The sequence below is a fragment of the Dasypus novemcinctus genome, chromosome 25, assembly GCF_030445035.2.
Source record: "Dasypus novemcinctus isolate mDasNov1 chromosome 25, mDasNov1.1.hap2, whole genome shotgun sequence".
Classification (NCBI taxonomy): Eukaryota; Metazoa; Chordata; class Mammalia; order Cingulata; family Dasypodidae; genus Dasypus; species Dasypus novemcinctus.
This window is the reverse complement of record NC_080697.1, coordinates 10,705,323-10,769,898: the sequence shown is the minus strand read 5'-3', so window position 1 is coordinate 10,769,898 and position 64,576 is coordinate 10,705,323. Positions and strand designations below refer to the sequence as shown.

General features: G+C 57.8%; 1 protein-coding gene across 9 annotated transcripts; it reads left to right on the top strand.

Moving 5' to 3' along the window:
* The first annotated feature begins 12,580 nt into the window (after positions 1–12,580).
* Positions 12,581–57,949, top strand: HS1BP3 (HCLS1 binding protein 3). 9 transcript variants are annotated; one of them, XR_011647455.1, is made up of 10 exons: positions 12,601–12,682; positions 15,794–15,959; positions 18,907–19,114; positions 21,239–21,449; positions 38,061–38,221; positions 39,838–39,973; positions 49,276–50,846; positions 50,990–51,121; positions 55,574–55,774; positions 56,596–57,949. XR_011647455.1 is itself a non-coding variant. In XM_058287669.2 (7 exons), the coding sequence occupies exons 1-7, from the start codon at positions 12,651–12,653 to the stop codon at positions 49,532–49,534; spliced, it is 1,173 nt and encodes a 390-aa protein (XP_058143652.1). In that variant the 5' UTR covers positions 12,601–12,650; the 3' UTR covers positions 49,535–51,852. The 9 variants fall into 9 exon arrangements, 1 of the variants encoding a protein (XP_058143652.1); XR_011647453.1 differs by having other exon boundaries at positions 56,224–57,949; XR_011647454.1 differs by having other exon boundaries at positions 50,990–51,138.
* The last annotated feature ends 6,627 nt before the right edge of the window (positions 57,950–64,576 follow it).

Below are 64,576 nucleotides of genomic sequence, written 5' to 3'. Positions count from 1 at the left end.
AGCAGTCAGCCAGAGCTCCAGCTCCTGCCACCGCGATCAGTCTGTCGTCCCCAGCAGCAGGGCGGGCCTCGGCAGAGCCCGTGCCCGCGCTGGCCGTCCTGTGAGCTGGCCTCTCGCGGCATGGCAGGCCCCTGGGCCGCTCAGGGAGATCCCCGCCCTGGGCAGCTTCAACAAGGCGTGTTTATCAGCTCCCGGGTTTGAGGTTGGGAAAAGTCCAAATCCAGGTGCCATCAGGGTGGTGCTTTCTCCCCGAGGACAGCAGCTGGCTGCCGGCGGCCCTGGTCCTGGGCTCCTGTGACGCGGCAGGGCACGTGGCAGCCTCTGCTGGCCTCTCCTCTTCCAGGCTATGCAGATCCTGGGCCTCTGGCTGCTCCCTCGGTGGCTTTTTCTCCTGCTGTTTGAATTTCATTCTCTTATGAAGGCCTCCAGTAATAGGACTGTCACCCATTGTCACCGCGTGGGCCACACCTTAACTGAAGCAGCCTCATCCAAAGACCCCCGTCCACGGTCCATGCCCGCAGGAATGGATCAAGCTTAGGCACGTGTGTTTCTGGGGCATGTACTGCTCCAAACCAGTGCAGGTGCCATGGCTGTGGGGAGTCACATGTCACCTGGGAACCTGGACCCCTGGGCCGGTGCCACTTAGGAAGCTGGGGACCCTTGGACTCTGCCAGCTAGAGCCACATTGTGGTGACCTTCAGGCCCTGGAACTTGAATGGGCATTTCCCGTCAAGACAGCCGGCCCCACGTCTGATGCTGAGAACAGGGAGGCTTTCCAGGGGTGCCCCCACAGCCCACACTTCACGGGGAAGCCGGGTCCCCACCTGGGCAGTGGTCGGCAGCCTGTCACCTGGCATCACAGCACCATGGGAGCCGCAGGCCCCTCTGCTCTCATGCCTGTGTCCCCCGTCTCCGCTCAGGGGGTCATGTCTTCAGTCACGCTCAGGGTGTCCTGGAGGCAGGGCCTGATGAGGGCGCGGCCTCCGGCCTGGCTGCTGGTGGGGTGCTGGGTCCCCACAGACCCCCGAGGCTCCCGGGTCCTGTGGCTTTGTGCTCTTTTTTTTTTTTTTAGATTTATTTTTTATTCCCCCCCCCCATTGTCTGCTTTCTGTGTCCATTCGCTGTGTGTTCTGCTGTGTACGCTTGCATTCTTGTCAGCAGCACCGGGAATCTGTGTCTCTTTTTGTCGTGTCAGCTCTCCGTGTGTGCGGCGCCACTCCAGGGCAGGCTGCACTTTCTTTTGCACTGGGCGGCTCTCCTTACGGGGTGCACTCCTTGCACATGGGGCTCCCCTACGCAGGGGACACCCCTGCGTGGCACAGCACTCCTTGCGCGCATCAGCACTGCGCATGGGCCAGCTCCACACTGGTCAGGAGGCCCGGGGTTTGACCCCTGGACTTCCCATGTGGTAGGCGGGTGCGCTACCCATTGAGCCATGTCCGCTTCCCTGCACTCTTTTTGGAACATTTAACAGATGGCCCCTGCCTAGGTTTGGTTGATGCTCCTGGCAGTTAAGAGGCCTGAATTCAAATCCTGGCCCTCACCTTGGGCGGCAACTCCCTCGTGCTCACCTGGCTTTAGATGAGGCTGACTCTCCAGTGTCCTCTGAGGGTCTACCTGTGAACAGGGGAGAGTGGGAGGCTGGGGGTCAGCCCAGGCCACGGCCAGGAGCCTGCCAGGCCCACCAGAGCCCCTGGTCTTTTTAACTCAAGCTGGAGAGCAGGTTAGAGGTGAGGAGGCAGGTGCGGCTGTAGGTGGCGGCTCTGCCTGCAAAGCTGTCCCAGGGGGCCGGGCGAGGGTAGCAGAGGCGCTGGGGACGCAGCCTGGAGGTGTGCTTGGGGTGGGCTGCCCTGGGCGGCGGCGTGGAAGATTCCAGCAGGGCCCCGCCCCCGTGTGCTGCCCGGGGCGGGGCTTGCTCCAGCCCTGAGCCATTTCCCACGCTCTGTCCCCGCCGGCCGCGCCCCGGGTTGCCCCGAGCAACAGCTCTGGCATCTGCTCCGGGGTCGCGCCGCGTCGCTGGCCTCAGGCCGCTGGCCGCTGCCGGCCTCCTGCCCTGGGGAGGGGACGGAACAGAGGAGCAGAGCGGCTTCTTTCCAGAAGGCACCTGCGGGGGGCGGCTCCGACCCCTCTCGCTGGGATGGATGGCTGGGGATGAGCAGACACTGCCACCTGCTGGTCACTGTCCACAGCAGCGTCACTGCGTGGCCGAACTCGCCGCCAGCAGGCAGAAGACTCTAGAACCAGCACCTGGGCGGGGTGGGGAGGTCTCCCAGGGGGTGGGAGGGGAAGGACCGCCACCCCCGCCCAGGGTACAGGCCTGGCTCAACGGGTCACGGGCCACCTCCGAGGTGCACGGTGCTATGACCTGGGTTAAGTGGATTCATAGGAAATAAAGCCAACGAGGTGTTTCCCACCCGGGCGGGGGCTCAGGGCAGCCCAGGTTTGGGGAGCCAGAGGCGGGTTCACCTGCCTGTCCACACAAGCTCCTCTGCAGGCCCCCTTTGTCCACTTGCCCGTCGTGCGTATCAGTCTTTTCGATATTCCGGAATTGTGTCTCCATTAGATTTCCTTGGAAACCCCTGTGGACACATAAGAATTTTTAAAAAATCATTTTTGAGGTTAAAGCTGATCGCTTTTAGCACTGCAGTAATTTGGCGATTGCTTGCAGTGTGTCTCCTCTACCATGAATAGGGACCCAACCTTCTTCAGCCTGCAGTGACAGGGGCTGGCAGGGGTCAGGGACAGGTTGGTGTGGCGTGTCCCCCAGGCTGGGGCGTGCAGCCTTGCAGCCCCCCGAGACCGGCCGCGCTGCAACGGAAAGATCTCAGCTCTGGCAGCAGGGTGGGTGGGGTTGAGCAGGTGCATCACGGCCGGCCCAGGGGTCCTGGGGTCTCTATAACGTCGAACAGGCCCCGGCGAGATTTGTCTGCAGACAGCGGGTCCCCAAGGCGGTCCAGCCGAGGAGGGGGGCGTCTGCAAAACTGGAGACAGGGCCCTCGACCGTGGCAGCCTCTAAGAGCTCCCCGTCTTGGGATCTTCTGGGGTAGCAGATCCACCTTTAAGCAATACCTATGCTTAGGGCAGCGGCCCACCGAGCCTCTGTCCATCCCTGGCTCGGATGAAGAGGGAGGAGGCGAATAAAAACGCTTGTTCTGATCGCCGGGGACACGAGCCTGAAAGTGTTCATAGAAAGAGTAGGTTGATGTGGTGACAGTGGCCACGGGAGCTGCTGAGGGCAGGGAGAGGGAAGAAGAGATGTGATGTGGGGATGTTTTCGGGACTTGGAGTTGTCCTAAATGATATTGCAGGGACAGATGCTGGACATTATACATCCTGCCATAACCCACTGAATGTACCGGGGGAGAGTGTGAACTGCAGGGTAAACTATTACCCATGTGGTGCAGCAGGGCTCCAAAATGTGTTCACCGGGTGCGATGAGTGTGCCACAATGATGGGGGAGGTTGTTGGTGTGGGAGGAGTGGGGTGAGGAAGGGGTATATGGGAACCTCTTATATTTTTTGAATGTAACATTTTAAAAAATAAGTAAACAAATAAAGAGATTAAAGGGGAAAAAGATGTATCAAGGACCTAAACATAAAAGCTAGTACCATAAAACTCCTAGAATAAAATGTAAGGAAACATTAAAAAAAAAAAAAAAAGAGTAGGTGATAGAATCCTCATCCAAAAACTACCAGAAATAACTGCGAAGTAAAAGAACAGCTAGATATTGTTTTGGTCACCTCTCAAGTTGGCAGAACTGGAAAAGAGAAAATGCACTCTTGGTGAGAGGATGGGCAAATGGGTACTGCCATGTAGCCTTGACCGGAAGGCATCACAGGGATTTCCCAACAGCAATTTGACAGCAGCAATGTTAAAACAAAGAGGAGCTTTGTGGAAACAGCATGTCTTTAACTCACTCGTAGAAATTTAGTGGACAGGTTTACTCACATAAGTGAAGATAGATATACAAGGACTTTAAAAATTGAGGTAATTCATGTGCCAGCTGGGCCCTGAGCCTCAGCAGAGTTGCAACATCTACCCTCTGGTTCGTTGGTTTTACCCAGGTCAGCTAGCAGGGAGGTGAAGAAGGTCAACCACCACACCAGGGAGCCTAGAGCACCTACAACTGCAAGCAGGAGAATCGCATCCATCATCCGTGTGGAATCTAAGCCCCCTCTTGATCTAGAGGTGGAGTGGACATCACCATCCCAGGGTCCACAGGATGGAGGAATAAAATACGGATTAGAGTGGACTTACTGATATTCTACTACAAAACTATTATGACTAGTAATAGAAGAAATTGTAGCATGGAGGTGGAGAAAGTGGCCATAGTAGTTGCTGAAGGCAGGAAGAGGGAAGAAGAGATGTGATGTGGGGGCATTTTGGGTGCTTTGAGTTGTCCTAAATGATATTGCAGGGTCAGATCCTGGACTTTATACATCCTGCCATAACCTACTGAATGTATGAGGGGAGAGTGTGATCTACAATATAAACTATTATACACGTGGCACAGGAGTGCTCCAAAATGTGTTCACCAAGTGTGATGAGTGTACCACAATGATGAGGGAGGTTGTTGGTGTGGGAGGAGTGGGGTGGGGGGGCTGGGGGGTATACGGGAACCTCTTATGTTTTTTAATATAACATTTTTTGAGATGTATATATCTTCAAAAAATACAACTTACAAAAATGATGGGAGTGAGGAGTGGGGAGTGGGTTATATGGGAACTTCTTATGTTTTTTAATGTAACATTCTTTGTGATCTATTAACTTTAATTTTAAAAAGTGTTTAAAAAATTGAGGTAATAGTGAAAAGTGGAAATGACCGAAATAGCATTTAATAGGTTATTGACAGAATAAATTAAAATGCACCCTCCCTAGTACAAGAATTAGATTTCTGTGTGTGGCATGGAAAGAGGTCTGCAGTCCTTTATGCCCAAATACAGGGTGGACAGAGTCGAGGGAGGGGAGGGGGCAGCCGCTCAGCCGTCCACACCAAGGTCAAAGCCACACAGAAGGGAGAGTGTTGGCACCAAATCACATCTGTCCACCCATGCTCCGTGCCCAGCTCCCTTACCTCCTCTGGGCTCGCTCTCTTCTTTCTGCTTTGTGTAAAAACAGAGTCACACTTTCACATCATAAAAAATGCTTTCTCCTTGGAGATCTTTATTTCCAGTTACCAAAACAGGCTCTAAGTCTGTACGGATTCCAGTATGGCAACGGAAGTAGAACGGACAGGTCACGAGAACAGATTAGAATCTGGAAGCCCATAACAGGGTCTGAAAATACATAGAATATAAAAATGGAGACCAAGCCAGTGAGGGGAAAGATGAATTGGTCAATAAAATGTACCCATGAATGCTCCTGGATTCTCGGTTAAATATTTAGGGGGGGAAAATGACCCTTATCTCATGACATAAACCAAAATGAAATCCTAGAGGATCATGGAAAATGAAACCATACGCATACTTGGAGGGAATTCATGAATTTCTGGTCATCTAGTCTGGTGATAAGAAATGCTTTTGTTTCTAAGTAGAATGTCATTGCAAAAACCACAAAGAGAAATACCCACGGTTGAAGCTATGTGCAAATCTTAAAACATGCGTGTCAAAAAGCCTGAAAACAGAACTAACTTTAACCAAATGATGGAGCTTAACACCAGCAGTGAGGGGAGAAAGCAGCTCCCAGCCCCGACGGGCTCCCGGAGGTGCACTCTTGCTAAAACATTTAACCCGCACCCAACCACGAGAAGCTGGGAGCAGGCGGCGGAAAGAATGGACTTGGGCTCTTAAAGGATGGCGCTGTCAGCAAGGTCAGAAGAGGCTGGGCAATTGCTAGAATAAAGGAGGCTAAAGAGATGTGCCACTAGGTGCCCCGTGTGGCCCTCAACTGGCTCGCGATTTGAGGGTGGCAGATTTAAATCAAACACGTTATTGGGACAACCGGGGAAATTGTCTTCCACCGATTCTCAAATGTTTCGGAAGAAAAACACAACAGAGAAAGAGAGGCATGAGATCAAGGGAACGTGGCAGAGTGTTAGCAGTTGGTGTCGAGGCCTGGGGACGCAGCCAGCTCCCCGCCCAGGGCTCGCGCCCGCCCCCCACTGCTGGGAGGGCTGGCAGCCGGCGTCCCCGGGCTTGGTCCTCTGCAGGCCTCGCTGCCTCATCCGAGGTCGGGCGCCTCACCGGCGGGGAGCACAACATGGAAGGGAAGGGCCGCCCCGGCTCCCACGGGCAGGTTCCACAGCCAGGGCCCTCGCCCAGCCCTGCGCCCGGAGCACTGCCCACTGGGCTTCCTGCCTCCTGGCGGATCCCAGCTGCCAGACCAGGGCAAGGTCTGGAAGCTTCCACATGTCTGGAAGCTTGAGACTTTTTCAAAATAAAAACCTAGCAGGGAAAGACAACTAAAAGAAAACCGAGGAGATACTGTTTATCTCAAAAGGTTAGTGTTTTTAAGAGATTCTTACAGGCATGCTTTCAATATGCAATCAACAAGGAAAAAGGAGTAATTTTTAAAACGAGTCAGCAAAATAAACAGGAGAGTTACACAGAAACAAAGGGTCAACAAGCAGGCAAAAAAAGACTTAGAATTAAATGCATAGACTTCTAAACTATATATATATATATTTTCACTCTAAAATTTGAGACGATTTAAGCAAATGAGCCTGTGGCTGGCGAGGGTTCAGGAAACATGTCCTCCACTGGCCTTGCCCGGGCCAGGTTTGTAGGAGGCATAAAAACCCCTAAATGAGCTGCACCCCCTGTGCTGCCAGGTGCTCCAGTGCTCTGCGGTCACCCATTCCTGTGCCGGCCAAGCCAAGTGGCTGGACTGGCCGGGCCCCTCGCTTCCCAGCCCTTTGTCGTTCCCACTCCCGGCACTGCGCCCACGGCACCCACGTGGACGCCAGCCTCTTTTCACTGCTCGAAGCCCGTTAACCTGAAACTCAGGTGGACCCCGAAGGCCCGGGGTGAGGGGCCGAGCCCCACGAGGGCTGGCTCCTGGGTCTCCGTCCAGCCCCTCTCCGTGCAGCTGGGGCCCCTGACTTCCCTCTTCCTCCACCCATCTCCCCAGGTCAGGAGTTGTCCGTGGACACCTGCGCCCGGATTTCTTTTTACTTTAATAATGCAAAGGAAGTCAGCCCTAGACCACATTTCCTTTCTCCCAGACAACCCCCAGCCTCTTCGCAAGCAGCAGAGCACACCCAGAGAAGCACCCACGTGTTTTCTTGCACAAGCAGCTCTCTCCCCAGCTTTCTCCTGGTGGATCAAACACGAGTCAGCTCTTAACACGCCAGCCTGCCCTCCCCACCCCAGCCTTTCCTTCACGTACACACAGGCTTCAGCCCAGCAGCTCACCTTCCCAGGGTGTTTCTGCAAAGAAGGAATGATGTGTGCCAAGTGGACAACGACAAGGATGTTTTCCACGGGGCCGCTCACAAGAGTGGAAACCGGAAGCAGATATCGTGCTCTTACAGACCGGATCCAGGAATTCTGGCACATCCGCAGGTGGTATGCCAGGCAACCACGACAGGTGATGGTCCTGGAAGTAATTTAACATGGAAGGAGACGTGTGTAAATGAAAAGGCACGTTACAAACTAGCGCATCGGCTGAGATTCCTCTTCTTTAAAGAAAACGATCAGGCATATATAGCTACAGACGAACGCCAAGAGGGAAGTGACAACAAATAGAACAGTTATGCCTGGTATAGAACGAGAGGCGGTTTTAATTTTTTCACTCTGTGTGTTTTCTAGTTTTTCTATGACTTATAGAGAACACTTTTAAAAGCCCTCCGCTTGCCCTCCCTCCTCCAGACCCAGCTCCTGGAAGAGGGGGCCGCGTGCACCCTCTCCACCTCCTCGCCGCGTGCCCCCCCGGCCCCTTGGCCTCTGCGGGCTGCGCCACCCTCAGCCCCCCGGCTGCTCAGCAGGGTCCAGCACGGCCGCCCCCAGGTCCCGGCCACGTCTCTCCTCCTTTGCCGCTGGCCTCTGCGGCTCGCCTCCCAGCGGTGCCTCCCCACGCCTTCTCTCCAGCTCTTCTCTAAGCACCTGGCCATGGTCTCTAATCTTTTCCTCCTCCTCAGTCACCTCTCCCTTGTACTGAACAGAGTTTATGTCATATGGTTGGACAACTGTGGCAACACGGAATCCATTGCAGAGAACCCCATTTACTGACTTAAGCCCTCATGCGTGGAGAAGTCTGGAGAAAGAGTCCAAGGCAGGCATCGAAGTTCACGTGCTATCGGGCCCCCAGGCTCTTCCATCCTTAATGCGGAGGCCACAAACTCATGGGCACAAGGTGGCTGCTGCTTTTCCAGCAACATCCTCTCCTGTCCAGGCAGCAGGCAGGGAATTCAATGTGTGTGTGTGTATACACACATATATAAAATATCAATATATATCACATATATATACACACATGGGACATATAATATAATTTACATTTTTATATGTTAATAAGTATTAATTTATAGTTAGAAAAGATAATATAAAATTAAAATATATAATGCATAAAGTAATGTGAAATATAAAAATATAAAATTAAGGATTATAAATACAATACACAAACTTATAAAGATAAGTAGGGTAAAATTATTACCGGATAGCATCAGTGTATCACATGTAACGCTGTATATATATATGTACCTCATTGGCCCAGATTCAGGTGGCCTGGCCCCGCTCGTTGCAGCGTGAGAGTTTCGCCCTGCCAGCCTCTATGGCAGGAAAGGCAGGGCGGGAGGGGGCTGTGAAAGGCCTTTGGGTAGCTGGTCGGCCTTGCTTCTCGTTTAAGTGACACTTTATTTCATTTCATTCACAGCCATGCTATGGATTAGAGGTTTCCGCCCTGCCCGTTCCACCAATGCGAAGACCGAGGCTCCCAGGGTGACAGCCACTTTTGCAGCTCCCAGGGCAGGGTCCCCCATCTCCTGGAACATCCTGGTCTGCCCCGGGGGGACAGAGTCCGTCTTGTGCCCCCCGCCATGTGCCCCCTGCTTGGCCCCCCGGGCTGCGTCAGCATTACAGTCCCCAGCTGTCCGTGACTGGTCTGGGAGCCCTGCCGTCACGCCCCCAGCCCAGAGAGGTGACAGGCCCACGAGCTGAGGGACAGAGAGGGGTGGCCCTGTCGGCATGCCCCCCAGCCCGGCGAGGTGACGGGCCCACGAGCTGAGGGACAGCGAGGGGTGGCCCTGCTGGGGCACCCGGTCCGGCCTCGCCTTAGAGGACAGAGTCCAATCAGCAGCTCCCCTGAGCACTCCCCACCAGGGCAGACCCTGCCGCCTTGACTGAGCCCCGAGGCCCAGCGGTTGACTTCCCCGAGGCCTGGCCCCGAGCGCGCCTCCCGGGGCGGCGGGGAAGGGGGTGCCTGAGCCCCTCTGCAATGTGGTTTGCGTTACCGCGGCTTCAGCCATGGCAGGGGCTCCTCGAGTCAGGCAGGAAGCAGAAAATATCAGATTTAGATTCCACATTCCATGCATTGCATGCAATTACCCGCTGGAGCCGCATCGGGGCACACGGGACCCACAGAGGCAGGGAGCGGGGCTGCTGCAGGGGAGGGCTTCACCCTGTCCTCAGCACCCAGCAGTGTTCTTGGCAGGCGTCAGGTGTTCCCAGGTGCGCCGGCCGAGCCACTTGGGGCCCCGTAGGCGGGAAGCCGGTCTCGTGGCTTCCAAGGCCCGGGGGTCGGGCACGGCACCCACTCCAGCAGGGGGTCCTCTTCTCTGCACGCCCCTCCCCCACTTGCCCTTTTTTAAAAAGGATTTACTTATTTATTTATTTCTCTCCCCTTCCCCCCCAACCCCGGTTGTCTGTTTCTGTGTCTGTTTGCTGCGTCTTCTTTGGTTGTCAGCAGCACGAGAATCTGTGTTTTTTTTTTGTTGAGTTGTCTTGTGTCAGCTCTCCGTGTGGGCAGCGCCATTCCTAGGCAGGCTGCACTTTCTTTTGCACTGGGGGCTCTCCTTACGGGATGCACTCCTTGCGCGTGGGGCTCCCCCACGCGGGGGACACCCTTGCGTGGCAGGGCACTCCTTGCGCGCATCAGTACTGCGCATGGGCCAGCTCCACACAGGTCAAGGAGGCCCGGGGTTTGAACCACGGACCTCCCATGTGGTAGATGGACGCTCTAACCACTGGGCCAAGTCTGCCGCCCCCACTTGCCCTTGAACCTAAGAGCTTCCCTGCATCATCCCCAGCTGCCTTCCCCCGCCCCACGCTCCTGGGGGGTTCACCCCCTCTGGGCCCCAACAGCTGCCTTTATACCCAGGTCGGGGGCTCCAGCCCAGACTGCCTCCTGAGGCCCCCAGAACTCATCAACGCCCCCGAGTGAGCTCCTTCCCCTTCGCCCCGCCCCAGGGCATGGGACCACCGGGCCACCACTCACGGAGCCAAACTGCGGCTGCCCCCAGCTGTCCCCGCCCACCCGTGCCGGCTTACTGAGCTGGGCGGGTTTCCTCTGCCCTCTCCCCACCCCCCGGCCCCTCCTCTGCACCTGGGCCCCCTCTCCCCCCCAACGCCACCAGCACCATCTCCCACCTGGATGTCCCGTGCTTCAGCTCACCTTCTCGCCTCCACCAGCACACGCTCCAGACCGCTGTCCACGGAGCAGCTGGCCACACCACGCCTCTGTCCACACCCTCCGGGGCTTCTCGTCTTCCTGGGACCAGGGCGGGGCCCTAGCTGGGTGCACAAGGCTCTCTGGGCCCCGGCGCCTGCTTGCCCCTTCCTCCTGTCCTCCCCTCTCCCCCTGGCTCCCCCGCAGTGAACATCGCCTTGTCTCTAGGCCTTGGAAGGCGCCAGGGCCTCTGCTCCTGCTCGGGTCATGCCTCAGAGCTTGTCCCCAAGCCTCCTCGGGCCCGCCAGTGTCTAAGCGCAGAGGTGCTCCCTGGAGGAGCACTGCTGGGCCCGCTCAGCTCCCCGCAGCACGGCACGGGGGTGTGATGCCGCACCCGGGCCTCTGGAGTGAGGCACGTCACCCGACGGGAGACTGGGGACCCCGCCCGCGCTCAAGAACCCCGCCCTGCAGGAGGTGACGTGGGCGCCAGCCGAGGCCACCCACCAGCCAGACGGGGCACCCAGCCAAACCTGCGCCCATTCAGCCACCCCCCTTCACTACTGCTTATTTTGTCTACAAACAGATTAGAAACAGGACCCAGTAAAGGCAAACGAATGTATGTGTTTTATTCCAAAGATACATGGGGGAAAGCGATTCATTTTTCAAAAATTTTTACCGTAGCACTTCTTTGCTAAAATTGGATTCTGAGGCAGGTCATAATGATGGCAAGGGAGACGGTGAGCCCTCTCCTGGGAAGCGTGGCCGATGTCGCCCTGCCGTGCAGGCTCCAGCTTCTTTGTTCCTGGGTGTCACAATGCCAAGTACCACGGAGAGGGCTACGGAACGACCGCGGGGCTCTTGGACCTCTTCTCTGTTTCCAGACCCCGCTTTTCAGTTCCTGGGCCGACCCGCTGCTTCTCCTACCCTGGAGGGTGGAGCCCACCCTGAGAGCCTCTCCGAGCTACCTGCCATTCCTCCCACGCCGCCCTTGACCGCGTGGCATTGGCCACAGAGGCCGTGCCCAAAGGCAGGCCAGGCGCCCTGGGGTCCCCTCCGAAGGCCCAGCCCCACGGCCGGGGAGGGTCTCTCTGAACCGCCCTCTGCTCCCCTGTCTGGAAGCACTTGGCAGGTGTAGGGATGAGCCGGTGGCAGGACCCAGAGGGGCTCTCCAAGAGAAGGCTGCCTGGGTGGGGGTCCGCTGCCCCTTTACCGTGTCCCCAGAGCCTCTCTCCAGGCCAGAGCAGAGTTTGAGCTTGGTAGGTATTTGTTGAGTGAATGAATGAAGCACAGCAGAGAGGAGCTCCTCCTGGTGGAACATTCGGGCACTGCAGATGTCCACACCGACCGAATGCCCACGTGGGGGGCCCTGTGCTCAGCTTGGGCAAAAGTGGAAAGTCTGGGTCACGGGACTTCCGGGGTGGGGCAGAGGGGCTGGATCCTGGGGAACAGGCATCCAGCAGATGTGCCTGGACTTCCCGGGCGGGGGGAGAGAAGCCGCAGGGCAGAGTCAGGGGTCGGGAGGGAGGGGGCTGAGGACTCTGCCCCCAAAAGGGGGGCCTGCGCCCCAGCTGTAGAGGAGCTGGGAGGGGCCCGCAGGAGGCGTCTGCACCAGCACACTAGTGGGGGGAAGCCCCTATGCCTCCGAGGGCTTCCGGATTCGGGGGCTGCCCCTGCAGATTGCATTCCAGCAGGGGGGTGCATTTAGCTCCCGTGCTGGGCTGCGTGTCCTCTTGGACCCCTCCTACCTACCTCTTGGACCCCTTCTGAGGCAGAAGCCGGCAGCACCCCTTGGGGGGCACTGGCACTGGCTGCTGGCTTCCCCAACGCAGGGGCACTAGGAAAACCTCTCGTCTGCAGCGGGCCGCTCGCAGGAGTGCACTGGGGCCCCAACGACGCAGGCCGGCAGGCGCAGGCTGCACCCCGACTCCACAAGCCCCTTTGCTTCCGCGCGCCCCACGGCCGCCCCCCGGGAGCCCGGCGGGGCCGCGACGTCCCCGGCTGCCCGCGGCCGAGCCGACCCGGGGCCACCAGGGGGCGCGCCGCGCGCGCGGGGCGGGGACACCGTGACGCGGGCGCCGCCGGGTCCCGTGACCGCGCGCCCGGTCGCCATGCAGTCGCCGGCGGTGCTCGTCACCTCCAGGTGAGCCGGGCCCCCGCCGGGGCGGGCTGGGGCGCAGGTGCGACGACCGCGGCCCGACGGGGCGCCCCGGGGCGGCGCCTCTGCGCGGCGGGGGCGGGGGAGGAGCCCGGCTTCGCGGACGAGGACGCGGGCGCGCCCTGCGGGGTTGGGGGCCTCTTCTCCCCCTGCCCGCCCGGGTGCGCGTCTTTGGCCAGCACAGCTCGGGGTGCGTCACCCCTCGAAGGCGCTCTGCGCGCCAGGCCCGGGGCTGGGCCCGGGGTCCGGTGGCCTCCAGATCCCCCCTGGAGCGGGCAGCAGAGCCCGCAGCCCGTGGGAGTTCCCGTGTCCATGGGGACGCGACGCCGGGCCCCGGGACCCAGACTCCTGGAGCGGGCGAACGGGGCCGCGTGGCGCAGGGCGCGTGGAGCTGCCCCCACGAGGGGGAGCGAAGGGGCGGCGGTGCCCCACGAGGTCCCCCAGGAGAAGCGCGGAGGCGTTTGAGTGGAGGTCGCCGGGTGGCCCACCGGTGACCCAGGCCTGGGGGACCCCGCCCCAGACCGATCCCGCAGAGGCTGGGGTGGACGTGGCTTGGTGCCTTTTCCCATCTTCAGTGGCTGTAAAAGGACCCACTTCAAGCCTCTTCACATACCCCAGCCAAAATCCAGCGCTCAGCTCACTTATGCCATATGAATGTCACCCAGCACAGAGCTGTTCCTTTTCCAGCGGCCATCCGAACTTCTCTGTAACCTCAGGTGGAAAACTCTTATTTCTTCATGCACAGTTGGTGTCAGCACCTGTGCATTACCTGGATGCTGTAGGGAGGTTGCAGGCCCTGTCTGGGTTGGCAGAAGAGGTTTCCCTGGTGCCACATAAGTGACTTCCACTCCCTGCGCCTCAGTTTCCTTTTCTGCCAAATGGAGGTTTGAGTAGGGCAGTGCCAGCAGCAGACACCACTCAGCCGCAGGGGGGCAGTGGAAGTGTGCTTGGGTGCTGAGTGCTGGGGGGGACTTCCCTGACGGTTCAGCCTGGACACGGTTTGTGAACATTCTCGGGGGGGCCGCTGGCGAAGGCCACGAGAGCAGGTGCCCGTCCTTGCTGGCGGCCCTGGAGCTGGCCTGCAACTCCGCAGCACCTTAGCCCCGCGCCCGGCGGGCAGGCAGGCCCTTCCCCGGCAGCCCCGGCTTCTCCTTACAGCCCCACCACCTGCCACGCGTCGTCGCGTCCTGCAGGCATTCGCTCCTCCGGCGGGCGTGTCCTGCGCTCTTTGCTGGGCCGGTTCTTGGCTAAGTCAGTGAACAGAGCCAGTTCCTTCTCGTGGAGTGTGGAGGGGGCAGATGGACAACAGGTGAAAACAGAACGACAGGGGAGATGGATGCTAAGAAGGAAGTAGAAGGTAGGGGACAGGTGTGTGCGGCCACCCTGTACAGTGTGGCCAAGGAGAGCCTGATAGCGAGGCATTTGGACAGGTGCCTGACTCGTTCCCAGGGAAAGAGTGCCGGCAGCGAGGACAGCAGGTGCAAAGGCCCTGAGGCGGGCAGGCATGCCTGCGTGTGGGGACGGCGAGGAGGCCTTGTGCCTGAGTTGGGTGAATGGAGGGGGCGTGCCAGACGAGGCAGTGACAGGTGTGGGCTGCGCCTCAGGGACGTACCGTGGAGGCCAGGCCAGGCTACGCCTTTGGATTCCATTCTGGGCCCGATGGGAAGCCCGTGAAAAGGGGGTGAAATGATCAATTTGTATTTTACAAAGATCCTCGGGCAGCTTGTCGAGCAGAGGCTGCAGCTGAGGGGACACGAGTGGGTGGCCACTGGGGAAGGTACTGCCGTCGTCTGCGTGGACCAGGGAGATGGTGGTGGCCTTCCAGGAGCTGCTGACTGTCTTACGTGGGCTGTGGGAAAGCAAAGGGCAGCCAGGCCTACCCGCGGGCCCCTGGCCGTGGCTCCTGAAAGGTGGACACTGCAGCTTCCTGGGACGGGGAGACCATGACAGGAGCAGGGTTGGGGGCAGGCGGGAGTCACCATGGAGTACGCCTTTCTAGCAGGTTCACAGGTGGTACTGGTGCTGGCCCAGGCGCTAGTGGATTTTGACTCGGTCCTTGGCTGTGCTGCAGAAATGAATTTCAAGAGCACGCCGGGTGAGTTAGGCCAGTAATTTATTCAGGTAGAAATGGGAGAGAATAACAGATCAGGGGTCCCAGGTAGAGAGGAAGGGGCTGAAAAGTGATAAGGAGGGCTGACCTACAGGCTACAGTTCCCCAGTTTGGGTTATAAATGCCAGGTTGACTTGCGTGGTGAGCCAAGCAGGGGAGAAGGCAGCCAGAGTCTGGGGCCAGAGGAGAGAGCGCAGGCCTTTTGAGCTGGTAATTATCCCGCCCCTTTGCTAACGGCAGGAGAGGGATTCCAGCTCTTCACTATTTTGATTGATTCTCTCTCCCATCAATCGCCCAGGAGGGCCCAATGATGAAGTCTTTGGGCAATATCTGGGCTTCTCCTGGCTTCCAGAAGTCTTCTGAGTGGCAGAATCTTGGGGGGGAGCAGTCATCTTGGGGTTGCTGATGTCCACGTGGACTTCTTGCCAGGTTCCAGATCCATCTATCGATTCCCTGTCTTACCAGCCAGCCCTGCAGGAACCACCCTCTGAGAAGCGCTGGTCTGGGGGGAGGCGGGGGCGTTGCTGGACCCGGTGCCGCCAGCTGGAGGGTTGGGTGTGGCTCTAAGGCAGGACCTGCTTGCCCCCATCGCATTCCCCTGCGGGGCGCAGGCCCAGAGCGGGGCTTCGTCCCCCGTCGCCTGCGCAGCGCCTCTACGGAGCCCCCCTTCCTCGAACAGAAGCCGCGGGGCCGCCCCGCCAATTCCGCAGAGCCGACGCGCTGATTCGGTGGAAGACCCCCCAGCTTCGCCCTTCTCTGTCCTCCCCCGCTTTCCTTTGTCTCCCCAAAACCCAAAGGTGGGAGCCAGGCCTGGGGCCTGGCAGGGGCTGGGGGAGGAGGCTGGAAGGGCGTGGCCTGCAGCAGCCACCCGGGAGGATCCCTGCGGACCCGAGGACCAGCTGGCACCCAGGCCCGCCCGCGTGTCCTGCCGGAACTGGCGGGCTCGGGCGCCCGCGGCTTCCTCTTCCTCCTCTTCCTCCCCGCAGGCGAGTCCAGAACGCGCACACGGGCCTCGACCTGACGGTGCCGCAGCACCAGGAGGTGCGGGGCCGGCTGATGGCCGGCCACGTGGAGTACCAGATCTTGGTGGTGACGCGGCTGGCGGCCTTCAAGTCGGCCAAGCACCGGCCCGACGACGTTGTCCAGTTCTTGGTAAGCGGCAGGGAGCTCGGGCCGGGTCGCTCCTGCCGAGACCTGGCGGTTGGGGCCTCTCCGGGGGCCCACCCAGGCACCCCTGCCTGCCAGGGTGCAAGTGGAACCCGAGAGGAGCTGCGCACCCACCAAGGGGCCTGTGGGTGCCGGACTGCGCCAGAGGCCAGGACCCGAGAGGCAGCGGGGGTCACCGGTGGGGAGGTGGCCTCGTACAAAGGCAGGGACAGACGGTGACGGGAGCTCCGGGGGTCTGAGGGAGCACCAGCGGGGGCACCTCGCCCACCCTGCGAGTGCGCTTCCGGAAGCCCCTCGGAAGAGGTGCAGGCCAAGCTCAGCTCCGAGGAGCAGGTGGGCAGGCGCAGAGAAGGACATCCCGGGAGGAGGGCACAGCGGCCACGAGGCGGGCGGCGGGCGGCGGGCCGCGCGGGGGCCTGCCTGGCTGCGCTCCGTGCAGGGCAGTGACGTGGGCATGTCTGCCCCTCGCAGGCCGGCTGGAGGCAGAGCCGAGCCGGGTGGGAAGGAGAGAGGCTGGAGGCGGAGAGCCCAGAGCAGGGGTCCCCAGGGTGCGGTGTGACGCAGGCCAGGGCTGTCGGAGTGGAAGGAGGGGGAGATTTGGAAACAGGAGGCGCTCTCCGCCCAGCTTTCGCACAGCGTCTGCCCAGGGGACGGGTGGGGACAGGTCCACGAGGCTGCACGGGAGAGGGGCCGAGCCGTGGCGCAGGCGTGGGTGCGGCAGTGCTGAGGCCAGCGTGAACGTCTGTGTGTGTGAGTTGTTCAGAGAATGGATGTGAGGGCAGAGGGAGAGCCCGAGGAGGAAGGTCAGGGCCTCCCAGCGGCTCAGGGACCTGTCAAGGAAGAGGCAGAAGAAAGAACTGGGCGCCGGGAGCCCCAGAAGCTGAGGGTGTTTCAGGAAAGCAGACTCACTGAGGTGTGGTTTATTTGCCCCTTTGGGCTCTTGTAAAAGGGGGCTGGACCTTGTGATTTAGAAGGGCAGCCCTGGGATCACGAGGATAAAGGTCAAATGAGCAGGCATCACATGACCAAGAGGGGCGTAATGGCTGTGCCAGCTCCTGGCCGCAGGTCTGCACCTAGGTTGGTTCCAAGTCTCCTGGCAGCCAAGGCAAAAAGGGAAAGAGTGAACTTTAGCGCTCTCATTGCTGCCAAATTCCAGAGGAAAAGCATGGCCCAATTCCGCCTGTCAGGGCAGCGCGGCAGCAGCACAGGTGGGGTCCAACGAGGAGAGGTGCTTCCGCACTGGCTCCCTCCTCGCGCTGCCACACACTGAGCACCCAGGTGTGCCATGAGGTGGGGGCTCTGTGTGTCATGGCCGCGCCCTCCAGGGGGTCTGCAGCTTCCGGGGACTGGCTTGACCTGGGATGGAGCTCAGCCCTCCCTCGTTAGGGAAGGGGGCCGAGCGGGGAGGCGAGAGATGGGCGTCCCTGGTGGGACAGGCAGGCCTCCCAGGTGCTTGGGCGCACACCTGGTCACAATCAGGGGGCGGCGTCACATGGGAGGCCGCGGAAGGGGACGGCTTGAGCAGCACCAGGCGTCATCCCGGGCCACCGTCTCCTAACCAGTGAGCCTCCGGGCCCCGCTGGGGTGCGTGCAGGTGCTTCTCGAACGTTCTGAGGTTCCACCAGGGCAGAGGAAGACCGGCCTGTGTTCCCCATGGGATCCGGGGCGGAGCGCCCCGCGACGTGCCCTAAGCACGAAATCCCGCTCAAGTGTCACGTTTCAGCCGAGGAAGGCAGTGAGCGTGCCGCGGCCCGCTCGTTGGAAAGACGCACCCGCGCCCAGGTGCTCGGCCTGGGGAGAGCGGCCTCCGCGCACGTGCTGCCGGCGGCGCACGGCGCTCGGGCAGGGATGCGGGTCGGGGTACCGCCCCCAGCCCGCAGGAGGCACACCGCGAAGTCGGCCCCTGAACCCCTGCCGGGCTGGCACCCGCAGCCACCTGGCGACGTCCCCGCGCCCACCGGCGCAGTCTGGCCGGCAGGGGGCGCTCGGCCTCCACCGCGGGCTCTGCCTGGCTGGGGCGCCCCCCTCCCCCGGGACAGCCCACGGGAGCCCGCGTGACCCGTCACTCTGGGGCCAGTTCCCAGGCCGCGCCGGAGCCCCTCCCAGACCACTCCGCACGCGGGGGGCTGCGAAGCCCCCTCCTCTCCAGCCTGCCCTCCCGCACCCAGCACCCTCACGGGCCCCCCGAGCTGGCACACGCGGGGTGCGAGGCGCAGCCCGGGCTGGGAGTGCGCGTGTGAGCACCCAGGGTCCCAGAGGGGTCGGGAGCCCGAGGGGGAGGCGGCAAGCCCGGGACCCCGGCCGCGCTCCGCCCCCTACAGGTGACTGCTGGCTCTCGGCGCGGCCCCACCAGCCTCTGGGAGCCGGGGCGCGCTGGGGGGTCCCTCACCATCTCCCCGCGAGGACTTGCTGAGCGCTGCCGCAGGCGCTCAGGGCTGGGGCCGGCCTTGGGCTCTGCTGGGCTCGGGGACCCGGTGCCCGGGGCCACCTTCTGACGGCTGCAGGGGCCCCCCACCTGCTCCCCTGGGGTCCCGTGTGTGGGGTGGGGAGGGGAAACCAGTCTGGGCCGGCCCCGAAACTGCCTGGCAGGGACTGGCCCCACCCGGGCCGCCCCTTGTTCGGGGGGGGGGGGGGGGGGGGCATCCAGAGGTCCTGTGAGAGGCGACACCTGCTGCGGCAGGAAGGGGACCACAGGCTGCCCGCAGGAGACGCAACTGCTGGTGTGTGCTTGCTGGGAGGGCGGTGTCTCCATTGGGCCCCGCGCGCTGGCATTCCCCCTTCTCTCGGCGTCTTTCCTTGGGGCCGCCGAGGCCACCCCTGACTCGGGGGCTTGGTGAGTCCATGTGCAGGAGGCGGGGCCCACCCTCCCCAGCTGGCGGGTCCTCTCGGGGCCCCTGGCCTCACTCAGGGGCCCCCCGCCCTCTCCTTGCAGGTCTCCAAAAAGTACAGCGAGCTGGAGGCGCTTTACCAGAAGCTGAGCAGCCGCCACCCCGCGGCCAGCCTGCCCCCGCTGCCCAGGAAGGTCCTGTTTGTGGGGGAGTCGGACATCCGGGAGCGCACGGCCGCCTTCGACGAGATCCTGCGCTGCGTCTCCAGGGATGCCGAGCTGGCCGGCAGCCCGGAGCTGCTGGAGTTCCTGGGTACCCAGCCCTGGCCCATCCCTGCCCGCTGCCCCCCCCAAGCCCCAGCCTGCCACCCTGGCAGTCCATGGAGACGGGTGTCCCGGGCCAGGGGTGGTGGGCAGGGAGACCGGCCCAATTCTTGCGCGCCTGGCCCCTGCGTGCTTGGCACACTCGGATGCCCACCCCGGCCTCCCGCCGCACTGCCCAGCGCTCTCCTCACCTGCACGTGCCTCTTGTTCCACCGCCAGGCCCGGGGCCTGCTGCTCGTGAGAGCTTCTAGGTGACGGCTGAACTGGGACCCCAGCCGGCGCCCGCACCCTGGGGCAGGGTCCCCGCCTGGCGCTGGTGCTCCCGGGGAGGACCAAGTGCGCCTGTGCCCTCGGTGGGGAGGGTCCTGCCCAGGATCCTGGAGCCTCGCTCCGCTTTCTCCTCTCTGGGTCACCCGGTCACCCCATGGACCCTTACTCAACCACGTGCATCTGTTACTTCCACAGAATGGGGGGACAGTTTTTCGAAAGAAAGTTAATAGTTAATGAATTATTACAAAGTGAGGGGTAGAGAATAAAAGCAAAACCCATGAACTCACAGAAGGCCTGTGTATGAGTCAGCCAAAGAGGTGCTGATCAAAATACCAGAAATCGGTTGGTTTTTCTAAAGGGTATTTATTTGGGGGAGGAACTTACAGATACCAGGCCAAAAGCATACGTTACTTCCCTTACCAAAGTCTTTTTGGAGCAAGATGCCTGCCGACGTCTGCGAGGGTTCAGGCTTCCTGGGTTCCTCCCTTCCAGGGTCTTGCTTCTCTCTAGGTTCAGGGATCCTCTCTTCCTGGGGCTGGCTTCTCTTTCCTCTGTGAGCTTACTTCCTGGGGCTCCAGCTTAAGGCTTCAGCATCAAACTCCAACATCAAAACTCCAGCCTTAAGAACCCCCAACCCTGTCCTTGGCCATGCCTTTTATCTGTGAGTCCCCACCCACCAAGGAGTGGGGACACACAGCGCCCTAATCATAACTCAACCATGCCAGGTACAGATGAGATTACAAGCATAGCCCAATATTTCTTTTGGGAATTCATCTATTACATCAAATTGCTGCAGTCTGGGGCAGCATACAGGCACAGAGCCCAGGCTTTGCAGGGGGTCTCTGGGCCCCTCCCCAGCCCCTCCTTTTTCCTCTGGGGGCCGTCGCCTATGATTAGGGGGCTCCAGCCCGTCCCCAGCTGGGGGGAGGCTTGCACCCAGGTGGGAGAGGGGCACCAGCTCCCCGGCCTTGGCCTCCCTGCGCCTGTCTGTCTTGGGGGACGCTGGGCGCTCTCAGTGGGTGTCGGTGCTGTTGAAGGGACCCCGTGCCTGGGAGGTGCCTGTTGGTGGTAGGCGGGGAGCTGGAAGGCTCAGGGCGCCGGCAGTGCCAGCACTCTGCGCAGTGCTCGGCCCTCGCGGCGATTCACCGGGCAGTGAGCGCTGTCGAGCGTAGATCACTCAGGAACGCCTTGGACACGGACAGGCAGGCGCCCAGCGCGCGCCTCTCACGGTCCCCGCAGGAAAGGCCAACCCTGGGTCCCCAGCCTGCCACCGCCGGGCGCTTCCCAAACGCAGCGTCGTGCGTTTGGCAGTTGTGCCGAGGCCGCACTGCTGCAACTTTTTGGCATGCTGGCTCAGCCTGTCTCCGTCCCTCATCGTGGACGCCCCGCTTTGGCTGTGCTGTGAGAGGCACCGTGCTGAGCTGGTTTGTGGCACAGCAGTCACGGTTACTTCTGGAATCTTCCACGTGCTTCCTCTGCACACACCTGGCACCCATAGGCCCAAGACCCTCCAAGCAGGTCTCCACTGCGAGCGGATTGGCCCAGCTCCGCGTCGTGTCCGAGCCCTGTGAACCTCCTGGGGGCTTTGGGTCCGTTGGACCCACCCTCTGCGCTGCGCGGCCTGCGTGCCGTTAACCCAGCGGATGGCCGTCTTGCTGCCCCCCCAGACCGTCCACTCGGGACTGCTCCGCGACCCCCGGGCGCTGCAGCAGGCGCGAGGGACCCCCAGGCTGCCCCCGCGCACTGTCGCCCCTTCCTGGCTCATGACGGGGCCCCGGGGAGCTGCCAGGCACCCCCCGCCCTGGGGGGTGTGCGTTGAGACCCTTCTCTTCCTGCTCCGCAGGCACCAGAACCCCCGGGGCCCTGCACGCCCCCGGCGCAGCGGCCTCGGCCCTGGACGCGGACGGCCAGGCAGGGCCCAGCACCGAGGCCCTCGACTTCTTCGAGCAGCAGGACCGCGTGGCGGCGGCGGGCCCACCGGGCCTGGAGCGCGAGGACATGGGGACGTGCTCGGGGCAGGAGGAGGCGGCGCTGGACCCGCTGGGCATCCTGCGGTAGGCACCCCTGGGCGCGGCGCCTTTGGGGCTTGTTCCGGGCCCCCTGGGGAAGCCAATCCCCCGGCTCCCTGGGTCACCGGCCCCCAGGGCTCTGCGCCTCGTGGCCTCGGCCTGGCATCTGGGGGGACCACGCGGGCACCAGGAGGCGGGGGTCCTCGCAGCTCATTGCTGGCAACCGTGTGCCTCCGGCCAGTGGCTTGAGCCCCTGGGCCTCGTGTCCCCCCACATGGGGCAGGGCTCATGAGCTGGCCTCCCCAAGGCAGCGGTGAGTCTCCCCGAGGTTGTCGTGGTGCAGCAGGGACCCACGTGACGCGAGGGTAGGAGGCGCCCTGGGCGCCCCGTGACGATGGGCTGTGTCCCCTTCGCACGCGCTCGCACGCTCGTGCACGGGCGCTGGCCTGGGCGGTAGTGGACCCACGTGGCCCTCGCCGTCGTGCCGGTGGCGCCCACTTCCTCGTTTCCCGTCGCGTCTCCTCCTCACCCCCTGACTGCCGTCAGCCACTCCGGTAGCTGCTCCCGACCCCCCTGCCTGCCCCACGGCCTCCTGGGCCAGGGGTCTGGGCCACGGGGTGCCCATCTCGCGGGGGAGACGAGGAAGCTGACGTCCCGCTCCCCAGCCCCCTCCGCTGGGCACAGGCTGAGCTGTTTGTGCCGGACTCCTACCAGGAGGGGGGCGCTGGGCCGACTCAGCCCCCAGAGCCCCCGCTTTTCCTCTGTGGCCCTAACTTGAAACAAAGCGGGACGTGTTTTGAGCTGGCCCCGGTAGCGGGCACGTCCTGCCTGGCAAGCGCGGCTATTTCCCGGGTTTAGCATCAGAGGCGCGCGAGCCCTGCGGAGGCCTGGCCTGAGGCTGCCCGCCTGTGAGCCACGGCGCTGGGGCCGGAGCCCAGCTGGGTCGGGGCAAGCACACGGCCCGGGCGCGAGTTCCGGTTGCGCCGTTCCTGGGCAGGGGTCCCTGGCGGCTCACCCCAGGCCTGGGGTCTTCTAAAGAAACAGCACCCCCCTCTTCGAGGTGGTCTTCCTGTGACGATTACGTGAGTCGTCGCGTGCCAGGCCTCCAGTCAGTGCCCCACGGGCGGCTGGCACCAGCGCCACCTCGACGCAGAGCCAGCCGCCCCAGACCTGGAGAGGGCTCTGCTCATCGGGCAGCGTGGGCCGCGGGGGGCTGTCAGGCCAGCTGGCGAGGAGGCCTGCCTCCTGGGCCCCCCAGAGGGGAAGCAGCGGGGATGAGGGGGCAAGTACAGGCACCGGCTCTGCTCCCAGGTGAGGCAGGGGGCTTCCTCTCCCGTGGAGGGTGGGAGAGGCAGGGGCTCAGGGTGGGCTCCTCGCAGGTGTGGGGGCGGGGCATGCCATCTGCAGAGGGGTCCGCTGAGAACGGGGCCCCCACTGGGAAGTCAGTGCACCAGCCTGCCGCTGCTGGGTTTCAGCCCCTTCCCCAGCCGTCCTTGGCTCAGACCTCGCCCTGGGAGGGGTCAGCAGCCCCACACGGGGCCACGTCGGGACACAGGCCACCCCCAGAGGGGCTGGGCAGGACCGCAGAGCCCCCCATACCGCCGTGTGCACCCCGCAGGTCCATCGGGGCTTCCCTGGGCAAGGATAAGGCTTGCTGGGCTCACCCCGTCCAGAGTGCCAAATGGAGATGGCCTTCGATGGCCCATGCCAGCCTCTGGCTGAAGGACTCGCTCTGCAAAGTGGCTCCTTTTTTGGGTAGGAAAATGCTCTTCGGGTTGGCAAGTGCTGCCTTGAATTTCCTACTAAGGCCAGCAGCGGATTGTCAGTGGTGGCAGCCGGGCAGGGACCCTGTGGCTCCCGGCCCCTTGCGCGCCCCTTCCCTGCCTTCCAGGGGTCTCAGTCCTGAATCCCACACGAGGTGCCTCAGCGCCTGCAGAGGGACCACAAGGTTTGAGACCCTCCCCTGCCCGCACTTCTTGTCTGACCAATGTAATCATAAAGACTAATCTGTCTGGCAGTGCTGCCACCCCCATCACGTCACAGCAGCCAGTGTCGTTTTGAGAGCTCGTTACATGCTGGGAAAAGAGTTCCTGTCTGCATAAACTTGTTTTATCTTTTTTTAAAAAGATTTATTTTTATTTATTTTTCTCCCCCCTCCCCCACCATTGTCTGCTCTCTGTGTTCATTTGCTGTGTGTTCTTCTGTGTCCGCTGGCATTCTTGTCATGCAGCACCGGGAAACTGTGTTGCTTTTTCCATTGCATCATCTTGCTGCTTCAGCTCTCCGTGTGTGCGGCACCATCCCTGGGCGTGCTGTGCTTTTCTCGCACTGGGCAGCTCTCCTTGTGGGGCGCACTCCTTGCGCGTGGGGCTCCTCTACGCGGGGGACACCCCTGCGTGGCAGGGCACTCCTTGCGTGCATCAGCACTGCACATGGGCCAGCTCCACACGGGTCAAGGAGGCCCCAGGGTTTGAACCCTGGACCTCCCATGTCGTAGACGGACGCTCTATCAGTTGAGCCACAACTGCTTGCCTCGTTTTATCTTTTAAAACAGTGTTCCTGAAACTTTATTATGACCCATGGTAAAGATTATCTCATGAAGCGGTACACGTGTGCACACGTGTGTAAACCGAAACAACAGTTTCAGGAAGTTACTAACTCTTGCCAAGTGTGTTGCCTTTGCTATTTTCTGTTCTATAATATTCCATTTTCTTGTAAGCGTCCTGATCCACCAAACCGCTTTCCCGTCGGTGAAGGGTGCAGTGTGGGCACCTGCTCCAGGGCTGGCGTTGGCCTTGGCCTTGCGGCTCGTGAGGAGGCCAAGGCCTGGAGAAGCCGAGCGCCTCGTCCACCTCCGTGCCGCTGGCCAGCGCCCGCTCGGGCTGGGCACCTGCTCTGAGGGACGCGTCTCAGCGGTGGGGGTGGGGGGGTGGGGGGGGTGGGGGGGTGGGCAGGGACCAGGGCTCCCCCTTCGCAGATGAGCGCCCTGACGACTGGCTTAGGCACAGCCCCGGGGAGGCAGAGCGGAGCCTGCAGGTGGGCTCCCTCCCCGCCTCTCCCGGGACACCCAGGCGGGCTGGTCCGGTCTGGCCCCCCAGGGCCCTGCAGTCCTGCTCCCCGTGCCCTGGGGGGCGGGGGCGGGGGGAGAACGCGCTCTTCCACGCAGGTGGCTTTTATCTCTCATGCAGAGCGTGTCACCCCCTGCCCCGGGCCCTCTGCAGACGGCCCCCCCCCCCCCCCCCCCCCCCCCCCCCCCCCGGTTTCCCGGCCACGTGCCCCATCCCCGCCGCGGGGCGGGCCCCCTCCCCGGCCGCCGGGCACCCGGTGCTGGTTCTCTGCCCTTCCCTGCGCGGCCACGGCGGGGCGCTGTTGCTCTGCCGCGGGCCGAGGTGGCGGCGCAGCACAAAGCGGGGCGGGCCTGGCTTTCCTTTGTCTCCCAGGCCCGGCGCCGTTGCTGAACGGAGACGGGACGTGACTGCCCTGCTGGGGGAGAGGCCCCCCGCCCCCGGCCCTCCTCCCCCAGCCCTCCTGGCCCTTCACCTTAGCACCCCCCCCCCCCCCCCGGCCTCCCAGGCCCCCACCCCGGCCCTCCCCCATTCTCCCTCCCTAACCCTCCCGGCCCCCCCCCCGGGGCCCCCCCAGCCCTCCTCAGCCTGCCCAGGCCTCTGCTACCCCCCCAGCACCCCCCCACCCCCCTCCGGGCCCCCCAGGCCCTCCCTCCCCAGACCTCCTGGCCCCCCCATCCCCACTCTCCCTCCCTAGCCCTCCCTGCCCCCCAGGCCCTCCCCACCTTCCCTCCTCAGCCCTCCCCGCTCCATCTGACTGTCCCTGTCCCAGCACCAGTGCCGGCCGCTAAGGCGGGCTGCGCGGGCGTCTGCCGCCCGCCGTCCACTGTGCACCCCTGCTCGAGGGCCACGTCGTGCGTAGCATTTGTGTCCAAGTTTCTCTTTCAGAGAAAAATGAAGTTCTCCTGGAACCCGTCTGTCTCCTGCTGGACATAGTCTGCTAGAGACATTTAATATCGTGTCTCGAATAATATTATGTATGACTGGTAGAAAAATTTTAAATGCCAACACAAAGCCTTGCCCCCGAATGGATACGTACTGGGATCGTCTTGTTTTATAATCCGAAAGGGAGAGCCTTATATGTACCATTTTGCATTTGCTTTCTTCCTCTATCGGATCTTTGCAAATCGGTACATACACTTGTGTGTTGCTGTTCGGGGCTATTGCATCAGGTGATGGGCTGTGGGTGGCACTGCCAGGCCCCCCGCTTGGAGCACCTGTAGGGTTTCCGTAGGTTCTCGCTGTGGCAGCCACTGCCTTAAGGGGCTTTTTCATAGATGGAGCTTTTATCCTCGTAGGCCTTTCCCGTCCCCCACGCGTGCTCCAGAGCCAGGCGCCGCGCCTCTGCTGGGGGCTTCGCCCCTGCAGCACGGGGAGGCCCCCCGGCCTCACCCCTGTGGCACCGGGAGGCTCCGGCCTCACCCCTGGGAGGCCCCCCTGCCTTTCCAGATCCTGCCTGAGAGGCCCGGCTCCTTCCCACCCCTTCCCCTCGCCTGGTCCCCCAGTGTAGGGGGGGCCACCCTCGCCGCAGGCGTCCGAGGATGCCCGGCCTCTGGTGTGCAAACGCGCCTTCCTGGAAGGCCGCTTTGCAAGCTCCCCTCGTGTCCCGCAGGGCAGATGCCCCGGGTCTGGAGCCATGGCCTGAGGTGGTGACACCACCACTTCCTGGCAGTACTGTGTTTTGTTCTAAACATTTCTATGATTTTTGCTTCGTTTTCCATAAAGTTACCGTACTTGTTTTGGTATAAAAATCATATTTTACTCCCAGTGTTTTGGCATCATCGGTGCTCTTAGATGATTCCGATGTTCCCAGTGGCCCCAGGATTGGCTCACTCAAGATTCAGAAGCAAGGCTGTGCCCCCTGGAGGGGAGCAGCCCCAGCTCCTGGGGTGCCCCCTGAGCTTCCTGTCCTTGGGCGGCTCCTGCTAATGCTCGCAGCCGTCGCACTGGGCTTAGAGCCTCTGTTCCCATCCGCGCCCCCCATACCTTGCTCGCCCAGCTGGGAAAGCCGCATCTCCTGGCACTTGTTAGAAATGCAGATTCTCAGGCCCCACTCCTGACTGGGACCTAGAAATCTGTGTTGCAGCACGCTCTTTAGGAGTTTCGTGTGCAAGCTCAAGTTTGAGGAGCCTGAGAAACCAAACTTGATTAAAGTCTTGAGGGTGACAGAAAGGGAATAACCGTAGACAGCAGCAGGTCATCTCCGCCCAACGCAGGGACCCCAAGCCAGGAGCATGCTCAGGGGGTGCCGCCTGTGCCCTCTGCACCCCGCCCTGCCTCCTCCCTCACACCTCGGGGTTCCCTTTTCCATCCACCTTCTAGAGGAGCTCCCTGGTGTGCAAGTTTGAGGGCACACTTTGTTTTGTTTATTTTTTATTAGAGAAATTGTATGTTTACAGAAAATAAGCTGAAAATACAGGTTCCCATATACCCTCCCCCGCGCTTTTCATTATTATTAACGCTTTGCATTATACTATTAACTGTAATTAACCCATAGTGTACATTAGGATTCACTGTACAATCCTATGGGTCTTTAAAAATCTTTTGTTCTAGTATAATACATCCAACCCGAAACGTCCCCTTTTAACCACTTTTTCAAGTGTATGATTCACTGATGTTAATCTTGTTCCCAGTGTGCACCCACCACCACCAGCCGTGACCAAAACTTTTCCATCGCCCCAAGCAGAAACTCTGTACCAATTAAGTATTAACTCCCCATTTTCCATTGCCCCACATGCCCCTGGTACCTTGTATTCTACTTTCTGACTATGAATTTGCATATTCTAATCATTTCATATCATTGTGATCACACAGTGCTTGTCCTTCTGTGTTGGCTTATTCTGCTCACCATGATGTAGCATGTCTCCAAACTTCATTCCTTTTAATGACTGAATATTCTTTTGTATGTATTGATGGACACTTGGGTTGCTTCCACCTTTTGGCAATTGCGAATAATGCCACTATGAACATGGGTGTACCATTATCTGTTCAAGTCCCGGCTTTCAATTCTTTTGGATTTATGTCTGGAAGTGCATTGCCAGGCCTCATGGTAATTCTTTCCTTAACTTTCTGAGAAACTGCCAAACTGTTTGCCACAGCAGTTTAGTGATTCAGTCCCTATTTGTTATTAGTTTATGAAGGTCTGCTGGTTCTTTTTGAGTTAGTGTAGGTAGTTTGTGTGCTTCTAGGAACTTGTCCATTTCTTCTAGGGTATCAGATTTGTTGGTGTACAGTTGTCCATCGTATTCTGTTATAATCCTTTTTATTTCTATGGGGTCTGTAGTGACATCCCTTCTTTCATTTCTGATTTTAGTTACTTATGTTCTCTCTTTTTTTCTTTGTCAGTCAAGCTAAAAGTTTGTTGATTTTATTGATCTTTTGAGAAAACCAACTTTTGGTTTCATTGGTTCTCTATTTTTAAAAAATTCTCTGTTTCATGTATCTCCACGCCAATGTTTCTTTCTTTCTTTCTGCTTGCTTTGGGTTTAGTTTGCTCTTCTTTTTCTAGATCTCTGAGTTTAGATCTTTCTTCTTTTTTAATACAAGCATTTATAGCTATAAATTTCCTTCTCACTACCTGCTTTGCCTTAAATTTTGGTATGTTGTGGTTTTATTCTCTTTTGCCTCAAAATAGTTCCTTTGTGATTTCTTCTTTGACCCACTGATTGTTTGAGTGTGTTCTTTAAATTACACATATTTGTGAATTTTCCAGTCCTCCCTCTGTTACTGATTTCTAGCTTCATTCCATTGTGGTTAGAGAAGATAACGTGGCATGATTTCAATGTTTCTATCTTTATTGAGACTTTTTGTGACCTCACATGTGGTCTATTTTGGAGAATATCCTGTGGGCGCTCAAGAAGAAAGTGTACTTTCCTATTGTCTGTCTTGTTGTTGATGTGATTCCTTTTATGAGTATATAATGACCTTCTTTGTCTCTGGTAATGGTTTTTTACTTTAAAGTCTATTTTTTCTGATATTAGTTTTCTTTTGGAACTGGTTGCGTGGTATATACTTTTACATTTTTTTCACTTTCAACTTACTTGTGTCTGAATTTAAGGTGAATCTCTTGTTTACAGCATGTAACTAGATCATGCTTTTTTAACCATTCTGCCATCCTCTACATTTTGACTGGAGCATTTAATCCATTTACATTTAAAATAACTTCTGATAATGCAGGATTTTCTTCTGCCATTTTGCTATTTGGTCTTTGTCTTATACCAGATTTGTACCTCAATTCTTCCATTAATGCTTTTCATATATTTTTTTAAATTTTTGTATTGCACTAACTCGAGTTCCTTCTCATTTCTTTAAGTAAATATTTTCAATGTATTTTCTTTGTGTTGACCATGGGGCTTAATGTAATCTATAGCAATCCCATTTGATTTGATGCCAACTTGACTTCAATTGCATATACATTCAATTGCATGTACCCTTTCATCCCCCCACCTTTTTATTGTACTTATTACAAAGTATACCTTTATGCATTATGTCTATAGACAAAACCATTGATTTAGCATTATTTTTTATGCATTTGCATTTTAGAACCTGTATGAAATAAAAAATGTTAGTTATATACCAAAAAATAGAGTACGCTCATACTGGCATTTATAATTAACTGTGTGGTTACCTTTACCAGATGCCTTTATTTCCTTATGCCTCATCAGTCCACTTTCTAGTGTTCTTTACTTTCAGTATGAAGAATTTCCTTTGGCATTGCTTGTAGGGCAGGCCTTGTAGTGACGAATTCTCTCAGCTTTCGTTTATCTGGGAATATCCTCATCTCTCCGTCTGTTGTGGAATACAGTCTACTGAATGTAAGAATTGTGTTTAGCAGTTGTGTTCCTTCAGCATTTTAAAAATTTCATCCCACTGCCTTCTTTCATCCATGGTTTCTGAGGAGAAATCGACACTTAATCTTCTAAGGACTCCCTGTACATGTTCCTTTTCTCTTGCAGTTTTTGCAAGTTTCTTTTTGTCCTTGGTATTTGACAGCTTGTCTGCTATGTACCTGGCATGGTTCTCTTTGAGTTTATTCTGTGTGGGGTTTGTTGGAATTCTTGAATGTGCATATTCATGTTTTTCTCGTTAAACTTGGGAAGTTGCTTTTTTGTGGGTTTTTTTTTTTGTTTTTTTTTTACCATTATTTCTTTGAATTTTCCTTCTGCCCTTTCTTTTCCATTTGTGACTCCCATCACACATGTGTTGGTTCACTTGATGGGGTCCCACAGGTCTTTAGGCTGGGTGCACTTTTTTCCTTTCCTTTTTATTTCTGCTCCTCAGCCTGAATCATTTCAATTGTCTTGTCTTTGAGTTCTCTCGTTCTTTTTTCTGCCAGCTCCAATCTGCTGTTGAAACCCTCTAGGGAATTTTTCATTTCAAGTATCATGGGCTTCAAATTCAGTATTTCTGTTTGGTTCCTTTTAAAAGTTTCTCTTTTTTGAGATTCTTACATTGTTCATTCATTGTTTTCCTGATATTCTTTGTTTTTTTTTTCCTCTCTGTGTTTTCCTTTATCTCCTTGAATATACTGAGGATAATTTTTTAAAAGCCTTTGTCAGGGGTGATCACTGTTTGGTACTTGTCATTGATGGTTTCTAGATTTTTATACTTGTTCTGTTGGATAGCTCATCATTTCTTGTTTCTTGTTTGTGTCTTAATCTGTTACACGCCGTACGTTTTAATATTTTACAGTGTTCATTCTGGGGTTAAGTCCCTGAGCTGTCTGTTCCTTAAGTTTGAATCCAGATCGTCATATGACAGATTTCCTTGAGTGCCAGGAGTGAAGAGAAACAAACCAGCCAACACAGATGACCCCTTCCACAGTCTCTGCAAACTGGCTCCAAGCTGGTTGATGCTTTCCTTGAGGGTTTAGCCGATTAGCCCAGGCCAGGAATGTGAAGCTGTAAGGGCCTCAGGGCCCAGGAATCCCCCCTTTACAGGAATTGAAACGATCCCTCAGTTCCCAGTGAAATAGACTTCCTCCCTCGGCCACCCCCAGAGCTCTGTCCTCTAGGCAGGACGCCCTCTGCCCAGGCCGCTTTGGCGTCATTGTTTCTTACCAGGTTCGTTGGCACGAAGCTGCTCCTGCCTGCGGGGCGTGTTCTGGGAGCCAGTGAGGACTGAGTGCCCTGCTGCTGTCCTCCAGGCTGCCCCTCGCCCTCCACCCCCACAGACATGGGCCTGCAGGCGCCCTGGTGTGTGCAAAGGGGTCGCTCTGCTCCCCCGGGACCCGGCCAGTGTCCCGCTGTGGAGTGCAGCCAGCTTCCCGGGCCACGGTCGGGGAAGGGAGCAGAGGGGCACCACGAGCGCCCCCTGCCATTTTTCAAAGCTGTTTCTTGATTCGGTACCTGCCCGGCTACTGCACCCCTTTATTTTCTGGAGCTCTGAGGGAGGTGACTGCCACTTTTCCTTGTTGGTCCAAGGTGCTTTTGGGAAATGGAACCCTGGAGGGTCCCACGCAACGTCATGGCTGACCAGAAGCCCCGAGGGTTTTTTTTTTTAATTTGTTTATTTTTGTTTGTTTTGTGGGTACAGGGCTGGCGGTATTTTCCTTTCCTTTTTTGTGTGTGTTATTTGTTTTATCTTCTTCTTTTCCTCCTTACCGAGAAGGCTGGGGCTGGGAGCTGGGCTGGCCGGGACCGTCCTGAGGCTCCCCCCGCCCCTGGCCTGGCCCAGCCTGGCTAGAAAATGGAGAAGGAGAGCAAGGAGCATTGCAGCCGCCCCCAGCGGTCACTGCCACAGTGACCACAGCACCCACCCCTGCGGGGGTGGCCACCGCAGCCCACGTGAGCATGCCACCTGCACCACATCCCTTCCGAGTTAACGCGCAGAGGCTGGCCTGGGAGAGTGGACCGCTGGTGACCCCTGACATAAGAAGTGTTGTCCACAACTTCTATCTGGTAGCAGGATCTCTGGCTCTAGAGAATCTCATCCAGACCCCGACAAAAGAGACCCAAGTGCACTCGCTCTGGGTGGGCAGGAGTGGGGGTGGCGTCTCGGCCCACTAGCCTGCGCCCTCCAGAGGGCCGCTGGGGACGTTGGATGGTGAGGGCGCGTGCTCCGTGGCGAGGGCTAGAGGCAGGCATCCCCGATGCCAACCCCAGTGGGTGAGACACCAGGTAGCCGTTCATTTCCCAGAGCCTCAGGTCGTGCCTTTGGAAATGAGGGGTCAAGTCCAGGCCCAGCTGTTTAAGGACAGAAAGATTTTTTTTTAAAATACAGGAAAATGTCTTGGTGAAGTATTTTTCCTCTTTTGGGTTTACCCTGCTCTGAAGAGGTCTTTTTGTGTTTAAATAACACTTGCAATGTAAAAGCTATTCCATTTCCTCTTGTTATGCATACATTATCCCCCGTGTGCATACAGCAGCCTCTCGCAGATCCCAGCGTACCTGCATCAAGGGCAGACTTGCCGAGCACCTGCCCTCTCCAGGGTCCCAGGTCTCTGTCCCTTGGTGGGGGATGAACTTTCTGGGCTGAACCCTTAGTTCATTAAAGGGGTTAAGTGGTTGCTCCACTGCTGAGGGGAAGTGGGGGGAGGAATCTTGGGAAGTCACTTCTGCCATTCCCCTGCCTCAGACTGACCCAGGATTTTTGCAGCAGCACCCAAGTCAGAATATTCTAGAATTATAGAACCTTTCAGCATGGCATTGTGGGATATCCCTGTGGGATGGCCCTGTGGGATATCCCTGTGGCATGGCCCTCTGGCATGGCCCTGTGGGATATCCCTGTGGCATGGCATTGTGGGATATCCCTGTGGGATGACCCTGTGGGATATCCCTATGGCATGGCCCTGTGGGATATTATCCCTGTGGCATGGCCCTGTGGCATGACCCTGTGGGATATCCCTGTGGCATATCCCTGTGGCATGGCCCTGTGGCATGGCATTGTGGGATATCCCTGTGGAATGGTCCTGTGGGATATCTCTGTGGCATGGCCCTGTGGGATGGCCCGGTTGCCCCGTGACAGGGAGGGGCTCTCCAGGGAAGCTGAGCCACAGGAGATACATATGCAAATATAATGTAAATATCTTGAGCTTTGTTGGAGTTGCTGACTGTGGGGATGGGCAGGTCCACATCCATAGCACAGGCTGCAGGCTCGGAACATGGCAGAGGCCCTCCCCGAATTCCCTCCCGCACTGGCGGGCTGAGGTAGAGGCGGGCCTTGTCTCCTGCGGCTGCTGGAATCATCACTTCTCAGGCCTTCGACTGACGGGGACGGGACGTCTCTCCCTGCTGATGACAAGCGCCCCTGCCAACGGCAGGGGTGACCGGCCGCAGCCGCGTCAGCTCCTGGGACTTGAGTCCGTGAGCCGCCCTCACGGGAGCCATCGGCCAGTGCTCCTGACCCGACGCCCGGCGCCGAGGCCCAGCCCGGCTGACGCCCGTGCTTCACCTCACAGCCTGTCTCGGCCAGCAGGGCCTGAGCGCGACGGCTGCCTCAGACGCGGGAGAAGGGCCTCTTCGGGCTGCCACCGGGGCTTCCAGCCCCCGCCAACTGCCCCGGGGCTCAGGTGTGAGGATCGCGGGCTCGGGCAGGGGTGGTGGCCCTTGTAAGGGGCCCCTGGGCCCCTAAGGACCTGAGCTGTGGGGTCCTTCGAGGGAGGTGGGGAAACGGGCCACAGAGGCAGGGCATTTCGCTCTGAGGTGAAAGCTCTCCCCAGCCCCAAGGTCAGGAACACGCGCCATCCTCCCCCACCTGTCCTCCCCCCACCTGCCACCCTCCCCCCACTCATCCTCCCCCACCCGTCCTCCCCCACCCGCCGCCCTCCCCCCACCCATCCTTCCCTTGTCCACTGCCCACCATTCTCCCCCTACTCACCGTCCTCCCCTACCCACTGCCCTCCCCCCACCTGTCTGCCCCCCACCCACTGCCAGCCGCCTTCCCCCACCCACCACCCTCCCCTACCTGCTGATCACGAATTTGGGAGCACGTTGCTGTCTCCGTCCTCACAGGCCCAGCTGCTCCTCCCGTGGCCGCTGCTCCCCGAATCCCGCCCCCTCACTTCTCCACGGCCCCAAGCTCACTCCCTCCCCTGGCCGCGCTGCCTCTGCCGAAACCTCCTGGGTTCCTTGTCCTCCGGGTCATCGGGTGGCCGACCCTCCCAGACTCCTGCCCCAGGCCACCCCCCCCCACTGGGGTGACCCTCCTGCTCAGTGTCCCTGCCCAGCTGCTCCCTTCCCGGGGAAGGCCCCCAGCCCCTCAGGCAGGCGCAGCCTGTGGGGCAGGGGTAGTTGGTTTAGGCGACTCCCAGTGCGGGGCATGGCCTCCGCGGGGTGGGGGCGGCACCCTGCGGCCTCACGCCCCCGTCGCCCTGTCACCCTCATGTCCCTGTGCCCTCCTCGCCCTCGTGTCCTTGTTCCTATCGCCCTGTCACCATCATGCCCCTGTGCCCTCGTTGCCCTCATGTCCTTGTCCCCCCATCGCCCTCGTCCCCCATCACCCCCGCACCCCGTCCCCTCACCAGGTTCTCTGCGGAGGCGACAGTGCCGGCTCAGGCTGAGGGAGGGCCCACACGGAGCGTGGCTGCCGGGAGCGCGTCTCTTCACCCCCCCCCCCCCCCCCCCCGCCTGAAGAGGAAGTCTGGGTCAGCTGTGAGTCGTTGCCCTGTCCGCCTGCCCATCCGTCCTTCCGTCCACCCCCCAGCCCCTTCAGCTCTCACTGTCTGTCCTGAGCCAGGCCCTCCACTGGGTCCCCAGAGACCGAAGTTTTGGGGCCCACAGCCCCTGGCCTCCTGCCGGCTCTGTTACCCCTAGGGACAGGACAGGGGCTTGACTTGGAGAGACAGAAGGAGAGGAGGGCACAGACGTGCCCGGCCGAGCAGCCCGCGTGCCGCAGATCTACTTGAGGTCATGTCAAGAAAACAGAAGATCCAGCTTCTCCAGGGAGAAAAGCCCGAGCGTCACCCAGTGGAGGGGAAGCGGCCTGAGGCCAGGCTGGACCCCCGCAGGGCAGAGCCGAGCAGACGGGAGACGGGCGGTCCCGGAGCCCCCCTCGCCCTGCAGGCCTGACCTTCTCGCCTTCCGTTTCTCAGACGGTCCTGTCTTCCCCGTTCCCTCTGGTTCCAGGTGATGGAAGCCCCTCTCTGCCCTGCCCCGGGGACCACGTCCTGGGGGGCCCTCGCCGGCCTGCTGGTTTGCGAGCAGGCGGTGGGGAGTCAGTCGGCCAGCCTGCCGGCGGGGGGGCCACCCAGGAGGCCTCAGGCCTGTGCCCCCGGGAGCCGGCGCCCTGCTGGCCAGCCGTTGCCGCGGGCAGATGCCCAGTTTCTCTGGACCGCTCTTCTCATCCAGCAGATTCGCCCCGACAGTCCCCCCGCTGGCCTGTCCTGCAGCGCAAGGCCAGCTCTAAATCCTCCGCCTTGTCCCAGCCCGGCTGGCTGCGAGCCTGGGGTTCTGTCGGACTTGCAGAACCAGGCCGTGGGAAGGCGGCCTCTGCGCCCTCCCCGCCGTTTTCCTCCGTCCGCTGCTGGTTGAGCTGGGCCGTCACTGAGGGCAGAAGCAGCCTCTCGCGCAGCGTAGCCACACAGCGCTGCAGAGGTGGGCTCCGACGGGACTCGAGCCCCGGGGGACTCTCGGTTCCACGTGCGCGTGGGGTTCGCAGGTGCCTGCGCCAGCGTCAACAGCAGGCATTGCGATTTTTTTTTCCTTTGCTACCATTGATGAAAAAATATAATTGTGCTGTTACCCATAGTCCATAGTTTAAAATCAGGTTCACTCGTTGTGTTGTACGGTTCTATGTGTTTTGTTTTTAATTTTTTCCTGGTGACAACCTATAATTTCCCATTTTAACCAGTTTCAGATATATAATTTAAGGAGTTACTCACATTCCCAGCATTGTGCTTCCAACCTCACCATCCATGACCAAAATTCTTCCATCACCCCAAACAAACGGTACAAATTAAGCATCGACTCGCCATTCCCCTTCCCATCCCTGCTCCTGGTAACCTGTATTCTAGTTTCTGACCCTGTGAATTTGCAAATTCTAATTATTTCATATCAGTGTGATCATGCGGTACTTGTCCTTGTGTGCCTGGCTTACTTCAGTCAACATAATGTCTTCAAGATCATCTGTACTGTAGCATGTTTTAGAATATTGCTCCTCTTTATGGCTGCATGATATTCCTGCTGTACGTATATCCCAAATTTTATCCGTCCATTCATCTGTTGGATGCTTGGGTTAGTTGTGAATAATGCCACCGTGAACATCGATGTGCAAAAGCCTGTTTGAGTCCCTCCTTTCTTTAGGGAATATTCCTAGATGTGGGATGGCCTGGTGTTCCGCTTTCCTCGTTGCTAAAGCAAATAATCTGCAGTGGGTTACCTTCATTAATGGGAATTTGTTGGCTCACGGTTTTGAGAGTTAGGACAAGTCCAAAACAAGGCATCCTCAAGGCAAGGGTTCTTCCCCAAAACTGGCTCTCTCTGGCTGTTTACCACTGGTCCTCGGTCCTTGGCTTCTGTGTCACACAGCCCTGTACACGATGTCCTCTCCTAACCTCTCCTTCTCTTCCCGGATCCACTGACTTCCAACCCTGCTCGCTCTGTCTGAATTTCATTCTACTCGTAAAGGACTCCAGTGATAGGATTAAGACCCCTCCTGATTGAGTCAGGTCACGTCTTAATGAAATTACCCCCTCAAAAGGTTCTCCTTACGCTGGGTTCAGACCCACAGAAATGGATTCTGTTTAAAAACATGTTTTTCTGGTGTGTAGTTCCACATCGCCACACCGGGTCACCGCGGGTCATGTGGTAATTCTGTTCTTAGCTTTCTGAGGAACTGCCAAACTGTTTTCCACAGTGGCTGTGGGATTTTACATTCCCACCACATTGTAGGAGGCTTTCTATTTCTCCACATCCTGTCCAACACTGGAACTTTCTGTCTTTTAAATAATAGCCTGTGGCAATTGGAGATTATTTAAATGAATCCCCCAAAAAAAGAGAGGTTGTGTTTGTAAACTGGTCTGCTCCTGCGGGTGTGATTCCCTTTGACTGTATTCAACTCAGGTAAGGGCCCTTTGATTAGATTACTTGGTACGATGGCTTTACGGCTTTGGGTTGGACCACGTCAGTGAGGAGCGAGTCGTTGAGTCTCTGCCTTCTCACTGGTTCTGATGTAAATGGAGACTCAGGGACGGACAGGTACAGGAAAAGGAAGCCTCCGTATCTGCACCTGCCCTGTGGGACTGCGGGGAGGCCCAGTGAGAGACGAGCCTGGGCCCGGCCGCCCTCAGTTGAGTGCGACCTTGGCCTAGAGCCCCCTCCCTCTGGCTTCACCATGTGGCCCCTGGCTTGGGTGAGAGAGCACCTCTTATGGCGCCTCGAGTTGGACTTTTCACGGCCTTGGAACTGTCAGCTTTTACCCCAGTGCATCCCCTTTATAAAGCCGGCCCATTCCTGGTGCTTTCATCGGCAGCCTCTGGCAGACCGAAATACAGCCGTTCTCGTGGGTGTGAAATGGCAGCTCGTGGTTTGGATTTGCATTTCCCTGGCGGCTAATGATGTCGAGCACCTTTTCATGTGCTTTCTGGCCATTCGTGTATCTCCTCTGGAGGAAAGTCTGTAAATGTAAACAAGCGATGGACGGACCAGGCACGGGGATGTGCGCAGCCCTGAGCGTTCACGCGTGTGTGTACCTGCCACCACCAGATCACAGACAGGGCCCTCCTGTGTCCCGGGACTCTTCCCCCGCCCCATTACAGTCTCCCCAGCTTGTGCCCAGCAGGGTCTGGCAGGCGGCAGGTGAAGCGGGACTGGGCCTCGGTGTGGGGGGGGCAGCCAGAGCTCCAGATGCGCGTGAAAGGCGTGTTGTGGCGTTGGTGTCCACACCAGGCCCAAGAGGGGGCCCATGTGGAGAAATGGCATGTTAGCTGATCCTGCTCTCTGCGCCCCCCCCACCCCGGCCCTAAAACCAGAGGGCCGCGGCCCCAGGTGGCTCCCACCGCGTCTCTGAGATTAGGAGGCCACTGGCCATGGAGGGAGCGCATCCTCTGACCGGTGACCTCACGGGGTCCAGATGGGCCCCCATTGAGGCAGGGAGCAGCCTGATCCTGCTTTCTGTACCCCATCCCCGGCCCTAAACCCAGAGGGCTACGGCCCCAGGCAGCGCCCACCGTGCCTCTGAGATTAGGAGGCCACCGGCCGGGGAGGGAGCGCGTCCTCTGACTGGTGACCTCACGGGGTCCAGATGGGCCCCCGTTGAGGCAGGGAGCAACCCGGCCGTCAGTCTGACCCAGCGCCCGCCTGCTCCCGCCTGCTGCACCCCCTGGAAGCCTCCGTCCCCGGGCGCTGCGCCCGCCGCCTCTAGCATCGGGGTCTCAGCCCTCCGCTCTCGGTCATGGAAAGTTCTCTCTCGGCGCTGCCTCCGCCTGACTTCCCTGCTGGTTCCGGTTCTCTCCACTTGTCCCCCTTTTCCAGGTGTTAGTCTGCTCGAGACTGGAGGTGGTGGCCCCGCTCACCCCGCTGGGTCCCTCAGGGCCTCTCCGTGGTCCCTCCCTGCCCTGGTCTCTCTGGCCTCGGAGTCCAGCTGGCCTCGGGCACGTGCGGGTCTCAGAGCCCGTGAGGGGTCCTGACCTTGTGCTTCGTCTGTGGTTCTCCAGCTCCAGGAAGCCTGAGAAGCACCCCGAAGCAGTCACCAGACCCAGAGCGCTGCCCCGGCTCACCATCTTCGATGAAGAGGTGGACCCTGATGAGGGGCTCTTCGGCCCGAGCAGGAAGTTCTCCCCTCGGAGCCCTGCAGAGGACGCAGCCCCCAGACACGGTGAGTCGAGTGGGGGGTGCCCCTTTGCTCTCGGGGCCGCTCTGTGTGCTCCTGGGTGAGCGGGAGGGAGTTCTCCCCCAGCCTTGTTTAGGCAGAACGCGGACCCGGCGCGCAGAGATTCTCTGCTGAGAAGCCCAGCCCAGTGCCGTGGGGGCCGCGGTGGTGTCTCTGCTGCTCCGACGAGTGTGGGTGGGGGCGGGGTGCACGTGCCCGCCTCGTTCCCCCGGGTGGCTGAGGGTGCCGGAGGCTTCCGGGTGCTCTTTGACTGGAAGTGGATGCCAACCTGCCCCCGGCGTGCAGGTGGCTCCGCACAATGTGGCTTGTGACGAGAGGTCTTGGGTCACCTGAGCAGAGTCCATGGCGCGTTCTGGGCAGAGCTGGGAACGGGGAAGCCGCGCAGCATCTCCATGTGCTGCTCCACCCCTGCCCAGGCCCGCGTCGGGAAGGGGGGCTCGATGCCACTCCTGACCCAGCGAGCACGTGGCAAGCGCCCCGAGCACCAGGCTCTGGGCTAGCTCCCATCTCCCAGGGCTCCAGGCCCCCCAGGGAGGCAGAGCAGAGACTGGCCACTGCAGAGTGGCCTCGGCCGGCCGCACGTCTGAGCAGAAGGCTGCGGGGCCCGTGGGACGGAGCCCGGGTGCTCTGGGGCCGGAGGTGAGTGGGGGTTTGCCTGCTGTGGCGATGGGTTCCAGGGGGAGCAGACAGCGGCCAGCCTTCCAGGGGGCCGCGTGGGGCAGCCCAGGCGTGGGGCCGCCACAGGCTCCTTGGCGGCAGGGGCTGCAGACAGCGTGGTGTCTGCTCCCCAGCAGAGCGGCCCCCGGCCTGGGGCTGGCGCTTGGTAAATATTTTTTGACGGGAAGCGGTTGTGGCTCAACGGATAGAGCCTCCGCCTACCACATGGGAGATCCAGGGTTCAAACCCAGGGCCTCCTGACCCTGTGGTGAGCTGGCCCACGTGCAGTGCTGATGTGCGCAAGGAGTGCCGTGCCACACGGGTGTCCCCACATAGGGGAGCCCCACACACAAGGATTGCACCCATAAGGAGAGCTGCCCAGCATGAGAAAAGTGCAGCCTGCCCAGGAATGGCACTGCACACACGGAGAGCTGACACAGCAAGATGACGCAACAAAAAAAGACAGTTTCTTTTTCCCACGTGACAAGAATGCAAGTGGACACAGAAGAACACACAATGAATGGACAGAGAGAGCAGACAACAGGGGGAATGGGGAGAGAAATAAATATAATAAATCTTTAATAAAAAAGAAAGTATTTGTTGAAAGACTGGAGCGCAGGAATGGGTGGTGAGTGAGGGGCCCAGTTGGATTGGGCTATGGGAGCCCTCCCGTGAGCTGGGAGGCTGTGGAATGAGCATGGCGTGATATGGGGGTGGGACCTCACACCTTGGCCCGCCCCCTGTGCGACCTGGCCCCAGCGCTCTGGTTCTCGTGTGCTCTGCCTGGCCCCTTGCCTGCCCCACCAGGGTGTGCCAGGAGGCCGGGCCGTCGCCCATGCGCCCCGGGCAGTCAAGGGCCAGGCGGGGCCAAATCCCCCGCACCCCGCACAGCCAAGGACCAGGCCACGGCTTGCCCTGACCACGCTGCTTTGCCCCCTCTGCAGCCCTGAAGCTGTTTGACGACCCCGAGCTTGGCGGTGCTGTGCCCTTGGGAGACCCCTTACTCTTGCCAGCCGCCCATGGGAGTGGAAGACCTGCAGCCAGCCTGGGCCACCAGGACGCCTCCGAGGAGCTGTTCAGGTACCCAGTCCCAGGTGCCACACATGCTCACCTGTCCCAAGGAGCCATCCAGGTACTCAGTCCCCAGGTGCCACGCATGTGCTCACCTGTCCAAGGACCCATCCAGGTACCCACTCCCCAGGTGCCACGCACGTGCTCACCTGTCCAAGGAGCCACTCAGGTACCCAGTCCCCAGTGCCACACACATGCTCACCTGTCTTGAAGAGCCATCCAGGTACCTCTGTCCCCAGGTGCCACGTGAGTGGCTCCCCCATCCCAGCCTACCAGAGTCAAGGGCACGTGGGTGTGAACTTGCCAGGAGCAGCAAAGGGGCTCCGTGGGGAGGTCCCGCCACCTAGAGCAGCTCCCAGATTCTAGAAAGCAAGGACCAAAATGGAGCTTAGTTTTCATGTGTGCAATTCTTTTCCTCGTCACACTCATTTTTTAATAGTTTATATAAACAACAATTATTGAGATTATTGTAAGAGTAAGTGTAACTGGCCTTACTGGGTCTGGGAACGAGTAAAGCTGACTCTTGGTAGCAGGTGCTCATGGAGTGAGCAGAAGTGCAGATGTTCTAGAGAGCGGCCGCCCAGCCGGAAGTTTCATTAGGTTTCTCCGAGGGAAGGGACAACAGGGCTAATGTATAAGGGGAAGCCGACGAACGTCGCTTGTGTTTCCTGAGCGTTTGCTGCGTGTCGGGCATTCGTTTGCTGTGTGTCGGGCATTATGTAGGCTGGACCCTGCACCCGTCTTCATCTTCAGGGCAGCCCCAATGGGAGTCTTATCATCTCCGTGTCTTACAAAATCGAGTGTGGGAACGAGGTCACTTTCCCAAGGTCATGGCTCTCCAGTGGGAGAGCCAGGATGGGAACACTGGTCTGCCGGGGGGCCCCTGCCTCCTTCCTATACCCTCTGTGCCAAGGACATGAGGACACCCTGGGGACACTGAGCACTTGGCACAGGCAAGGCGGGGAGTTCGCTGCCCCCATCGGGGCCACGGCGGGCTCTCCCTGGGCACCCGTGCCTGCAGCCGCGTTGTTAGTGAGGTCGGCATGAGGTGCGCTGATGCCTCTTCGGCCACGCCACCCAGGAAGCCGAGCCTCCTCTTTGCAGGTTTACGTGGCACTGAGGCATGCGGTCCCAGGAGGCTGCCACCTGCACCCTTGTTAGCAGACATGGGCTGCTAGGCAGCCCCCCGGGTGCCCGCCGAGCCGGAGTCGCGGCGCTGGCTCCCTGAATTGACGACTCCCCAGGCCCCTGGCATCTGTTCACTCCCCTCTTGTGTCCTTGCTCCTGGCGTCCCAGCAGGCTGGGAGGAATTGTGGTAGGACTGTTGTCATTTCATGGTCGGGGAAACCAAGGCCCAGAGAGGAGGAGCCTGTGCAGCCCGTGACTCAGAGAATCGCAGTAGGCAGGTTGTAGCGGCACCTTCCTGGCTGAGTTCATTCTGAGGCCATCGTGCCAGCACTTGGAACGCGGCTTCTGTGGACACGACCCTGTGAGAGGTTAGAGGGCGCTGCCTTCAAGGGGACCCCGCTACGGGCAAGCCGGGGAAACCCCAGTATTACCCAGAGTCCTCAGGGCCTGCAGGGTGTGGGCACGTGTGGGAAGCACCTCACAGCATTTTGTGTCCTTGTCCCTGGGAACTTTTCCTTGGAAACAGCCCCTGGGAATCACCGCTTTAAAGAATGGGAGTCCTGGAGCCTGCTTCCACTTTCCTTTTGCTTTAAACAACAGAATAGTTTATATATACTGTTAGAGAAAGTGTAGTTTACAGAAAAATCATGCAGAAAGTACAGAGTTCCATATTCCCTCCCTTACACAGTTTTTCTTGTTATTAGCACTTTGCATTATTGTGGAACCTTTGACACAATAAATGAATCAATGTCATTTATAATTACACCACTCACTAAAGTTCAACAAATGGTTACATAGCGTTTACTGTGTTGTACAGTTCTATGGTTTTTTTAAAATTTTTATCCTGGTAACATATATACACCCTAAAATTTCCCGTCTTAACCGTGTTCAAATATACAATTAAGTGGTGCTAATTAGACTCCTGACGTGTTCCCATCACCACCATCCATCACCACAAACTATCACTCCAAGCAGAAACTGTACCAGTTAAGCTTTAACTCTCTATTACCCACCCCTACACTGCCCAGGTAATCTGTATTCTAGTTTCTGACTATGAATTTGCATATTCAAATTATTGTGTAAAGGTAAGATCATACAATGTTTGTCATTTTGTGCCTGGCATATCTCACTCAACATGATGTAGTGTGTATCAGAGCTTCATTCCTTTTTGCAGCTGAATAATATTCCCATGTTTTGTTTATCCATTCACGTGTTGATTGTCACTTGGGTGGCTTCCATCTTTTGGCAATTGTGCATAATCCTGCCAAGAACATTGGTGTGTAAGCATCTGTTCCAATTCCTGCTTTCTGTTTTTTTAGGGTATATACCTAGAAGTGGGGTTGCCAGGTGTTATAGTAGTTCTATACTTTCTGAGAAACTGCCAAACTGTCTTCCACAGTGGCTGCACCATTTTAATTCCCACCAACAATGAATGAGTGTTCCTATTTCTCCAACACTTGTTATTTTCCATTTTTTAATAGTAGCTATTCTAGGGGGTATGAAGTGATATCTCATTGTGATTTTGATTTGCATTTCCCTAATGGCTAATGACGTTGAGCATTTTTTCTTGTGCTTATTGCCTATTTGAATATCTTCTTTGGAGAAATGTCTTTTCAAGTCTTGCCCATTTTTAAACTATGCTCTTCTTTCTTTTGTTGTTGAGCTGTAAAATTTCTTTATTTAGTCTGAATATTAAACTCATATCAGATACATGGTTTCCAAATATTTTTCCCATTGTGTAAGTTGTGCTTTTATTTTCATGATGAAGTCCTTTGATGCACAAAAGTTTTAATTTTGATGAAGTCCTATTTATTTTTCCTTTTGTTGCTTGTGCAACCTCTGCTGCATTCCTTAAGTTCCTTAAGTTTTGGTATATTGTGTTTTCATTTTTCATTCACTTCAAGATTTCCTAATTTCCTTTTTTATTTCTTCTTTGGCCCATTGATTGTTTAAGAGTGCATTGTTTTAATCTCCACATACTTGTGAATTGCCCTTTCTTCCTTTCTTGATTTCTGGCTTCATTCTATTGTGATCGGAGAAGAGGCATTGTATGATTTAAATATTTTTAAGCTTATTGAGACTTGTTTTGTGACTTCCATAGAGTGATCTATGTACACACAGTAAGAATTTGTATTTTGTTGTTGTTGAATGATGTGTTCTATATGTGTCTGTTAGGTCTAGTTGGTTTAGGGTATCTCTGGAGTCTTCAGTTTCCTTTTTGGTCTTCTGTCTAGATGTTCTGTCCATTATTGAAAGTGGTATATTGAAGGTACTTACTATTATTGCAGAACCATCTGTTTGTCCCTTCAAATCTGTCAATACTTGCATCATATATTTTGGGGCTCTCCTGTTAGGTGCATATATATTTGTAATTGTTCTGTCTTCTTTGTTGAATTGACCCCTTAATCAGCATATAGTGTCCTTCTTTATCCCTTGTATCTATTTTTGACTTAAAGTCTTTTTTCTGTTAATAGTCCAGCTACCTCAGCTCTCTTTAGTTGCTATTTGCTTGGAATATTTTTTCCATTATTTCACTTTTGACCTACTTGTGTTTTTGAAGTTAAGGAGAGTCTCTTGTAAACAGCATATAGTTGGGTCATGCTTTAAGTGCTTTTTTTATTCATTATGCCTATCTCTGCCTTTTGATTGCAGAGTTTAATCCATTTACATTTAAAGTAACTACTGATAGTGTAAGACTTTCTTCTGCCACTTTGCCATTTGGTCTTTTAAGTCTTATACCTTTTTTTTTACCCTTTATTCTCCTGTTAATGCCTACTTTCATATTTGATTTTTTTGTATTGTCCTATTTTAAATCCCTTCTTCTTTCTGAATATATATTTTTTTCATATATTTTCTTTGTGTTTATCATGATGCTTAAATTGAAATCCTAAGTCATGTTTGATTTGCTACCATACTAACTTAAATAGCATATACAAACACTTTTCCTGCACCTCTCCATCCCCCCACCTTTTTGTTGTGTTTGTTACAGATTATATCTTTATATATTGTGTGTCCAGAACCGTAAGTGCATCGTTACCATTTATGCCTTTGCGCTTTCGAAGTAAAAAGTGCATTGCATACCAAAAAATACAATACAATGGTACTGGCATTCACAAAATTACCCATATGTTACCTCTACTAGAGGTTTGTATTTCTTTATGCCTCCTCCATCTACTGTCTCGTGTCCTTTCCTTTCATTCTAAAGAACTCCCTTTAGCATTGCTTGAAGGGCAGATCTAGCGGTGATGAACTCCCTCAGCTTCTGTTTATCTAGGAATATCTTAATCTTGCCCTCATTTTTGAAAGACAGGCTCACTAGATATAAAATTCCTGGTTGGTAATTGGTTTCTTTCAGCGCTTTAATATTTCATCCCTCTGCCTTCTTGTCTTTCTGGTTTCTGATGCGAAATTGACCTTACTCTATTGGGGTTTCCTTTTACATTACACACTGCTTCTCTCTTTCAGCTTTCAAAACGCTCTTCATCTTTGGCATCTGACAGTTTGACGACTGTATATCTGGGCATGCTTCTCTTCGAGTTTATCCTGATTGGAGTCATTGGACTTTTTGAATGTGTGTATTTGTGGCTTTTGTTGTATTTGGGCAGTTTTCTGTCATTATTTCTTTGAATATTCCTTTTGCCCCTTTCCCTCTTTCTTCTCCTTCTGGGATTCCCGTTATGCATATATTTGTGCATGTAATGGCATCTCACAGGTTTCTGAAGCTCTGTTCATGTTTTTTCTTTCTTTTTTCTTTCTGTATCTCAGCCTCAATCATTGCAATTGTCTTATCTTTGACTTCACCGATGCTTTCTTCTGCCAGTTCTCATCTGCTATTGAAACCCTGTAGGGAATTTTTAAATTTCATTCATTGTGGTCTTCAACCCCAATATTTCTGATTGGTTCTTTTTTAAAATTTCTGTCTCTTTATTGAGATTCTCATTTTGGTCATTTATCATTTTCTTCATGTTGCTCAGTTATTTTTCCATGTTTCCTTTATCTCTTGGAGCATATTACATCTTTTTCTGGTATGTCCAAAGTCTAATCTTTTTCATTGATATTTTCTGAACTTTTATCTTATTCCTTTGGTTGTTTCTTTATGTTGTAATGTTCTGTTACGCATTGTATGTTTTAATATTTAAACGTGCTAACTCTAGGATTTAGTTCCTGAGCTGTGTGTTTCTTAAGTGTGCATCCAGCTAGTGAGATGTCAGATTTCCTTGATGGCCAGGAGCTAACAAAAAACAGACAAACCAATGCAAAAACCACCTTTGACAGTCTTTGCACCTTGGCCCTGTGATGGCCGTTGCTCTCCTTGCGCATTTAGCCTCCTGTCAAGATCAGTCCGGGCTGGAAGGCGGCGTCCTCTGGCATTTCTGAGCCTCCGTCTTGTCCTGGGCTTGTGCGTGGCCCTAGGAATTCCTCCATTTACAGGAATCTGAAGTCCCCTCTTCTCCCTATGACTCCCTATGAAATAGACTCTGACCTCTCCTGGGTGATTTACTGAATTTCTTAAAACTGTTTCCCTTTGCCCCCAGCTGCTTTTGTTTGATTTTTGTACTAGAGCTGTGCAAGCTGCTTCTGCCTGCAGGGCAAGTCCTGGGAGGGCAAATTCCAGGTTGCCTCGGTGAATCAGCATGGCCACACAGGCAGCATGGTGTGTGCACGGGTTGCCCTCCTCCCTCGGAGCTGGACCAGCGCCCGCAGTGGGAGCGCGGCTGGCCCACATGACGCCGGGAGGGGCGGGCAGCGCCAGTGAGGGCACCACAGGCTCCTCCTACCAGTTTAAGTTGCATTTCCTTGATTCGGCTCTTGCCTAATTATTGCAACCCTTTAGACGTCGTCCGGAGTTTCGAGGTAGATGGCTCTGCCAGTTTTTGCTGGTGGCTCAAATATCCTGTTGGGGAGCAGAACGCTGGAGCGTTTTTTGCCGCCATCTTGGCCTACCAGAAGTCCCCACTTTTAAGAGATGTCCCGTAACAGAAAATAAGCTTCTCCAGAGCAGGAACCATGTTTTATTCTTCTTTGTGCCCTTCCTGTATCAGCTGTGCATTCGTGCTTTCACCCACTCGTTCATCCTGTCAGCAAGCTCAGTGCAAGCCATCCTCGGGTGGAGGGGGGACAGGGGCGCGTGGGGGGCGGGGCAGGGCAGGGGGGCACCAGGCAGGGACGGGGCAGGGCATGGTGGCTCAGGGCAGGGCACAGTGGCTCAGGACAGGGTGGCATGGCGCGACGCGCAGGACTTGGCGGCTGAACGGTCTCCGCTCCTCTTACTGGGCGGTGGCACAGTGTGTGGCCTCCAGGTGTGGTCACAGCCGAGCTCCGTCCTCTGCAGGGCCCCGGGGGGCAGCTGGGGCCGTGGTCTTCGAAGCTCCTCTCAGCCCCCAGCAGGGCTGGAAGAAGGGGAAGCTGGGACGTGGATTGTGGGGCTCAGGGGGCCCGATGGAGATAGGGCCCCCTGAGCCCTATCAGGAGGGGGCTGCCCCTGCAGCCACGCAGACCCTGCACAGCTCCAGCCCATCCTCCCACCCCGTGTGGCCGCCTCTGTCACACCTCCCACCTCAGGCCAAAGCCCAGCATCTCGGCAGCTCTGAGCCAGGCTTTCCGCTGCTGTTTATTTTCCTGGGGGTCCCTGTTTGAGGACTACTCGGTCCCTCGAGCCCTTCTTGGGCGCCCAGCCAGCAGTGGGGGTCATGGTGGTGAGGTGAGGCCGCCAGCCTGGGCCACGTGGGCACAAGGCAGGGCCACCACGGACCCCCGGGAGCCCCGGGCACACGGGGCCTGGGGCTGCGGGGCGGGCTCTCCGGGGAGGCCCGGGGCTGTGGGTGGGCTTCCCTGCTGCCCAGGGGGGCCCCAGTCCTCTCCCCATGGAGTGTCACATCACAGGAAGGCCCCCCCAGGACTGAGGCAGGGGTCCCCGAGCCCCCGTCAGCAGCTGGAACCCAGAGGCCGCCCCTCCGCCAGGAGCCGCGGTGCTGGCGCCCTGCTCTTAGCGAGCTGCCAGGCTGCCGCGTGGCCCCGCGCAGAGGGCCTGCCCTGGCAGCGGGAACGGACAGCCACGCGGTGTCAGAGGCGGGAAGCCCCGTTTCCTCCCGGGCTCGGTGGGTTCTGGCCCCCGCCGCCCCGGTCACATGGCCACGTCCTCTTTCTCCTCTGGCTCCCACCCACCTGCGGCCCCTCCCGTGGCTTTCCCTAGAAGGCTCCAGCAGTAGGGCTAGGACTCACCTGGCGCCCTGGGCCGCGCCTTACTCCAGGGGGCCCGTGCAATGGGCTCCGCCAAGGACGAGGCTGAGGGCCGAGAGCCCGGGGTGAGTGGGGAGCATAGCTCCCCCGTCAGCGCCCCCTCTGCCCCTCCACCCGCTGGGCCTGCCCTCGGGGCGCCGCCCAGCCCTTCTCGAGCCTGCCGGCTCCTCTCTCAGCCCCCATCCCCACCTCCAGCCTCGGCTCTGCCGATGCTTTTCCAGAACTCCCCCTGGAGGCCCCGTCCCCCCGGGACGCCGGCCCTGCCTGCCCGGCCCCGAGCCACTCCCTTCTCTGACCCTTTGAGCTGTGGCACCGTGGCTGCCCCAGGTGGCAGGGTTGGGGCTGCGGCCCCCCGGTTTGAGTCAGCTCGGGCAGCAGGTCTCTGCCCTCCACCGGCACGGCCCTCGCCGGTCCCCACGTGGCTGACCACTGGTCCAGAAAGCTTGAGGTGGCCAGGCCCCGGCCCCCCAGAACTGGCCCACTGGGTTCCCCTGGGAAGTTTCCACGTAGCTCCACCTCGGCCTCGGGGTTGTTGCCCTCAGCCCCTTCCCACCCGCCCCGTGTGCCCCCTGCTGCGTCCTGGTTCCGGACCAGACCTGCCCGTGCACGGCTCCTCCAGGAGGGCAGGGGTGGAGCCGCTGGGCCCCGGAACATGAGCTGGGCATGCCCTGCTCCCTGCCCAGGGGCTGAGGCCCTGGCGGGCCTGGTCAGTTCAGTGTCCCGTGACCTCACCTAGCCCCTGGCAAATGGACAAACCGAGGCCAGAGGGGGCCGGGCCCTGCCGCCGTCATTACTTTCAGCTCTTCTCCTCTCAAGGGCTGGGAGGCCCCTCAGACCCCGGGAGGGGCAGAAGAGGGCAGCGGGCTGACCCCAGGGGGAGCTTCCTGAGGACGGCGTGTCAGAGAGAGCCCCTGCCTCTGAGAGACTGGAGGGGGCAGTCCCTCCAGCCCCCCGCTGCCCTCCGGGCAGGACGTAAGGGGCTTCGGGAGGGTCTGTGGCCTCGGCATGAAGAGGGTCCAGCTGCGCCTGGATCAACCCCGCCCTGCAGCTGGTGAAAAGGCTTCAGTGCATAGGAGCTCACAGGGAAGTGGACGCTCCATAGAGAACCAAGCGTGCCATGCTCAGTTTAAATCCTGCACCCCCCTTAGCGGGGGATCACAGGGCGAGACACTACTCATGTGAAAACGGCATTTTGAGGCTTTTAAGTGCATTGAAGGTGGAGCGTCCGGCCATGATGGCGTGGAAGATGGATGGGGTGGACTGGAGGGCCCGCAGTCCTACCTTTCTCCAGGAAAGGGGCTACTCCCCCAGGAGCTGGCAGCAGGGGCCCAAGCCAGGCAGTGGCCGGGCCTTTCTAAGTCCTGCCCTTCAGCGCCCGTCTTCGGGGCCACAGAGGGGTGCTGGGCGGTCCCTGCCGCAGTGGCGCCTCGGTGGGGTCCGGCTGAGGCCACTCCAGCCTGGTGGGCTCGGGCTGCCCTGGAGTGGCCCTTGGAGCGGCCTTGGCCTGCCTGCGCCATGACTGTCCTCAGTGGACGTGAGCGCTCGGCTTCTGAGGCCGGAGAGGCTGCTTCGGGCCGGGCCCTGCCGCGCCAGCTCCTGTCTCGATCTCGCTGCCCCCTTAGGCTGCAGGGGCGTCCGGGGGTGAAACCAGGTAACGTAGCTCTGGCACTGAGCGCCACGCAGGAGCTCCGGACATGCAGCGGTTCCCATTCCTTAGAAGGGCTTGGAGGGAAAGCCACCTGGAGAAGCGGCCGCCAGTAGCTGCCGCGGGCCGGCCCTGGCCCTGCCCCTTGGGGTCGTGGGGCCGTGGGGCGCTCCTCGGGGGCGGGGCGGGGCTGGTCCTTCCCTGCAGGGGCCTGCTGCCCGGGCGGCAGGCCTGCGGCCCAAGGGGCTCCTTCTGCGGCCGCAAGCTCCACACAGGGCCCCTCTCTTTGGCTCCCTAGAGTGGAAGAGGACTTGGACCATATCCTGAACCTGGGAGCCAAGCCCACGCCCAAGGCCAAGCCGCCCGTCGCCACCAAGCCGCCCGTGGCCGCCAAGCCGCCGCTACCCAGGAAACCGGCGGGTGCCCCCACCGCGGGCCCGCCGGCAGCGGCCACCGGGCAGCAGCAGCAGCAGATCCAAGCCATGGACGAGATGGACATCTTGCAGTACATCCGGGACCACGACGCCCCTGGCCGGGCCGCCCCCAGCCTCTTCTGACCCTGCCCGCCCCTCTGCCGGGACCCTGGCCAGGCAGAGCCTCTCCTGGGGGGGTGTGGGTGAGGTGGGGGACCGTCATGGGGCCGGCAGGCCGTGGGGTCACAGAGGACCCTTGGGGACCCTGGCCAGGCAGAGCCTTTCCTGGGGGGACATGAGCAAGTTGGGGCACCGTCACGGGGCCAGGAGGCCTTGGGGTCACAGTGGACCCTTGCGGTGTGGAGCTGAGCCCCCGTCTCAGCCATGTGGCCGTGTGGGGCATTGTGAGTGGGGCGTGCCCTGCTGCCAGAGGCCCAGCCCCATGGCCAGAGGACAGCCCTTGGGTCCCAGGGAGGCCCCAGCGCAGTCCTCGGGGGCCCTCTGCCAGAGGCCGCATGTGGCACAGAGAAGCCCCGTCCTCACTCGTGCCCAGTGGGCGCTGCGGCCCCAGAGCAGGCGCAGGGCCACCCTGTGGGCCTTGCCCACGCCAGGCCACTCTGGCCTCTGGGAGGGCCCTGGGAGCACCAGCCTGTCTGGGCCTGTCCCCCGAGGACCACAGCCCCGGCTCGGGAAAGGCGGGCCAGCCCCCGCCTCTGCAGTGGAACGGTCCCCCCGAGCAGCCCCGGACCCCTTCCCCGGGGAAGGCCGGTGCCCGCCGTGGCAGCGTAAGCACAGCGGGTCATCGCCACCCAGAGCACGCCCTGGCCTGCCGTGGGGCCTGGAGGGGCCTCCCCTCGCGATGGGGCCACACACGGAGCTCCCAGCCCCCGCCGCCGGCACCTTGTCTGGCGGGCAGCAGGTGCTGCCAGGCCTTTCACCAAGTCCCCTGCCTGGGTCAGGTAGGGTCAGTGCTTGAGACGCCCCGGGCCCCGCCCAGCGCACGGAGGGCAGTGTGGAGGGACCGACGGGCTTTGGGGTACAGTGCCTGACACGTCACGGCCGCTCTTGTTCTTGGCCCTGCCTGCCTCACTGGGATGGAGGCACTTGGGAATAGGACCCCAGACCCTTTCCTGATACGGGGCAAGAGCCCCCTGGGGCTGTCCCCAGCTGTGACCAGAGGCCCTGGCGCCCCAGTGCATGGAGCCTCGACAGCAGGCTTCTGGCCACACTCCTTGTTCAGCTTCTGCTCTGGCCAGGCCCCCAGCCCACCCCCAGGCAGGCATGCCCAGGCCCCACCCTGGGCCCTGCACCCACCTACTGAAGAGGTGGGGGTCTCCTCCACCAAGAGGCGGCAGGACGGAGCCCGGCTGGCCCCTCCCGCCCCTTTGCCCCCTGGACACCAGCTCCTGCCCCTCCTTCCCCCGCCCCTGCCCCGCTTTGCTGAAAGACGTGCCTGGTGAGTGCGGAGGCTTCAGGGGTGGTTGGGGGCAGAGGGCACAGCAGGCCGGGGTCGGGGAGCCTCGGGTTCTGTGGACAGACCTGCCAAGTATCTCCTCCTCCAGAAACTGACGTTCTAATCGCAGCTCGTTTCTCCTGCAGGCCTGGGACCTGCTGGCCACTCGGTGCCACCAGCATCCAGTAAAGCCAGTAGTGGCATCCCAGCCTGTTGTGTGCTCTTCCATCTGCTGGGATAACGGGGCGGTGGGGCCTCCCAGGCTGCTTCTCAGCAGGGTGGGTGCGGCGAGAGGGTGAGTACCAGCCGTTCTTTCTCGCTGCGGGAGCTTCCGCAGAGGAGCAGAGCCCAGGCTTTCTTGGGGTTCAGCGGGTCGCTGAAGAGGGCACAGCTCTGCCCACAGGGAAGGAGGACCCCTCCCCTCCTCCCAGGGGCACTGGGTAGTGCCTGGAGATGCTCGTCCACCGCAGGCAGGCCCGTCCAGCCCCCCAGCCTGAGTGCCCCTGCCGGGGTGTGTTCTCAGAGCTGCTGCATCCCGGCACCCACAGACTGCAAAGCCAAACCCTTGTGCACACTGACATCCGCTGGAGAACAGGAAGCAGGCTCCGGAAGCGGATGGGGCCCAACTGATAGAGCGTCCGCCTACCACATGGGAGGTCCAGGGTTCAAACCCCAGGCCTCCTTGACCCGTGTGGAGCTGGCCCACGCGCAGTGCTGATGCACACAAGGAGTGCCCTGCCATGCAGGGGTGTCCCCCGCGTAGGGGAGCCCCACGCACAAGGAGTGCGCCCCAAAAGGAGAGCCGCCCAGGGCGAAAGAAAGTGCAGCCTGCCCAGGAGTGGCGATGCCCACATGGAGAGCTGATGCATCAAGATGACACAACAAAAAGAGACAGATTCCCGGTGCCGCCGAGAATGCAAGCAGACACAGAAGAACACACAGCAAATGGACACAGAGCAAACAACTGGGGGACGAGGAGAGAAAAATAAATCTTTAAAAAAAAGAAAAAGAAGAAGCAGCTCCCTGCAAGCCAGGGCTGCCGGAGCTGATGGGAAGGCATCTCGCTGGCTGCGTGGAGTTGGGGTCTCAGCCCCTAGCTGCAGCAGTTGGTCCGTTTTGAGGAGCCTGCAGCATGTGGCAGTGGAAGGGGCACGAGCCTGGGGTGGGAAGGGCTTGCTTACCTGGAAGCCACCCTGCACCTGGCAGACGGGACACAGTGGCAGCCAGGGGCAGGCCCATCCTCTCCCCGCAGCGCCTTCCTCTCGGGAAGCCGCGCTCCCACCCGTCCTCGGGGAAGCCCCGGCCCTGCCGCTGTCTCCTGCCTCCTGAGGTCTGGGGCCCCCGTCGCGTCAGTGCAATGCCTCCGGGGGGGCCGTGCTCCCCTCCCGTGGGCTCCGCCAACTGCCGTGAGGCGTGAACCTTCACACCTGATGGCAGGTGAGGTGGCAAAAGTCCAGCCGCCACCAAGGCCCTGCAGTCTTCACTGCCGGCCATCGCTGTGGCGTGATGGCAGATGCACAATGCGCCATGGCTTTGGTACCCAGCGCTCTGCTTCCATCTGTCTCCTCCCCAAGCTCCAGGGAGAGTCCAAGGTGGAAAGCCCCCAGCCCCCCACCGGCCAGCTCTGCACCCCCTGGGAGAGAGAAGGGCAGCCGACCTCCGCACGGGCCCCGGAAGCTGCTGCGTCTCCGCTGGGTGTGCCTGCTGCCCAGAGCAGGCCCGTCCCCAGCCCACCCCTGGAATGTGGCCTTTCCGAGTCTGGTTCTGGTTGGTCCTTGTTGACCTCTCCAACCTGTACAGCCCAAAGGCCGTGAAGTGGGGGGAACGCTGGTCGAGGACCCAAGGGGTGGCCGGCTGAGGCAGCGCTCGAGCACGGAAGAACCCGGGCTCCACTCTGCTCGGCTCCAGGATGTGCCCTCCCCTCGGAGTCTACTGCTGCCGTGCCAAGTGCAGGGAGCTGCGCTGGGCTCGGGCGAAGGGGCCGGGGCGGCTGTGAAGCTGCGTCCAAGCTGGGAGCACGGCCGGTGAGCAGGTTACGCTGGCTCAGCCCAGAGAACGGGCTGGGTACCGGTGCAAAGTGACAGGGTGGCTCAGGGGCACTCCCAAGCCACCGCCAACTTCAGCTCGGCCCAGCCTCTGCCCGGGCCCTGGCTGGCACTGCTCGGGCTTCCCCCGAGGTCTCTGCCGGACGCTGTGGTGCCGCTCGGTGAGTGAGCCCAGGCCCTGGCCGCAGGGGCGCTCAGCGGGCCGTTTGCTTAAGCAGCATGATCGCGCCCCTCGTCCAGGGCTGACCTGGAGCTGTGTATTTCCACAGCTCTGGCCACATGGAAAGCCGAGGGATTTCACTTCTCTTCCCTGCTCAGGCTGCAGCTGCAGCGCCTGGTGCAGGGCTCAGGGGTTCAGAATCTCTGTGGGCGACTCCAAGCAGCACCAAGACCCCCTGCCACCTTGGCAGGTAGCAGCTTTTAGGGCCGGGGCTCTCGCCGGCCAGCTGGCCTGGCCAGTGGCCTAAGAGCTCCTGCAACACAGAACACTCAACGGGCACGGACGGTTGCTGCATGCAGCCTGAGCCCAGCCTTGGCCACTAAGGTTCTGGAAGCTTCCAGGAAGATGACTTTTGCGTCCCTGTGTCCGCTCTGCAGACTGGCACGGTGGCGAGGTCTCCCATGGACCCTTCCCCAGGGCCTTTGGTATGGGGCGGTTCTGCAGCCCTGTTAGAAGGTGCGATTTGGGGGCCACTGGGAAGAGTGAGGCATCTGCATCTGTACGTGGCCTGTGAGTGGATGTGAGCAGGCTGCTCGCTCTGAGCCCCATGGCCTTAGCCTTGGCCCCTCCCCGGGCAATGGTGGGCGCAGAAAGGGGCTGCCCACCCAGGCCTGAGCTGCAGTGGGCAACTGCTGATCCTGACAGGCCACAGCCGTGACACAGCCCTGCGAGCTCAGCATTTCATGTCCTGTCTGCAGAGGGGGTGTGCTGGGGAGGGTCGTGTGGACAGGCCGCATAGAAGGCCAGTGGAGGGGCCAGTGGAGGTGCCACGTGAAGGGGCCAGTGGAGGGCCAGTGGAGTGTCAGTGGAGGGCCGTGTGGAGGGGCCAGTGGAGGTGCCAGTGGAGGTGCCACGTGGAGGGGCCTGTGGAGGGCCAGTGGAGGGGCCATGTGGAGTGCCAGTGGAGGGGCCAGTGGAGGGGCCACGTGGAGGGGCCCGTGGAGGGCCAGTGGAGGGCCAGTGGAGGGCCGTGTGGAGGGGCCAGTGGAGGGCCGTGTGGAGGGGCCAGTGGAGGGGCCACGTGGAGGGGCCAGTGGAGGGCCAGTGGAGGGACCAGTGGAGGGCCAGTGGAGGGCCAGTGGAGGGGCCGTGTGGAGGGGCCAGTGGAGGGCCAGTGGAGGGCCTGTGGAGGGGCCAGTGGAGGGGCCAGTGGAGGGGCCACGTGGAGGGGCCCGTGGAGGGCCAGTGGAGGGCCAGTGGAGGGGCCATGTGGAGGGCCAGTGGAGGGCCAGTGGAGGGGCCGTGTGGAGGGGCCAGTGGAGGGCCAGTGGAGGGGCTGTGTGGAGGGACGTGTGGAGGGACGTGTGGAGGGACCAGTGGAGGTGCCAGTGGGGTGCCACGTGGAGGGGCCCGTGGAGGGCCAGTGGAGGGGCCAGTGGAGGGCCAGTGGAGGGGCCACACGCCACAAGCCCACGATGCCCGGCAGGCCCGGCCCGGGGCGAGGCCTCCCTCGCCTGCTTTCCCGCAGCTCCCGGGCTCCTCTCGCGCCTCCCTGCCTTCCGCTCTGCTTCTCAGGAGGGCAGGACAGGCCCGCCAGCCAAAGAGAGAGCAGCCGGGAAACCCCCAGGGCCCGAGAGTCGCCCCTGGGCCTCGGCTTCCTGGCATCGGCTTTCCTCCTCGGTGAGATGACCCTTGACCTCTCCGCCTGCTGTCTCCGTTTTCCTTTCAGTCTGCTGGCCGCCCTGCTGATTTCCCCGAACTTATGGCTAGGGTCCAGAGGGCACATTTTTGAGATTAGAAAGTGGAGCAGCTGGTTTCTCGTCCGTCTGTTTCTCAGACCGTTGAGAGCAGCGGAGGGGTTGACCCTGGCGCGAGGCCAGCATGCGGGGCGCGTCAAGGCCTCCGATAGGCTCGGCCTGGTGGGAAGGGTTGCCCTGAGGTTTGAACCCCGGCCTCTCGGACTGAAAACTCCATGGGTGTGGGAACAGGGTGCAGCATTTCAAAAACAGTTTGGGAGTGTTTTGTTCTTAAAAAAGGGTTCAACGTCAAGGTGCCCTATGACCCAGCAATTCCACACCTATGGATACACTTAAAGAGAAATGAAACCTATTTGTCCTCAGATGAGCATCGCAGCATTATTCATCATTGCCCAAAGTGGAAGTAGCCCAGATGGCCATCAGCTGATGAGCAGATTAACAAAATGTGGTGTATCCCTGCAACAGAATATTATTCAACAAAAGAACGGAAGGAAGTGCTTGGTCTGTGCTGGTGAACCTCGAAGACATCGTGTGCCTGAAAGAAGCCAGTGCACAAGAGCACATATCGGATGATTCCATTTACACCAAATGTCCAGGATAGGCAGTTCTAGCAAAGCAGAAAGGACATCAGGGGCTGCCCAGGCCTGGGGGAGGGCAGGAGCGACTGCAACTGGGCACCGAGGATCTTTTGGGAGTGATGGAATGTTTTAGAATTGTATTGCCATGGTTGCATGACTGTAAATTTACTAAAAATCATTTCATTTTCAGAAAATTTCAGTGAATTTTAGGATATGTAAGTTCTACCTCAGCAAAGTCGTCTACAGATTCTAAGGACTGGAAAAACAAAACTTCACGGGCAGCAGACCACAGTGGCCGAAAGTGGGGGCCGAATTCCTGCTCTTCACTCTGTGATTCTGGGCCAGCCCCTTAATCGCTCTGTGCCTCAGTTTCCTCAGCTGGAAAATGGGGGTAAGAAAAGTCACTGCCTCATGAGCATAGTTAAAAGGCCCAAACTGAGCTCACGTTTGTAAGGTGCTTAGGTCAGTGCCTGGTATTTAGGGAGTATCTTCTTGGGAATAATTAGAATACCCTTGAGTTGGTAGTTGTCTGTTTGGCACCAAGGAAGGAGTCCAGGGTCTGCGGTGCCGTCAGCGGGATGCGGGGTGCGGGGGGCAGCCGGCAGGGTCCTGTTGTGTGGAGAGCGCGTCGGCGGGAGGAGCGGCCGTGCGGGTTTGTCTGGGCACGGCCGGCCCCTGCGCGGGGACGCACGCCCGCCCCTGCCCGCTCCGCGGCGCGAGGCCCACGACACATCACACTCGCGAAAGCTGTTGGAGAACCCCCCGGGGCGGGCCGCGGGGGCAGCGCGCTCTCGGCGTCCCTGCAAGCAGCCCCTGAGGAAGGCCTTCTGGCTCTCTAAGGACCGCCGCGGCGCGGAGCTCACCAGCCACCCAGCGCCCCAGACACGCGGCGATGCACGTATTGCCATGGAGACGAGGAAACAAACCCCGGCTGCCCCACCCCGCCCGGGGCCGCTTGTTCTCGGGTCTGGCTGCGGGGGGGGGGGGGGGGGGGGGGTGGCGCTGGGCGCCAAGGGAAAGGCTTCGGTCTCTGGCCTCGCTCCACCCCCAGGGGCCAGAGGTACCCCTGCCTCGTCACCCCGCGGCGCCCCCCACTCCCTCCTCTCCTGCCTTCCCCACCACTCCCCTTCCAGAGGAAGCCCCGCAGGCCAGGGTTCGACCGTGGGTGCCCACGGCGGCCTTATTCAGACAGCATCCCCGGCTCCCACGCAGAAGGAAACCGCTGGGGATCCCTCAACTGGCGAGTGGATCGACGGCGATCCGAGCCAACCCGTACTCTGATGCTGCCAAGGAAGGGAGGGGCCTCAGAAACAGACCACGTGGAAGAAGCCAGACCCAGAGCTAGATGCTGCATGATTCCATTCATAGGACATTCTAGAAAAAGCCAATCCATAGTGCGAGAGGCAGACCTGTGCTGGCGGCTGGCTGGGAATGGGGATGGGGGTGGAGGCGACGGCTGATGAACTATCCTAGAACTTGATGGTATGGATGGTTGCATGACTAAGTACCTTTATCCAAACTGTACACTTGAACTGGGAGAATTCTACAGTAGGTATATTGTGCTTCAATAAAGCTGTTTAAAATGGACCACAGGGAGGGGTCCCTTAACCCAGAAGATCCCTGCTGCTTTGGGGTCTCCCCCAGCCAGTGCCCCACCTTCAGCCTTGGGGGTCCCCAGGGTCCCTGGTGAGGCTCGGCAAACACTGGCTGATGGTGGTCAGCAGATGAGCAGAATGGAGGGCAGGGGCTGGTGGCTCCCGGCGAAGTGTCCTTGGGGGAAACAAGGGTTCAGAAGCCTCTGTGGGCCAGGAAGCCCCAAGCGCTCACGGCTGGCCTCCCTGCCTGGGCCACTCACCTCCTCCTCCTCTCTATCGTGTCCATCTCTCCTCTCAGCTCACCTGGAGGGGCCCTGTGTGGCCCAGGGCAGGCAGAGAGGGCCTGGAGGCAGCTCAGCACCTTGTACAGCCGAGCAGATCGGCGGGGCGGCCACTCCCCGCCTTCACTCCGTTCCCTCCCCAAGTCCCACTGAGGGCAGCCTGGGTAGAGGGCAAATGTGCCAGCACCAAGCAGCCTGGCTTGGGCTACATGGACTCTCCAGAAAATGAGCCCTCTGGGGAGAGACCCTTGTGGTCCACCCAGGCCCCTGGAGCAGCTTCGAAGTCAGCACTGCAATCAGGCCCCTTTGATTTGGAATGCGCAGGTACTTCCCATGCTGGTGCATGATTTTCATGTGGCAGAGATCGAGGACTTAGAAGCTTGAAGGGCTCAGGCTGCCAACAAGGCAGAGAGAACAGGGCAGGAGTCCTCGGGTCCTCTTCACCTACCACCCACCAGTACAGCTTCCTGAGCTCAGACTTTGTGGGACCCGTTCACTGAGAATGATCTCCGTTTGTTCTATGAATATTCATTTCCTCATATTTTTCTAATTCAATTTTGATGATTTATGTTTTTCTAGAAAATCCTCCGCTTGATCCAGATTTCAAGTATATATCATATTTTTCCATAACTAAAAGTTATCTTAAAAAAAAAAACAAAAAAATAAAGTATCTTCATATTTGTGGTTATAGTTCAGTATTCATTTCTGGAGTTACTATTTTTTTAAATCTTTTTTGGGGGAAGGGGAAGAGAGTTACATTTGTCAGAGTTTATTCTGTTGTTCTTTCCAAAGAACCAGCTTTTGGTTCTAAAGGTCTACTTTACTGTTTTTCTATCTCTTTATTTCTATTTTCAGCTACTCGTTTCTCCTTTTAGAGTTGTTTTACTTAGAATTGCGTCAAATTTTTATTTACTTTCCTTTTTTGTTTAATTTTAAAAGCATTTAAACCTACAAAAGTTTTGGCCATCTTCCTCTAGATTTTATCATGTAGGGTTCTCATTTTCGTTGGTTTTCAAGAGATCTTAATTTATGGTATTTATTTCCTGTTTAAAACTGGAAAGCTGTGTCAAATGCCAGGAGCATTTCTATATTTGTGCTTTTGTTTCCAAGGTTTTATCACCATTACCCATTGTCCTTTTGTAATTTATTTCTACTCCTAGGGCATTATGGCCTGAGAATGGGAATCTGTCCCTCTTCTTTTTTTTTTTTACAGTTAAAACTTTTTTCTTTGCAGCTGGGTCTACAACCATTTTGGTAAGCATTCAACGGACATTCAAAAGTGTATATCCTCTGTTTGTTGAATATATAACATTTCAGAGTTATTGACTCTACTTCTTAGAATTCGGTAGCCTCCTTTGCTTTGGGTGCCCTTGGTCCATCCTTGCTGAGAGAGCATGTGGACGTGTCCCACTGTGACAAGGGCTTTGTCACACTCCTGGCAGTTGCTGGGCCCTGGCGCTGCCCGTTGGGCTCGGAGAACTGCCCAGGCTGTAACGATGGCCTCACAGCTGCCCAAGGGGCCGCGGCTCACCGAGCTGGCTCCTCCAGGCCTCTGTCTTTAGGTCGGTGCCCCGAGCCCACTTGTCCTGTGGCTCAGGCCTTGGCCTCCCCCGAGGAGGCCGGGACCCCTCTGCGACTAGCAGGAAGGTGCAGCAGGCCCTGCAGCTGGAGGCAGCCTGCCATGGAACCACAGTGGGCCCTCCCGAGCGGTCGTGGGCCCCCCGAGCTCCCACCACACAGGCCCGCAACGTTGGGGGGCTGGCTTTCCCCACGGCCGGGCAAGCCCAGACGGGGCTCTTCTCAGCCTTTTCCAGACCCCAACAGGGTGAGGTGCCCCCTCCCCCCTTCAAGCTAAAGGAGAGGGGCTGCCAAGCACGCGAGGCCACGAGGGAGAGGCCCAGGGAACTCCTCCCAAAGTGCTCAGTCGAGGCAGGGATTGTAGCTGGGGGCGGGGAGCAGGTGCAGACTGGGGACAGGGGGGCCAAAGGCTGGTGTGAAGCCCAGGAAGGAAGATGGGCCTTGAGTGCCAGGGCAAGAGACTTGGGGCTGTCGGGTGACGTGGAGCAGGGGGGCCTTTGGAAATTGGGGCGGTGCATGGAATGAAGGGAGAGGGGTCAGCGTGTGTCTAGAGACGCTGAGCCCAGGGCAGGGGCTGCTGGGAGCTGCAGCAGCCCCCTAGGCCTGAGATGCCTCTGGCACGAGCACAGCGGCGCTCCCACTTGTTGCGTCTGAGCTGCCCAGGAGCCCGGCCCGGCTTCAAGGAGGCCTGGGATGCCACTGCCAAGATGCCTGCTTCGTCTGCCCGCAGCACAGAGCACCCCGAGACTGAGGTCCAGAAGTGGGAGCCTCCTTAACGCTGCTTGTCTCCCACGAGATTCAAACGGAAGCTCCGACCTCAAGTTCAGAGCTGGTCAGACCCCAGGAGCCGGGACTGCCGAGCACCCAGCACGCGGGGAGGGAAATGAGGGGGCAGGATGGGGTGGGGGGGAGAACGGCTGAGTCGGAGCTCCGTTGGCTTCTCTCCTGGGCAGGTGTCCATTGCCTCCTCCTAAAGGGGGAGGTAATATCCACCTCTCGGGCTTTTCTGGATGGAGGGAATGCCCGTGAAGAAGGAGCACGGTCCAGCACCCTGGAGGGCCCAGGAAATGCCCCCGAGGTCCCCGGAGAGCGGACTGGAGGGGGGGGGTCCCCTGCTGGCTCCCCCAGCCCAAGCCTCTGTGTTTGGCCGCTTTCTGGCTCAGAACTTCCAGACTCCTGGGCTATCTCTGGGGGTCTTCAAAAGCAGGGCGGGGGGAGGCAGTGTGCCCCTGTGCAGGGAAGGGCCCCTGATGGCTCCCCCCGGCACCCTGCAGGGACAGTGGGACCCTGCCCCACCCGGGCAGGGCTTCTGCCCCCGGCACCTGCCCCGAGCCTCTCAGCAGCCGAGAGTCAGACAAATTGTCCTTTTTAGGGTCCACAAGCCCATGGCAGCGCCCATGGAGGCAGCCTGAGGTCCCACTCAGGAGGTAGCTTGGCCCTGCATGGCAGGGGACAGCCCGGGCACAGGGGGGCCACCACTCGTGCTGCCCCCTGGAGGGGCACGTCCTCTGGCTGAGTTTGAACCTGCCTCCCTGGCCCACTGACCCGTCTGCTGCACGGCCGAGCAGGGCGACTGCCCAGCATTTATAAGCACCTTTATTGAGCTGTGGTTCACACACCAGACAGTTCATCCCTTGAAAGTGGGTAATTGACTGATTTTTAAAAAATATGCATAGAGCCATGTGGAACGTGTTCATCGACCCAAAGAAACCCGGTGTCTCTTAGCACGCCACCACCCGCCCAGGAGACCGCTGTTCTAGGCAGACTTTCTGTCTCCACAGCTTGGCCTGTTCTGGGCGTTTCCTACCAATGGAAGCATGCAACAAGTCTGCTGTCCTGTCTGGCTTCTTTCACTTACTGCCACCTTCAAGGCTCATCTAGGTTTTTTAGCTTGCATTAGCACATCATTCCTTTTCTTTTTTTAAAGATTTATTTATTTATTTTCCCCTTCCCCTTCCCCTCCTACACCCTGCTGTTTTTGTTGTCTGTTTCCATTCGCTGTGTGCTCTTCTGTATCTGTTTCTCTTTTTTTGTCTTCTTTTCTCATTTTTTTCTCCTCTAGGATTCACTGGGATTTGATCCTGGGGACCTCTGATGTGGAGAGAGGTTCCCTGTCAATCGTGCCACCTCAGTTCCTGGTCTCTGCTGTGCTTCACCTTGACTCTTCCCTTCATCTCTCTTTTGTTGCATCATCATCTTGCTGCGTGACTCACTTGCACAGGCACTGGCTCACCACATGGGCGCACATTCTCTTCTTTTTCAGCAGGAGGCCCCAGGGATCAAACCCAGGTCCTCCCATATGGTAGGCAGAAGCCCTCTCGCTTGAGCCACAACTGCTTCCCACATCGTTCATTTTTATGGGCAAATGCTACTCCATTGTATGGACTGCTACATTCTTTGTACCCAGTCAACGGCTGATGTCCATTCGGATTGTTTCCACCTTTGGCTATTAAGAATAATGCTGCTACAATGCCGCGTTGTGGTTTTGTGTGGACATATGCTTTCCTTTCTCTTGGGTAGACTCCTAGGATTAGAATTATTGGATCATAGAATAATTCTATGTTTACCTTTTGAGGAAATGCCAGACTGTCTTCCAAAGTGGCTGCACCATTTTACATTCCCACCAGCAGTGTTGGAGGTTCTGATTTTTTCACTGTCATTGTCTGTCCTTTGATTATGGCCGTCCTAGTGGGTGTGCAGTGGTATCTCAATTGTGATTTTTATTTGCACTTCTCCAATGACCATTGAGGCTGAGGATCTTTTCATGCACTTTTTGGCCATTTTTCTATTTACCTTGGGGAAATGTCTATTCATATTGCCCACTTTAAAGTTGGGTTGTCTTTTTATTATTGAGTTGTAAGAGCTCTTTATATATTCTAAATACAAGTATCTTATTAAATATATGATTTGTGAGTATTTTCTCCCTTATATTTTCTTCATGGTGTTCTTTGAAGCACAAAAGTTTTAAATTTTGATGAAGACCAATTTAACTATTTTTTCTTTAGTAGCTCGTGCTTTTGGTGTCAAAGTCATACCAGGTTTTTTGTGGTTTTTTAAAATATTTATATTTTATTTATTTTTCTCCCCTTCCGTGCCCCCACCCCGCCCTGGCTGCTCTCTTGTGTCCATTCACTGCGTGTTCTGCATCTGCTTGCATTCTCAGCGGTGCTGAGAATCTGTGGCTTTTTCCGTTGTGTCTTGTTGCGTCAGCTCTCCTTGTGTGCAGTGCCACTCTTGGGTGGGCTGCGCTTTTATCGTGCAGGGCTGCTCTCCTTGCGGGGCACATTCCTTGTGCACGGGTTTCCCCTACATGGGGTACACCCCTGCACGGCATGGCACTCCTTGCACGTGGCAGCACTACACCTGGGCTAGCTCACCACACAGGCCAGGAGGCCCTGGGTTCGAACCCTGGACCTCCTATATGTCTTACCAGGTTTTTAAAGCAGTATTTAACATAGAAAAATATGCCCAGACCAAAACAGTCATTTGGTTATTAAAAAAAAAAATTCCACTAAATGTGCAGCTATAAGGGTTTGAGAGTCCTTTCAAGAGCTATTGATTCTAAGTGTTTTCTGTCTAACTTTTACAAACTTCTTTCATTATACTCCACTTCATTCCAAAAATAATTTTATGCCAGTTATGAAAATAATTCAAAAGAATACATAGATAAAGAATTCTGGACAAAAAGAAAGTGTGCACCTGGGCTAGGTGAGAGTAAAATCAGGGAGTGGAATAATGTACATAGAGCTTCCTAGTGGCCAAAACAAAGAGGAAAATGCAATTTTTTTTTAAGAGTCACAGGCCCATGTGATCAAAATATGTTTATAGCTTAGGGCAAGTTTTGCTTTTCCTAGCACAGAAGCCAGAGATAAATTTCTCCTGTGTCTCGTCTTCAAGGTAGAATGTGCTTGGGTTTACCACCTGGAAGAGGGCTCATTTAGAAGGTCCCTGGTCTATCTTTTCACCGTCCAAGTTCCTTCCACTCACATCTCTTTGTCTTCCTGCCAACATTTGTGCCACCCATTAAATCATCCTAGCATTAAATCAGACCTAGCAGTCTTTTATAAGCACAAATAACAGCACCTCACTTCCTTTGAAGTTCTTCAATCGTTCCCAACTGCCCTCGGGATAAAATCCAAACTCTTTAACATCATTTACATGACACTTTGTGGTTTGACCCCAACTGACAGAGGTCCTCAGGTTTGCACTCCTCCCTCTGGAGCTGGGCTAGCAGGCCTTCTCTTGGGGGCCCTCTCGCTGCGTCCTTTTCCTTTTGTTTTGTGTTGTGGGTTTACAGAACAATCATGCATAAAAGACAGGGTTCGCATAGACCACCCTGTCCTCTCACCTTGCACTGGTGTGGCACATTGGCTACAATTGCTGAAAGCACATTTTTATCATTGTACTGGTAGCTGGAGTCCGTGGTTTAACTTAGGGTTCCCGGCTGTGCTGCACAGTGCCGTGGATTTTATTTTTTTATTTTTTGGTCTAGTAATATATATGCTAAAATTTCTCCCTTTCCACACCGATCAATGACACAGTGAGAGCTGCTAACTGCCTTCACAATGTTTTGCTACCATCAGCACCATCCAGGACCAGAAATTTCCCATGGCCCCACGTAGAAACTCGACGTTCGAAGCCTTACCTCCCCATTCCCTATTCCCCCTCCCCATTCCCTATCCCCCGTCCCCTGCTAACCCGGATTCTGGATTCTGACTCTAGGAGTTTGCTTGTTCTACTTATTTCCTACCCGTGAGACTGCGCGGTATGTGTCTCTCTCCTCTTAGTTCCCGCCCACTCCTAACACGTCTGTGTGTTTTCCGCGACAACAGCAGATGAGAAGCGCCAGATTAGAAAGAGTGGAAAAGAGCTCATCAGGCAGTGACCTGAGACTGACGGGTTGGCAGCAGGGGAGGCGGTTGAAACATTATAGAAAAGCAAGCCCAGGTGCTCAGGAAGCGGATAATCCGAGGTCATTTGACAGAGGCACCAGCAGCTCTGAAGACCAGCCTGTTACATAACACGGGGAGTGTGGCCTCTTTACGGGGCTACAGGTCCTGAGAAGCGTATTTTCTTTTTTTTTTTTAAAGATTTATTTTATTTATTTTTCTCCCCATCCCCTGTTGTCTGCTCTCTTGTGTCCATTCACTGTGTGTTCTTCTGCGTCCGCTCGCATTCTCAGTGGCACCAGGAATCTGTGTCTCTTTTTGTTGCATCATCTTGCTGTGTCAGCTCTCCGTGTGTGCGTCGCCACTCCTGGGCAGGCTGCGCTTTTATCATGCAGGGCGGCTCTCCTTCTGGGGTGCACTCCTTGTGCACGGGGCTCCCCTATGCGGGGGACACCCCTGCGTGGCACGGCACTCCTTGCACGCATCAGCACTGCGCATGGGCCAGCTCACCGCACGGGCCAGGAGGCCCTGGGTTCAAACCCTGAACCTCCCATGTGGTAGGCGGATGCTCTTTATCAGTTGAGCCACATCTGCTTCCCAGAAGCGTATTTCCACTGCACTGTGCTGTGAGAAGGCATGAGGACATTCAGGACAGACCAGAGGGTTTTCTTATGTACTGGGTAATGCAAAACTAATTCAGTGCCAGGAGTTAATAGGTAAAATACTAGGCATAGAGAGAACTTGGCTCTCCGACAGTGCGCTCTTGTGGGTTTTGTTAGATGGAGCTTGGCTACAGAAGGAAAAATGACCGCTCTCTAATGCTCTGCACTGTTTGAAAAAAATAATAAGC

Coding starts and splice junctions, on each gene's coding strand:
- HS1BP3 (XM_058287669.2), top strand. CDS start 12,651: ATGCAGTCGCCGGCGGTGCTCGTCACCTCCAG. Junction 19,115..21,238: donor GGAGCTGCTGGAGTTCCTGG/GTACCCAGCCCT, acceptor CCTGCTCCGCAG/GCACCAGAACCCCCGGGGCC. Junction 38,222..39,837: donor GGACGCAGCCCCCAGACACG/GTGAGTCGAGTG, acceptor CCCCCTCTGCAG/CCCTGAAGCTGTTTGACGAC.